This window comes from Ptychodera flava, chromosome 5 (genome assembly GCF_041260155.1).
Source record: "Ptychodera flava strain L36383 chromosome 5, AS_Pfla_20210202, whole genome shotgun sequence".
NCBI classification, from domain to species: Eukaryota; Metazoa; Hemichordata; class Enteropneusta; family Ptychoderidae; genus Ptychodera; species Ptychodera flava.
In genome coordinates, this window is record NC_091932.1 from 4,542,740 (window position 1) to 4,609,741 (window position 67,002).

The 67,002-nt window shown below is 36.7% G+C and overlaps 2 protein-coding genes across 3 annotated transcripts; one reads left to right on the plus strand and one right to left on the minus strand.

The window, feature by feature from the left end:
- Positions 1 to 25,201: 25,201 nt before the first annotated feature.
- On the minus strand, positions 25,202 to 35,185 carry LOC139132798 (uncharacterized protein DDB_G0290301-like). Of its 2 annotated transcripts, none has more exons than XM_070699058.1 (5): positions 34,583 to 35,185; positions 33,998 to 34,089; positions 30,563 to 30,786; positions 30,084 to 30,221; positions 25,202 to 29,620 (listed from the first exon to the last, which is right to left on the minus strand). In XM_070699058.1, the coding sequence occupies exons 3-5, from the start codon at positions 30,759 to 30,761 to the stop codon at positions 27,906 to 27,908; spliced, it is 2,052 nt and encodes a 683-aa protein (XP_070555159.1). In that variant the 5' UTR covers positions 30,762 to 30,786; positions 33,998 to 34,089; positions 34,583 to 35,185; the 3' UTR covers positions 25,202 to 27,905. The 2 variants fall into 2 exon arrangements, with proteins under 2 accessions (XP_070555159.1, XP_070555158.1); XM_070699057.1 differs by having other exon boundaries at positions 33,998 to 34,173.
- Positions 34,767 to 60,422, plus strand: LOC139132799 (syntaxin-7-like). The gene is given in 12 exon segments (XM_070699059.1): positions 34,767 to 34,826; positions 40,898 to 41,129; positions 47,139 to 47,222; positions 50,947 to 51,016; positions 52,005 to 52,104; positions 52,654 to 52,805; positions 53,496 to 53,535; positions 53,538 to 53,557; positions 54,438 to 54,534; positions 55,233 to 55,305; positions 55,938 to 56,020; positions 56,686 to 60,422. Coding segments are annotated over 11 exon segments (885 nt in total). The 5' UTR covers positions 34,767 to 34,826; positions 40,898 to 41,056; the 3' UTR covers positions 56,779 to 60,422.
- The last annotated feature ends 6,580 nt before the right edge of the window (positions 60,423 to 67,002 follow it).

A 67,002-nucleotide genomic window follows, 5' to 3' on the forward strand; every position in this document is an offset into this window, starting at 1 on the left:
TCCATGAGGTCCGCGTATCCCTTGAGAACTCTGCTGAGAACTTTGTACGTGCCTATGTAAGAACGGAGTGCTTTGACAGTGGTAGGAGGAGAGACTGACGCCAAGGCAGCTATTCTGTGAGGACTTGCGGTCAGTGTGCCGTTTGACCAAATCCATCCCAATACTGTTGTGGATTTCAGGCAGACTTTGGTTTTCCTGGCCGACAGTCGCAAGTTATTGTTGTTCAGTGCAGTCAACGTGTGCTGCGCTGCCAGTTGTTCAGTACGCCTTCTGGGGTGTTTCCACCAATATACAAGTCATCAGCGATTTTTGTTGTACAGCCTTCCTGTATGAGCTCCCCAAGTACTCGGCACATGAGTTCCTCAAGACATGTCTCTGATCTGGGCATCCCCATGGCAGAAGTGTGTATACTCGTACTCCCTTGAATGGCGTAAAAACATCACAGTATTCGGTGGATTTTGGTGAGAGTGGTATTTGGTAGTACGCTTGGTTCAGATCACTTGTTATTATGTACTTCCATCTCGCGATGTCACACAATATATTATCAACTTTTGGCATCAGTGACGGTTGTGGCTTGCTGTATTGGGCAACTTCTCCAAATGAAGTTACTAAGCGGTTGCCGCCACCTGGCTTCTTTACCAGGAAGGAGAGGTGCAGGTATTCAACAGTGGTATTCACTTGTTCTGGTTTCGCGGTTGTCTTGTGGTAGTCTGCCTTTACGTTGGGATGGCAAGGTTGGGCCCATGTTGACTACAGCCTCGATGTTTCCGCTAGCACCATTATACTTTGACACCAATGGATTGAAAACCTCATCGAACTGGTCGTGTAATAACTTGAAGACATGACGGATGCTGTCAGGTAACTGGTTGTCTGGATCTAGTAATATATCCGATGAGTATGGTTTGTGTGGTGTGGGGGCGCTGTAGGTGATTGGGATGGTTTGATTGCAATCTTCAACAACATCAGAAATTTGACGTACTTGATCGACTATACAGTACGGGTGATCGATTGTCAAATTCTTCGTTTTGTTGAAGATTTACACGCGGTCGTGGATCCGACCGCTGCCACCATGGCAATAAAAACAAACCAATTCCGTATGATCTAACCTTTAATGGTGGACAAGGCAGAAAGTACAAAACAAAAGAGTGCAAACAACAAACAAACAAACGAAGGTCTATAGGACCTCAACACAAGTGAACGTGTGTTGGCGTTTGATATAGCCTAGATCTCGGAGACTGCATGCTTTGTTGGAAGGATTGTGCAATTTAAGTGCCATAATCAGATATACAGTTATGTGCCATAAGAATTCCAAGGTTGAAACCAATCTCCCCTCCCCTCTCGTCCTCCCCTATCTGTAATCTTGAATCGTGTTCAGGGAATGGTACAAAGAACAGGTGATACATCGTTCAGTTCAAGTTGAAACTGACTCTTTTGAATGCGGAAGTTTGTAAATTAGATAAAATTTGCTTGCTAGTTGGAAGTGTACAGTTTCCTTACCAAATTCACAGATGAAATCTAAGTTTTCATATTTGTTCCAATTTAACCACTTCCATTCACCAGAGTTTTCTTCATCCTGTATGGCAAGACCAATGCTGTCGTGGTCATTTGATTGCCATGGATCTGGTTTACCGTCTGCCCAATTAGTATAGTCCATAGTTGCTCCTTGGGAGCCGTTATCTGATGAGTGCATAACAATTGCAAGGTTATTATTGATAGTAACGGAAGAATGTCACAGAATGTCATAATTGTAGGTTTTACCTAGAGCCTATACAAAACAAAATGAGTGAACATTAATAAACCCACAGGTCGTGTCACAACAGGTATACTCGGTACTTATACACCAATATTTATGTAATCCGTTTATTATGAGTTTACACTTTCTTGATATATACATTTATAACTTTCTAGAATGTTTTAAATTAATTTAAAGATTTACCTTCTATCCAAAACCAAAACCTATCAATGTCGCAATTTCCACGGGAAACATCCTGATAACATTTACCACCTATCCAAAATGTACCATCGTATACCTCCTCGGTCGCATTTACATATCCAATCACGTCACTTTCTTCCTGTGAAGTTTCTAATCTTGCCAACCAACCACCTCGTGAGTAACACCAATCAACGCCCTCGTTCCAGGAAAGAGTATTGGCATTACTGATTTGAAATGAATAACAGCTATCACCTAATGTGGTTGTTGGAATAGGCTGGCCATTGCCACCCATAATAGATGGACAGTCTGAAAATAAATGTTTTCAGAATTACAAATCAAACAAATATCTAGTACTTATTCAACTTTTATTGACATTGGTATCTCAATGTCAAGTTGTGTATCTACTGTCCACAGGATGGCAATAGACAGTGTCAGTGCAGTGTCGTGACTAGCGCTATGTGTTTCTCTCGTCTGCCATTTGAACAGCAGTCTTATTCCTGTGTGTGAGCCATCGAATCATTACTTTCCGATACTTACCATCAGAAGATGCATTACTCGGACTGGTGTACAAATCAGATATAAAATTATAACATTTCTAGACGCTGCAAATTGCCATTGAATGTTCAGGGGACAGCAATGACAATTGCTGTCGGCTGTCAAATACCTGATGTCTTGCTACATGGATTACATTTTGCCTTTTTTGGTAAGCTTTGAGGATGAAAACTTACATCAGATGAATTAATTACTCACCAAATTCACAGATGAAATTTCTGGCGATATCATATGCACGTTCTACCCATTGCCATGTATTCTGCAAAATGATCACCATATTGATATAGTTTCCACCACTTCTACTGGGACGAGGGGCACCAGGGAACCAGTTTTTGTACTCCATTGCTTCCCCGGTATCACCACCGTCTGGGAAGATAATGTGAGGGTTCGAATAGGAAGATTGTGCTCATGATCGGACTAACATGGGTGCGAAGCTGAATTGTCACATATGATGTAAGTTTGTCTCTTTTGTCGTTGGACATCCTATAATCCTATGGCCAGTATCGGTCTCTTGAGTTGTATGGAGAATCCATTCAGTAAGTCCAAAGTTAGATTGATCAAAAGGAAAGCATTGCATTTTTCGCCCGGCAGACATTTTCCAAAATGTCCTCCGAACTTTGGTTCTGTTTTAGTCACAAAGGTTTATTCAGAGTGCTACTAGCAGATTATTTTGTGACAGTGTATGCTACATATAACAAGTCTGTCATTACAATGATTTGATCATATATAATGGAAAGCACTTCCTCTTTAAACAAAAGTTAAATGAAAGCGGTCTTGGCATATTAGAGTAATGGTTCAAGTCTGACAAAAATCTAAGAAAATTGGCTTCAAGGCAGCCATATCGGATCATATCACGTAAACCAATGCATGTGCATCTGCACTTGCTGATACTTTTCCATTTTGCAGAATTTTGCTGAAATCGGTCATAGAATTAGTGCGTAATGGTGCTTGACAGACAGAAATGAAAATAAGATAACGTTTGGATTGCCATAATAGTTCACATCACAAAGCAAACTGACGTTCATCTTTATGTCTCGCAAATGGGTAGAATGAAAGTCAAGACTTTAAACATCATGCACTGGCATTTTGTACAGAAGTCTAAAGTGGTTCCCACAAACGACTACTTGTGACTCAATTTCAGTTGCTATAAGCATCCATTCCCCAAGGTACATGCTTGGGAATGACTGACATCTATCTAGGCATGTCGAGACACCGGTTTATATATGGCCCACCATATTACAAATTCATGAAATATGAAAACGAGCAAATTATAATATGTTACATCATCAAACTTTGAGCCTAACTTAATCTAGTTAATAGTTTAAGTCAGAGTTATTCACATATAATATTCACCAAACTGTCACCATATAAAACTAAGTATAAGAAATGTAACTTAAGCAGTCTCATAAAATTCACCTTTTAATATATTTATGGCCTAATTATGGCAATTCCTCAAGTATGCAAATGAGCTAATAATCAGAATGCCATGATTATAAAAAATCATCCTATAGGTCCGGTAGATCAAAGTATGATCAATGTATAGCAGATATTTTGTTAAATCAATGCATTCAGTATTGATATTTGGTTTAATTACCACAATTCATAGAATATCGGCATTCAGGCTAGTAATCAGAATGCCATTTTCATTAAAGCTACAGTATAGCTAGACCTACTATGGTCAATAGTAGCTTTGCTGGCAAGGCTGTTTGTTGTTGGCTATAGGCCTCCCACCTCAGGCCTATAACCGGTAACACACAGCTCTGCCACGCAGAGCTAGTCAATAGCAGAGATTTAGCCAATATCTGAATAAAATTGCTATATGACATTATTACAATAATTGATACTTGATCTATTCTAAAATATTGAGCTTAAAATGTGCATGCCATATTTACCTAATTTTAAGTATAGTGAGATCATAGGACAGTTTGAAAACATCTAGACTGCCTCCCAGTCGCCTGGCTTTTCTTGGCAACTGAGTTACTGGCTGGGCCAATGCGTTCACCCCACGATCTACAAAATAGCCTACCACTTAGTGCGACAGTCAGCTGAAGTTAAGTCCTTCATTTTATTCTTTTTTCATAAATTAATATGCTCACAGACTTGGAGCAAGTCTAGAGTATCTGCACAATCACATCAAATTTGGTTTTGTGGTAATTCTTGAGATATAGCCAGTAGCAGAGCATTAATGATAGTGACACTACCCATAGGCAGTAGGTGTATTAACTTTGATAATTTTGACAATATTTTTGTTCAGTTTATACAACTGCGTTCTTGTTCTACTCCCTGCAGCATGTTATTCAGCTTGCTATCACAGCCTATGTATGTGTACCATGCATTTGTATCACTGACAACTGACTGTCAGTCTGTAATTAAATTATCAGAAAATGTAATACGTAAAAGGGCACCAAAATATGTCAGGTTTCCTCTACAGGCAGAGCAAAATTTTCAAGTCCCCCCCTCTACTACCCCCAAAATTTTCGAATCCCCCCTGGATATCCTCCAGCCTCCCCTAACCATTGTTTGTGAACGCAGCCTAAATCCCACAATATGGCAGTCTGGCGGCCATATTGGATCGAATGACAATTAATCGACATATATATCTAAGCTATTGTGTGTTGTCCTCATACGAAGTTTGAGCCAAATCGGTCCAGTCATATATGGCCGAGAAATAGCTCCGGACTGACGGACGGATAGAACCCAATGCATAAGTTCTCATTCCGGACTTCGTCCGACAGGGACAAAAATAAATCTACCAGGTCGGTGTGCTTTCTCTGATTAAATATTTACGTTATTGCGTCAACCGACCTCGAAAAAAAATGACAGAAAATAAATGACATTGAACAGAAATTCGACTGACTTTTCGCGCCACAGAATGATTGATGTTCTTGATTGGCTGAGATCTCAAAACCAGAGCGTCAAACCAGCCAGCCAAAAGGTTCAAACGATTTCCAACTTCTTCATATATGGAGATGGCACACAAGTATAGCAACTATTCCTTGATGATATTTTGCTTTTGCTGTTTAAGTTCAGAAGAAAGAGTTCTGAATAATTTTGTTCTACCTGTTATCCACAGCTAATTTTCTTGACTGTCACATTCACGGGATTCTACACTGTACGGACATTTGCCACTGGTCCAGAATTCATAATCGAAAGGATAACCCTACATATCGAGGTATTCAGTGACGTCATCTTCTTCTTCTTCTGTTTCAAATTTTACCAAATAACCACCGTGAGATATGCACCATTGTGTTGCGTCATTCCACGTCAAACTGTTTGTACCGTCGTCTTGGAACCAATAACAGTTGTCACCTACTCGCTGAGTTGGTTGCACTTGACCTTCATGATCTACCAATATTGGGCACTCTGTCGATGCAGTAACTGCAATACAGTTTTCAAAATTGAACGTAAATGTTCCGAGTAAGGCCAGAAAGAAGAAAATACATGTATTTTGTATATCATCCTCGCATCTACGGTATCATCGATCTACGGTAGCCACGTCACCTTTTTTCACAGAAAAGTATTGAATATAACAGAACGATGGTGCGCTGCGCGCGGCAGAAAATCTTAGGGTAGTTTTGTGCCTTGAAAATTGAGAGACTTGAACTTTTGCTCAAATTTTCCTCAAGCAAACTTTCGACCGTTCTCTTTCAAAATCAAAAGTAAAACTTGGGGGTCACCATGCAAATTTTGTTACAAGAGGAACAAATTACCTAATATTCACCGATATTTCGATATTTGAAATTCAACAAAGCAAACTGTTTAAATGGAAGTAAGTAACCTTCCAAAAATGGGGACATGAAAGTGTGAATTAGATGAGTGTGATTACAGGTATAGGTTACCACTTACCAGATCAAGAATTATGTCCCCTTAACAAAACGTTTGGCAGGCACCCTACTATATGAAATAACAAAAATTTCATCCATGCCTACACGGTTGCCAAGGCTGATAATATCGACCATACAAATGTATGTTCATTAAGTAAAATACTAATAGCTTTTTTCCAGGTTCTTGGTATTGATGGTCAGAAAGATGTGTATCTTTTGGTCTTAAGGTTATTTGTCACAATGCTCAACTTCTTAATGCGCAGTCGGCTAAATTGAGTTGACAAGAGCATATTTTTCGTCATAGTACACCTATACTGATCTGGGTGTGTACATCTGATTTACAGTTTAACGTTCTTTTTCCTAATGTCAGAACCAAACGCGTGATAAGAACATATACGTTAACCTTTAACCCAAATTTGTGAATCTCACACCCCTAAGGACCTGGGATCAGATTTCTCACACGAGTTGGGGATATTTTGTCTCACGCGAGCCGCAGGTGAGTGTGAGACAAAATATTCCCAACTCGTGTGAAATGTGAGAAATCTGATCCCAGGTCCTTGGTGTGTGAGATTCTTTTTCTCACATGACCAAAAAGTGCGTTAAATTCACGTTGGACACGTACAACATCATCCAAGATCGTGACAACTCTGTCGTGTGCCACTGTACTCTGACCAGCTTACTTTGTAGTTCCGGTCCGTGTTACTTGTCGTGCCATTGGATAACATTTTGCGCGTGGAACGAAAAAGACTGTTTATCATCCAATAAGAGCTCGTGTAATATTTACTGCAGAGTGTGGGACGATTTCTGAGAGTTTGGGATCGATTTTCCCCACGCCGTCGATCCCTCACTCCCAGCGACCAGGAATGTGAGAATAATAGAAGGAGATATTTTGTCTCACTCGAGCCGCAGGCTTGTGTGAGACAAAATATCCCCAACTAGTGTGAGAAATCTGTTCCCGGGTCCTTTGGGTGTGAGATTCTTTTTCTCACATGACCAAAAATGCCTTTAGTTCACACTGGAAACATTGAATGTTTAACAGTACGGGCAACTATCCTACGTGGCCATCTACAGTTTCCGTGTCACTCAAACGCGGACTCCGTGGCGAGTTCCGCTGCCGATACTTCAACTTCTGATACGGACGAGATGTCCAACAGAAAAAAGAAATTGGCCATATGTTTCAAGTGGCGTATGTCACCAGTTATTTGGAAAATTTGTCCAGTTTTTTTGTGAGTCTGTCACCATCCCGGGGTCACAAACAACGTACAACATCATCCAAAATCATGACAACGCTATCGTCTGCCCCCGTACTCTGACCTCCTTACTTTGTCGTTCCGGTCCGTGTGTTACTCATCGTGCCATTGGATAATATTTTGCGCGTGGATTGAAAGGTTGTTTATCATCCAATCAGAGCTCGTATTATATATACTGCAGAGTGTGAGACGGTTTCTGAGTGTGTGGGATCGAATTTTCCCACCCCGTCGATCCCACGCACCCAGTGGCCAGGAATGTGAGAATAATAGAATCCCACACCCCAACGGGTTGGGATGGAATGTCTCACACGAGTTGGGGAATTCTGTCTCACACGAGCCGAAGGCGAGTGTGAGACAGAATTCCCCAACGAGTGTGAGACATTCCATCCGAACCCATTGGGGTGTGGGATTATTTTTCTCACGTCCCTCCAATATCTTTAGAAAATTGCATTTTATTGTGGTAGGTTTATACTATCGAAAACCAGCACTCGATTGCTCTTGTTTCATTTGTATCATTCCGCACAGAAAAATGAAGTTCCTTTCATTGATGCGCATATCAAAAACACGTTAACATGTATGTTACCGATATGGCAATTTTGTTTTGTTGGTCAGCCACAAATTCTCCAGGTCATCTGAGGAAAATGTTGCGAAACAGCTCTGGTGGCCATCTGTTGATGACATTGCGTGGACGCTGTCGTCTGCTACAGCCTCGTGTGCAGATTGCTCGCTCATCGAAGTCTTTTGAATGAATGAATGAATGCATGCTTTATTTTACCAGATGCTTCACAGTATGTACAATAATGAAAATTATCAGAAAACTGTGTATTACTGAAATTGTACAAAGTCAAAGAAAAGAAAAGAACATTGCAATATTGTAAAATCTGGTGGGGGCCATGAAAATAGTCTAAAAGGACTAGTCGAGTTCATGGCCCGTGAGTATACTAATAACTATTCGGTACAAGCTTAAGTGTGATGGAGGATAGAAACAAACACAGATTTAATGTAAATTCAGTAAGTGATGTTTCAATGCAGACTTGAAAACTTGTCTACTTGACAATTGTTTGAGATAGTCAGGCAGCGAATTCCAGTGTTTCACAGCTGCATACCTAATGTTATGTTGTGAAATTGTCAAATTTGAGCCTGGAATACGAAAATTTTCAACTTGTGTTAATCGTGTTGGATACGAGTGCTTTGGAATCTCAAAATAGTGTTCAACTGTATGAGGAAGATTGTTATGTTTCAAATCATAACAAACATACAAGTACAATATTTACTCAGTTTGTAGATATCTAAAATATTCAGTTTGTAAAACAGAGGTTCGGAATGAGCAATGAAATGAGAAAAGGTAATTGAGCGAACAATCCGTTTCTGAAGGCGAAAAATTGGCTCTAAATAGCTGGAAAAAGTGTTTCCCCAGATTTCCAAACAGTACATTATATGAGGTAAGATAAAAGCATTATATAGTTGAATGAGAATGGATTTTGGAACATAGTGTCTTAGTCGTGTACTGATACCAATTTTGGGTGTAATTACTTCAATGACCTTTCGTATATGATATTTCCACGACAAAGATGAATCTATTGTAACTCCTAAATAGCTTGCACAAGAAACTTGTTCTATTGTATCATTCCCAATTGACAGATTTCCTTCAAATGTGGTGTTTCGCTGTGGTGTCTTTATGATCATATAATTGGTTTTGTCAACGTTGACTGTTAGTTTGTTGGCCATACACCAACTGATAATTTCATTAAATTTGGCGTTAATTTGAGTAAGATTTACATTCTGGGTACGTAGAGATTTAAAAATATTTGTATCATCTGCAAAAAGTCTACAATTAAAATAGTCTGTTGAATTACAAATATCGTTAATATATACCAAGAATAAAGTCGGACCCAGAATGGAACCCTGCGGTACACCACATTTGATTTGCCTGTAACAAGAAGATTTACCATTGACAATTACAAATTGATTACGATTTGTTAAATAACTATGAAATAACTTTAGTGATGGACCTCGCACCCCATAATGATGTAGTTTGTAAAGAAGGATATCATGATCTATAGTGTCAAAGGCTTTTTTCAAATCAACAAAAATACCTAATGTTACATAGCCAAGGTCCATCTTCTCTATAAGATCAGCAACAATGTCAGCGAGAGCAACTTTAGGACTGTATTTTTTGCGAAATCCATACTGCGTATCAATTAAAATATCGTACTTGTCAAGAAAAGAAACCAGTTGTTTGTTGATAACTGCTTCAAAAATTTTACTAAAGACGGGCAGAATTGAAATTGGCCTGTAATTACCAACATCAAATGGACAACCTTTTTTATAAAGAGGGGTAATTTTTGCAACTTTTAGACTATCAGAAAAACACCATTTGAAATCGAAAGATTGATAATATGCGAAAGAGGGCCAGCGATATACTCAGCTGCATGGATAGTCAAAAGAGGATGAGTAAAATCATAACCAGGTGTTTTTGAGGAATCCAGGGAGAGCATTTCTTTCATAATGTCTCCTGGAACAACTGGTTGAAAAAAGAAAGAATTGCTACGACTCTGCTTCAAATAATTCTGGAAATTGATATCAGTGGAAATTTTGGACGCCAAATTGGGCCCAATATCAGAGAAATACTCACAAAATTCATTTGCAATATCTGTACTCTCTGTTATCACCTTGCCGCCTATTTCACTGAGTTCTAATTTGTTTGGGGCCATACTACTCCCATTATTTCTATTGAGAATTTCATTTATAACATTCCATGTTTTCCCAGAATTCCCACTTACAGAGTTTAATTTATTACAATAATACATTTTCTTTGCGTGTTTTAAAACCTTGGTTAAGACATTACGGTAATTCTTATCGTTCATGGGACGCTTCTTACTTTTTGAGAAAAGCAAATGTTTTTTCTTGATAGAAATAAGCAAGCCTTTTGTTATCCATGGTTTCCGAATTGACTTACTACGGTGTTTTTTGTCGTCAAGGGTACATGTTTCATAGCAATAGCGTGAATTTTTCATGAAAAATATTGTAGGCATCATTCGCATCACTGCAATCATACACTTCCTGCCATGAAGTACTACTCAAGTCAGTCAAAAAGGACTCACGATTGTAACTAGAAAAATCGAAACATGTGTGTTGCGTATGCTGTTTGAATACATGCTTCAATCCTTTTACAGTTGCAAAAATGGACAGGTGATCTGAAATGTCAGTTTCGATGGAACCGCATTCCAGAAAGTGATCTGTTATATTGGTAATCAAGTGGTCTATTGTTGTACATGTATTATCAGTTATCCTGGTTGGGGTGTTAATTACTTGATGGAAGTTATACGAATTCAAGTGTTGAATAAGAAGTATTTGAATGAGACGATGAAGACGTATCGATATTGAAGTCTCCAACAATTATGCAATTTTTGTCTTTCGATGAAAGGCATTCAATGACTTTCTCAAAACTTTCAAGAAAGTCAGATGTCGGAGTATTCGGCTTTCTATAAACTACACCAAAGACAAAATTTTTCTTTGCAATTGTAACTTCAAAGAAAAGTGACTCACAGCTTGCAATATGCAAATTAACCATTTGTGAGTGGGCAAGTGAGGGATGGATGTACATTGCGACACCTCCACCCTAGCCACATTCCCGATTACATGTGTACAGCTGATATGATGGCAGTTGAAAAAGTGACTGATTTACATTTCTGTTCAACCATGTTTCTGACAATGCAATTACGGGAAAATTGTGGTGTAATACATTCAGCAAATGAAGACAGTCATCAAAATGCTTACTAAGAGATCTAATATTTAAATGGAATACTGAGATCGTTGAAAGTTTGTCATTTTGATTTTTACCTTGATTAAACTCGTCGACAGTGTATGAAGAACAATCGTACTTGATAATGTGATCTTGTGAGTTTGAGTCCATAAAACAAAAACAAAAAAGTTACTCTTGGTGTTCAATTTATACGGTTAATGTTCTTCAGTGATGGTATCATGATGACTTCGGAGCTGCTATCTTTACGAGTATAAATCTTGCCGTTGCTGGTCCAGATGTATTTCCAATTCAGTTGTTTTCTTCTTTCATTTACTTGCTGAAAAAGGCGCTTCGCTGTCGTGGTCAAGTTCTCGTTTACGTAAATATTGTTGGTACTGTTTCCCAGATGGAGTTGATGTGGCGTCTTGCCTCTAAGGTGTTTCCGAGCATAGTAGAGTTGATTTCTTGTAGATCTTCTGACAAATCTGACAATGATAGGTGGTGGTGGCGGCGAAGACTCTTCCCGGTTGTGACTTTGGCGTCTTGGCAGACGATGGCTAATGTCTATGTCGTTTTTAGTGACATCAACACCTACAGCCGCTGAAATTTTGATGACAATATCATCTGCGTTTTCATCATTTTGATGTGGAATACCGTGAATTTCGATATTGTTTCGACGCCCATATTGCTGCAGTTCTTGTAGTTCTTCTTGGGTACTGCGTAACTCTTTCTCTGTGTTGGTAATCTGTCCTTGTAATCTAATGTTTTCAGCTTTCAGGTGATCGGCGTTTGATTGAAAGTCGGCTAATTGCTTTCTAAAGTTTTCGAAAAAATCGTTGACAAAATCAACTGACCTTTGCACCTCAGCTAAGCTGTGTTCAAGAGTGGAAATCTTTTCAATTTGTTTTCCCAGAGTTGACAGAGTTTGAAGAATTTCAGACAGCTGACTTTGAATGTCTTTGTTCTCTGTTTGGCTGTGCGGACAGAAGTCTCCAGTGTCGGCCATCTTGGTTTGCTTTGGCTCTGGACTGTGATCGCTACTTGTACTCAATTTGGTAGCTTCATGCTTCTTTGCTGGTTTTCTCGGCATCTTTTACTGATTGAAGTTGTCAAACAGTGCTTCAGAATGTATGACAAAAGGTTTTCAGGTATACGAAGACACTTGGTAGCGAAAAACAGAGCAACATTGGACGAGCGATCTCACTGTGCGTCCTACCTCCATGACATGCGCACTGTATCGCTGTCAAGTCAGTTCTTCTCCAGAAAATATGTCGACGAGCGTAAACAGCCGATAGGTTTGTAATGGCCTGAATTCTCCCGTTAAAACATAAAAGCGATCATCCTCCGTGTATTTGTTGCCGACGCTGACCGTACTCAAATCTAGAACAACCTGTTCACTCTGCGGTTCAGTCGTCTGTCTGCTATAGTGCCAGTTGTACATTACGCGATGTTCTATTCGTCAAATAATTCGTACAGAGAACTAGGCGCTGAGCAGAATTGATCAATCAACATTCGTTTCACATACGAGGTGTTTGTTCGCGCAACAATACAGAGTGTGAGAATTCTCTGTCTTGTTAGTGTGTAATGTTATGATTTTTGTTTATATAATGGACAGGTTCATTAGTTGTATCACCTTGTCTCAACACTTTCCTCGTCGAATGTACGTGAAATCATCATTGTTTATGAGGGTCGTACGCAAACCATTGACACAGTTTTTTTTTACAGGGGTTGAACCTTATACGTACTGACCGATAATTGTTCCATGGGATTGGAACTACATTTCACAGTATTGCATGAGATGGAAAATATCATTTGAGATTTCGAAGAATATTTGACAAATTGGAAATGTTGCATTTATTGTTTCCACACAACTGTAAAGGTTCCTAAAATAGAAGAAAAAGTATAGATTTATTTCACTGTTTATCACTATGTAATTATCAGATCAATCTAATCGATCGATATTGGAGAAGATGATAGCGTCCAACATATCATAAAAACGTTCCTAAATCCACCTAACCTAAGACACGTTAGCGGATAACTTACCTTTGACGAAAGTGATTGAAAGTAAACAACAATTGTTGTGAGTGATCTCACTCACCTCTGGAAGCTATTAAAGACATCACCATCAATAATGTAATCATTTCTTGAGCAGAACTGTTGATTAGAGAGCGGCTAGACGTGTACATTGGTTGTGTTCTCCAAGTCACAACATTTGGTATTGTAAGAGTTGCTGGGTGTTTTCATTAGAAATTCTATATACCAACGCAAAAATGTTAAAATCAGACTTTGACAGTCGAAGTTTCGAAGGTCAGTTGGTGTAACTCATTATACTATTCATAGTTATGTGATTGTCTGTACAGGTCAAAACAGCTCATTGGTGAGGTCTTTGTGGCGTGAGTTCTCATCTCGCCACACAAAACTGTTGTAAAGTTTTTAAAAGTTTAACTAAGGGACAGCTTTGTAGGCAAGTGTAAGGCCAGGTGCGTTGACTAGAAGGAGACATTATTTCTAGCGGCCGTGCTCAAAGAGTAACCAGTCTAAAGTTCAAGATAAGGGGAGAACCATTTGATTTCTGGGGGGGGGGTATGGAGGATTTTGAGAAAAAAAAATTTGTCGCCAGGTGAGATAGAAGAAAAAAAAAATTGATCCTGCCATGGCCTGAGAAAAAAAAAATTGTCATAACAGACAGAAGTGAAAAAAAAAATTGTCACAATGCACCAGAAATTAGCAAAATTTGGAAACCCTATTCTCATGTATTCTTTGCCGGCGCGCCGCCATAGGCGGCTCAAATGTTTTTACCACAAGCAATTCTTATGTTTTTTTCCCAGCACTTATGATATAAGCATGCACTACATAGGTCTACTTACACCTCAGTGCACTCAATGTTTTCCTTCCCTTTCCTGACCCAAGAAATCATATTTCAGGATTTCTGTTGCAATATCTCAATGGCATAGGCACTATCTAAAGGGGACTTTTGACTTCTGTAAATTGTGAAAATTTTAAAACACAAGACAGGAGTCAATAAACTAGTGTTAAAAATCATATAGTATTCTCTCAATATAAATATGTTAGGAAGATGTACAAGTTGACAATGAAAAATTGAGGAACAACAAATGTAATGAAATACAAGGGAGAGGGTCACTAAAAAAATTGAAAACTTCAGGGGGCGTTACTCAAAATGTGGAGAGGAAGAAGGGGGACGGGTTACTCAATTTATTTTGGCGAAATAAATTGAAACACATCTCAGATTGCACCATTGCACACATCCATTTCTCAAAATTTTCAATGCGAGAGGGGGGCACCCCCTCTCGTGCTCTCCCCCCTTGGCTTTTCTAACAGTGTTACTGGTAAAAGACAAATTTAAAATACCTATCGGATTGCACTAAACTGCACCGTGGCGCACATCAATTTCTCAAAATTTTCCCAGGATCTAGGACAAAACTGAACTGTTGTGAATTCATCCTTTATTATCACAGAGACATGTTTCCATTTACCTCACTTCAATGACCATTTTGACAGTTAAACATACCATATTCAAGCTTTTCATTAGAAGCTGGCAGCTGGAGAAATGACACAAGAAGGTCACAAATTTTCCGTTCCTGTATATTTATTTATCTTCAGTCTCTGGCAAACAGAACTGTTTTTCACAAATTGTATTGTCATCGTTTGGTTGTTGAATATTGTGACACAGACACTGATCATGCATAAAATGTAAAAATATGGCAGTGTTCAATGTCATTTTCAAACAGTTTTACCAAATGCAAAATAACCTGAAACTCCTCTCAGATTGCACCATTAAACACATAAATTTCCCAAAATTTCCAATACGAGAGGGGGAAACCCCCTCTCGTGCTCTCCCCCTTGAGGTGTTCTAACAGTTTCACTTAGTAAAAAAAAAATTAAAAAACACCTCTCAGATAGCACCAGACTGCACCATTGCACACATCAATATCTTAAACTTTCCATGCAAGATACGGGAAAGCCCCTGTGACACTTTCCCCTAAGCCTCTCGCGTGTTCTCCCCGGTACTTTAAAATTCTGCCCGGTCAGATATCCTAGTGAAAACCTTGTCATAATACCCATCCAAATTAAACAATATACTATATGGTTAGATACTGCGTGAGCTTTTATATCTTTATTTTATTGTGACTTGCAATTTCATTTTGATGGGTTCACCTTTTTTGAACCATCATGAGATAACTGATGATAGTCTAGCAGAGTACATTAGGATTTCAAAGGTCTTTACTGTTAAATTGCTGTATTTTGTAAATTTTACAAATACATGTATTTGTATTTAACTTTTCTAAGTGGGGGGATCAGTCAAAATTTCAGAGTTAGAGAGGGGAGTTACTGAAATTCATCATGGTTGATGGGGGGGGGGTGTCACTTGAAATTTCTGAGTTTCAGGCCGTAAATAATTACGGCTCCCTTATATACAACGCATCACAAACTTGATGACAAAGAAAAAAAAATTTGCATTGCTACTCCATTTGAAAAAAAAAATTGATGCAGCTCTGACAGTAGAAAAAAAAAATTGCTGTCACTGTGACAGGAAAAAAAAATTTGCTCCCATACCCATTTCCTCCATACCCCCCCCCCCCCAAAAAAAAAAATCAAATGGTTCTCCCCTAAATGTACTCGACGGAATAATATTCTAAGTTTTGTAATAAATTTTGACATTTTCGGAATACTGTAAATAAAACTAAGATAAAATATTGATACACTAAAATTGGTAATTCCTTCTCGATGAAGGAATGCATCTGTAAGCAGGCGTAATGAGGGCGCTAATGTCGGTGGTGAAATAAACAAGGACGATAAACAAAGAGGCAATCGGCACCAATATGAATATGGTATAGTGACATAGATGAAAGAAGGGACTGTCCCTCTTTTTAAGGGTCAAATTAATAACCAAGCAAGCGTTTCTTTGTGATCAGTTCATCTATGAGACGTTCAGTAATTAGAAATACACGCCAGGCAACAGTAACATCAATCCGTTTTTTGATAAATATTGTCTTTCTCTTTCAGAATAACTTGTCATTTTGTAGAGTTTTGAGTCTGAACCTTATCACATCTTAAGCTTTGCTTCTAAGCATGGCATAATGTCCATCGTTGAACTCACCTCAGGGCTGCAATTGGTGTTCGGTAATTGAGAATTCGTATTGCCGAAAAGATTTAAAATTATGTTGGTAATATGACATTTTATTTGAAGTAAAGTCAGTTAAGTTCACAGATTGCGACGGTACAGTACCTCCAAAATATTCATGATTTCAAACTTCTGTGTGATATGTATAATATCCGTACGATGAAATGAAATGTTGATGTAAAATAACAATTATATAGTGTATAGACCATATAGGTCTGTTCATGTAAACGTTTTCCCTGAAATAAGTAATACTCCCCACATCACCAAAGTTTTATTGTTGTTCAGAGAGATGGTTAGGATATAGTTCTTAAACTGAATTAGAATTCCAATGGTGCACTAGAAAGAGGTCTACCAATTTACGACATAGAACTTCGAATTTCCTCATAAAGAACATTATCTTTATACGGTTACTGATAAATTCAAATATATACAGTAAAATTAGAGTTAAGTCTATTTAATTGTACAGTTCAACAATAAAAAAGTCTAGTCTTTTGAATTGACGTTGAAAATTCAGTTCAATCGCCATTTATCTTGGCATCAAACGTTTGATTCACGATGACATACATTTATTTACCAGATCATACTGACCTGTGTCTTTCCAAAGTTTAATCTGCTGGTTACTTACAACCGTTCCCTTTATTTCTTCGTTTACTCGAATTAAAATGCCTGCCTGTATAGCCTGGCTTGCCACAAATACAATATATTATCAAAGGAAAATTAAAAGTTATAAGTTGATTTTCATTATGATGTCTGACGTCACCACATTTACAATGAAATATTATCAATGACATTTCTGCTAATAATCTACTGATTAAATGCTCAATGTTCACAACATATTGGTTCACCATCCAGACTCGTCATCAGTCTCATTATTTTCGTTGACAAGCTTCTATCTTGCCTTCGGACAAACCCTCCGTATCTTTTCAATATCTCTCTAACTTCATTTTCTTAGGACACTGGCCACTCCTTGTCGTCCTCAGGAAGGTTCTCATATTCTCGAATATACATATGGCGACTTAAAATCCTCTGGATCTCGTCCCGCGATGAATTTCATTATCTCTTTCCGCAATCATTGTATGAAGATGCTACAAGTTCTGCATCAATCATACCATGCCAAAAACAACTACCCTGAAGTCGCTTTGCTTAACTTTTCATTTATTCGCTGCACCACTAGTGTACTGCATGTAACCAGTGCACCACCGGCCCTTGTTCGGTAAACCGTTTAAAGCAACGGTCCTCTATAATTCTCGGATTGGTTCTTGTTTTATTAACTGATGTTGGCCCGTTGTTATCCTTTGAAAGTTTTGTCCAATTAATCAATTGTTTTTAGATATATAAAGCTAATAAACAATCTGCCCCTTTAACTTTGTTGACTCCTTACTGTAAACATCACGTACGATACTTTCGTTACCACTTGAGGACATTATTGAAACGTCACGCGGTAACAAATGAGAAACAAAATGTCTCACTAGGACAGAAGTACGCCCCTAAAATTTTGTTGCTGCATAATCGGCGATTATAGATAAACAAATTATGGCTTAATCAAACTGTTTAATGTAAACACATTAAGCGAGCCGTCTACAGTTACTGTTGTTGACATAATCACTTCTTCAATGAAATAAAACACAATTTGTTGACTATAAACTTCAGATGAACACACGGTCGCTGATGTTGTTTCTAGCTGTCTTCCTCTACAGTCATAGCATGTCAACGTCTATAAGCTGTCCATACTGCCATTAACACTTTAATGGTTTCAAATCAAACTTTGACAGTGGAAGGTACGAAGGTTATTTGATGTACCTCGTTCTTGTCTTTCACAGGTTTGCTTATTCCAGGTGCCGCCAACTAAGCTGTTCGTGCAAAAAGGTGTTCGTGCGAAGTTTTTCAGCGGGCAGGCAAATTTTAAAACTAATCAGCGGGCGGGGAGAAAAAATCTATATTTACTGTGGGCGGGGAAGAAATTTCACTATTTTCAGTGGGCGGGGAGAAAATTTTTGACAGTGGGCACCGGAAGATACGTAGAGGGAGGGGAAAGCGGCGTGGTTGATAGAACTTGAGGGGAGATTTAGCGCCTTACTTAGAGGGGAGCAATGTTCCAAGCTATACTGCCAGCTGCTCCCACGGTTTGCGTTTATCTGGGTTGCCTAATAGGCATCTTGTTGGCAATGGGAAATTTCAGTAGTGGGGAGAGGGCAACGGGGAGCGTGAAAAGTTGTGGGGAGTGGGGAGCGGGCAGACTATAGATACTGGAGGGCAGCGGGCATCAAAATTCAGTGGGAGGGCATATTTTCCGTGTATGCCAGTGGGAGGGCAGTTACGAACAGCTCTACTTTCCCCTCCAAATTTTGGGTCAAGGTCAAAAATACGAAAAATCGGTATATCAGCCTTCAAAACATGTTTTGTGATGATTTTGCGAAATTCATGAAATTTACCAGTTGGCGGCACCTGTTATTCTCTTTGTTCATCACAGAAGGTCACTGTCAGTGCCTTCGGAATACAATTTTACCACGCCAAGCATACAATACATTGCAGTCATTATCACTATCATTGATAGCATAGCTATCAGGCCGTCTACAAAATAGCAAAGAAAACAGATAGCAAGGAAGTCACCGAAGGACTGTGCATAGTTGGAGCATGTTGTTGTCGTTTGTGGTGGAGGAGGGGTTACTAGAGTATCCTCATGGTTGAAGGCAAACGACAACCACACGCACCAACCCCACAGGCGGGGCTACATAATTCACCCCCGTGGTATAAGTATTTCAAACAAATTACATGCAATATCAGTGAGGCCGTTGTAGGAGTGGACATAATCATACTAATGTGTGGTTCAGATCGAGCACCGCTGGACAATGAACCAAATACTCACAAATTGCCAACCAACGCGACTGTAAAAGTGGGTTAACATGTTGGTGGAAAGGCAATGTGGACAAGGTGAATGTTCAGCATAAATGCGTACAGGGTGTGGCTATGCGTAGCGATCGGATAGGGGATTCCCCTGATTTTAATTGCTTTGACAAACATAACGACATGGAGATGATATACGTCTAAAACCGAAATAATTATTTACTCTAACAAAAATGATTGTCTGAATTCGATAAAGGTCGTTTTCATTAACCTTGACCGAGAGGACCCTCTGCTGCTCGGCATATGTTGCAGTTCGTAAGCGCATTTGTATGGCCACATTTCTTACTGAGTTGAACTTGTTGAATTGATGCTTTGATCTATCAGTGTGGGGAAATAATGGCACCGTCAGAATTAAAAATCACATTGTATTTCTCTTCAGAAAAACGTGTGAAACCTGAGGCTTGCGTCATTTTGTAAACACTCATTGTCTTGTACGTACGTTTAGCCCCGGTTGACCGTTGAACAGCGACGGAGCTTATCTCGCTATACAATTCAAGTTTAAAATGTCTGTACATCGGTCAACGACGTTACAGTTACCGTTTCTATGTTTGTATGAACAATTTGGTCGTATGTATTTTTTATCTCATGGATCATATTGTTTTTGAACTAGCTCGGGAGATCTTATCAAGACATTTCCGTTTGATATTCAGAGAATATTGTAACCATCTTTCAATATCTGATATTGATTTAGTCGATTAATTAACCCATGATGAGTAATATGGCCGATTTCTCAGTAAAATCACCTAGTTTACGTGAAGCAATTCAAATATGTACGTAGATTTATTATGGGTGGTTACATACGGCTTAGGCAATTACCAGGTGTATGGACCACACCTTGTATTGTTGTTGCTATTATTTTAGTAATTATTGTGACAAAAAAGTGGGGTTAGGAGAAACGATGGTCGATGGATGGGTGTAGGTGTGAGAATTTGTCTACCTGGTGAAGGAGGTGGATGTCTGTCTCTCTGTGGTGTCTATGATAACAAATCTACCTACTTCATTGGTGTGTCAGCAAATAGTGCAAATTTGACAACAACAAACACATGGTAGGCACAAAAGTCTGTCGGTATCGGTGACCTACTTCTGACCTTCTGTTTTCTCTGATATTTGTATGTAGACAGAGCAAGATTTTTACATATTTTTTTTAGTATTCAACGAGTATCACAAGCCACTTTCTGTTTAACCACGGTGTTCCCGGTTACCGGAAAACCGATTGTCAAAATGAATGTTGAAGACGGAATTTGTGCAAAAATTATGATTTTAAGACCAAGAATAACAGTAACATAATCAAAAGTAAAGTAAAGTGCGGTCTCTGCAATGGCGGTAATAGTTTATAGTAATTTAAATTTCAGTATAGAAGTGTTTAGCTTTAGATAACGATAAGCGTAGAATAGAGAGAATATAAAACTCATAATGAAAAAATTGGCAAAGTAACAGTAATTTGTGCCATATTTAAAGCAAAAATGAAGAGAGTACGTTTTCATAGCAGGTAGTTGCCAGGGACAACTACAAACAGGGCGCGGTTGTATGCATCGAGGGGACATCCCGTGATGTCAGATGTCAGACAATAGAAGGACAATATCTTTGAGATTTAGTGCGTTTATCAGTTGCTCTGTTTGACATTCCATTAAAGTACGTACATACTTGACAACAAATAGCCCTCACACCCTGATATATTGTATAATCTAATCCACTTTGCTGTTCTGAGCCATCGTGGTGATCATCACGTGACTTTGACACACTTCCGTTGCCTGGTAAACTCGTTTATGAAGAATAGTGTTAAAATTTTTACAAGTCATGCCATGGAAAAGAATAGTCTGATAAAAGACGAATATTTTCAGCTGTTACTGGAATGTGCATAGCGGAGATTGCGACGCGTACTTTTTATCTCTCTCGGGAAAAAAAGTTTTGGAGACAAATTTCACATTTCTTTGCTATATTCCTATATTTTATTCGTCTACTCGTTACTAACAGTTAGATCTCTATATTTTGATATATTTAGTCCTACATTTGCTCATTCATTGGCCCTTTATCGTTATTTTATTATTTATTCAATATTGATGTTCTTTTCTGAATATTTTATCTGTATGTTCTGAATTTTAATCGGTCTATGCATGAAAACCCATTTATGGATGCATTGTTGTCGATAAACAAATGAAATTAAATATCAGCACCTTTATTGCTGCTTGAATGAGAAACAAAATCTGTTCAAGCAACTTGAACAGGTTTTGAACAGGTTTAGTTTGTTTCTCACTCAGGCAGCAATAAATGAGAAACAAAACCTGTTCATTTCACACACTAATTTGCACAAGCAATAAATGTCATTGCCTATTTATCAATTACATCATGAGTGCGTTATGAGCCTCTGCAAACAATCTCAGTGCTCTTTCGTCTTCGAATTGTTGTTCAGAAGCACAAGGTCGCAATCTTGTTTTCGTCATCAGTTATTTCACGCCGACACTTGTACGTATTGTTTCTCCTTGACCAGAGTGAAGTACGAGTCATTTAAAGTTCCACTGATTGGCAAAATGTAGATATTTTGATGACATAATATCTGGTACATTGCGTCATAAGGTCGTTAAAAGTGTTCACGTCTTACATCATATGATGAAGAATAAACTTTTAATGTCTAATTAGATATTATTCCCTAATATTTTTCTTCGTTCAGCGAAGGAAAATACGAGTGACGTAATGACCGTGTCACCACGAGTCGAAGACGAGTGGTGACACGGTCATTACGTCACGAGTATTTTCCGAGCTGAACGAAGAAAAATATTAGGGAATAATATACTTATCACATGCACAAGCCAACAATTCGTTATTTTTTGCAAAATAAAATAAGTTTTCCATGACGATTCCGCGTTTAAACTTTTGAACTACTTTAGGAATAAATATCAGTACGCCGTGCACAAGTTGTCAATCATTTCCAGTCGTCCGTCGTGTGCGTTAGCGCTCACATTCGTTCGTGTGTGGAGCAAATGACAGCTCTCGGTCTACACGTAGGCTACCTTCCGCAAAGTTATACTCTATTTCAAAGATAGCATAGTCCTAGAAATTTATCACAGACGAAGATACGCTATTTTTCGGGAACAAATATAGACTGAATCTCGACGGCGCGAACACTGTAAACGTCGCGCCTGACCCTGTTTGCAATGCGTACGGAACCCACGGTAAGCTTATACGCGACCAGCTTCGAGTTCGTTGTTTCCGCAAATTATTCACGTAATTCCTTTGGAATATACAGGCGGCACACTCTTGTGTTTACATTGTTCGGATTAGTAATGTCGTAGTCTGTGAAAATATCGATTTCATTACATGACTTTTGATCGTGGGAGAAACATCGGCCGCCATGTTGTTTGTTTACATATTTACGAGCACATCGAAGATCGACAAAAAAAAGGTCCGACGCACCAAAATTGGTGACATAGACGCGGGTTGTCGTGACGTAGAACGACCAGAGAATAAATCCCGTATTTTTTGTTCGGAGACGACAAACTTGGCTTGTTCATGTGATAATGAAGCATATTGAAGGCAGTAGAACACAGTAAATCCCTTTATAGAAGACAACTTCTTGTTTATGTGTGAAGGCAAAATACATCTCGGTAAACTGTTCGACTAACAATGTCTTTTAAAATCTCAATTTGTGTGGACTCACTTTGAAATCTGTGGACAAAATTAACTTTTCAAAGTCTTAATTTTGTGAAGGCCGAACATTACTTTTCAAATATGAGTTAAACCGAGAATTCCTACCTTTTCGTTGTCGGTAAAAGTTTGGTAACTTTACTTAATTTAATACAAAGTTGCTCATTTAACCCTAATTTTTGTTCTACGTTATGAGAACTTGAAATCATACTTCAACAATATATGGAGGGACTGTGAACGAAGCATGAGTAACAATTTAGACGTCTATTGTCGAAGTATATTGCGACTTTTCTCCATTTCATCGGCTAGGCCTAGATTGGAAAACGGCAACCTCAATACGCTTACTCAAAATTCAACTAATTAGGTCTACGGCGGAAATTTCGATATATTGATTCACTAGTGCCCTATCAAATATCCTGCCATGCTTCTGTGTACTGACATTGCAAATTTTGTTGTATCTGATCAATGTCACGATATGGGTGACTTGCTTATCATCATAATAAAGACATTGTTGATTTATGGAAATATAGCAGCGCAGAAGAAATATCTTGTGGACTGTGCGCTAAGTTCCATAGTCAGTATTTTCTCATCAATAATCGGACATGTTCGCACTGGGTTTATATTGTAAAATCGTGTTCATCATGATTGTAAGCAAAACCCCATAAACTTTACTTAATTTTTACATCTACTTTCTACACCAGATGTTAGGTATTGGTTCTGTACTTTCAAACAAGTGTTCAACTTTGACCTTTATTGACTCACACCAATACAAGAGAAGTGGTGAAATGCCAAACGGTTCGTCACATTTCAGTTAGACCATGAAAACAAACCTTGTCGATAATATTGCGGAGCGCCACCAAGCCCCTCTACAAGCTTTCCCACTGTTTTCTGTGTGCCAATGGAACGGTTTGTTAGCAAGCGATCGTGGTCTATTTTGTGGATAAATGTCCACATTTGATAGGTAGATAGGCGACCCTCAACTTTCTGAGGGCACTGGCAGTATGGTTGAACCACAAGTTTGCCCCATACAATTGATGACAATAAATCTTAAACATCGTACATTTAACACCAAAAGAACATGAGGAGAATTTCCTGAGAAGCATATTAGCTGCAACGTAGAACGATCTTTTCTGTCGCTCAATGTCAGCATTGTCTCTGAAGTGAGTTGTTAATATATAACCAAGATACTTTTTGTTCTCTACGAAAACAAGTTTAACACCATTAAGATACACCGTGGGAAAACGAACAGTACTTGACTTGTCAGTAGTGACACATAAACATTCAGTCTTTTCAGTATTAAAAGTAATGTCGTAGCCTTTTACCGATATCACAGCACCGTGACAGCACATCAGGTTCTTCATATCACACTTTACCCGTTCACAGCCCTATTGAAACCAGCACTATAACAAAACGAAGAACCAGGTTGCGCCTCTTGACCGTTTGTGGAGGGACAGCGACCCGTTATAGTAATTTCATTGATCATAAATCATAATCGGATGTCGATATAAGCGGTAGAAAAATCAAGAATCAAGGTAGAAATGATTATACAGTGACCCGAATCATTGTATCTCCATCCTGTCTAAGATTGGGAAGTTCTGAATCATTATTTTAAGTCTATCTTCTTTGATTAAAGTTTGTATACACACTGACGTCTCAACTTAGACGTAGTGCGCACAAGAAATACGGCTAGTTTTCAATCGGGTTGTAACTCACAACATACGGCATCCAGCCGCCTAGCGGAGAAGCGACAGACAGAGCCGCTCGGTCAAATTCCCACTCTAAAAAAGAGTGGTTCAATAACCGGGTTAAATTTTTCTAGCTGCGACCGCTGCACACGTTGTAGAGTTCATGAAACACTCACGCTCGTACACTCACTATCACACATCGCACACAAACTATCAAAGCAATCAATACAACGCTTAAACTGGGCGAAAGACAGCCTCAGGGGCAATACAGAAGTCGGCCAGTTCTGTCACTATAATATAGGAGAGAATTTTTCCACAAACAATTAGAATCACAACTTCTTTGATCGTGATTTCACGAGAATACATTTTGGTATTGTCAGCGCATAAAATTGTATACGATTACGATGCAAATAACACAAGTGTCTAAACTTGCAGGTTTCCATTGGATTCCATAGGTTCAATCGTCTTGTAAGTAAACCAGAAAAAACAGTCAAAATGAAACGCACAAATAATCTATATGATGTCAACAGAATCTTGGTCATGTTTTATTTAACGGAACGTCCAAACCAATGATCAACCATCTTGTACATCATCGATAAGAAAAACTTTGAATCAAAAACCCTCAAAATATACAAAAAGTATTCATTGTTGACAACCAGACGACATCATATTTTCGAAAAGTACGTATTTTGTTTATAAATGGCGAGGAATAAAGAGAGTAAAAATATTGCATTTAACAAGTCAAGAAAACAAAACTTTCTCGAAACGTCCGAACTTGAGGACCTAAACTTTTTATTCGTGCACAAAAGCAAAGTCCTACGAAAATGAGAAAATTTTACCATAATTGTAACCAAAAGATCTCATAAAATTACACTAATTTCCTGGCCGTTTTATTTATCTCGTGATAAGAATTACAACTCTTATCCATGTTAGCCTAAATATATCGTACAAAATAATGGAAACTAATGAAAATATCGAGAATTTGTCTGTATTGAATGGAAGAGTTGTTTTCTGCTCGTTTGGTATCAATAAAAGTCATCAAGATGTTTTGTTTCTAATCTGTAAAATAATCTCACACCAGGATGGCTAACAGAAAATATTGAAACTTATGCTTGCTCTATCAGTATAAGTAATTTTATCTGTGAAACAGAATTTTTTGGCAGTTTACGTATCAAGGAAAAGACTGCAAACAATATCCACTGGGATCTCGGCTTTGTCTGTCTAACATTTCCTGATGCGTTCCTTAAGGTAGTTGCGTCTCGAAAATGAAAAAGTGGACTAAAAGTTTTTCTCAAAATTCCCTCACTGAAAATAAAATGATGGATCACAGTGCAAACTGTGATACTGGGGAAACAAATAACATATACCGATATTTGAAATTCAAAATGGCCACCATCTCTACGGGGTGAAATTACATTTTTCGGTTTTTTCGAAAAACTAAGACGGTGAAAATGTTCTTACGCCAAGAGCTATAAAATGAGCCCCAACAAATGGTAGACCAGAAAAGTACTGAATAAATGTTAGAGTCCAAATATCTGTCCCCGAGGCGCATTCTAGCTGAAAGTCTACTGTGTGCCATGATCCTGACACAAAATACAATGATTGTATACTCCCACGATCGGGTTGGGTTATTTCATTACACATATTAGAATATGTTTTGTGCTAATTCAAGTTGAAAACGTGTTCGGTTCTCGATCAAAATATTCACTAACTGCATTCTTCCCTTTTTTGGCAAATATTTTGACCTTTTGAAATATTTCTAATTGCAGTACACGGGAATGGACGAATATTCCACCATGCACTCACGCTACTAATGTCATTGAGGTAAAATTGTCATAAACAAGGTGTTTAAAGTGCACAAAGTGTAGGTTGAAATGTATCAATAAATGTTAACGCTGGCTACCATGTAAAGCCGTGGTCCACAGTCCACAGCTTTCGCTTTTCTTCTCGTTGATATTTACTATTTACATGTTGTTATTTCTTCGTTTTCCGTGGAAAGTTTCATCAAGGCAGTCAATTTTTTGAGATACTGCAGCTGATCAACAACATCATCGCGAAAATCTCGAAGTCATCTTAATAATTGCTTTTTGTCTGATACCAGCTTCAAAGGCCAAGTTGCTGAAGGGAGTAATACCAGTGATTGCCCTTTTAGTACTGTGCGTTACGAAATATTTCAGAAAACTGTAAGCCACAAATCGCGGCAGTCAGTTTTGAAGTCTGCAGTATGCTTGTGGACTGTGGATTTTCATGTTGCTTATAATTGCTGAGGGCGGAGGTAGGGCTGAAAAAACCTGTCAATCTGGATTTTTTGTATTTATAAATACGTTTTGATATACATCACCGAAAATACCTAATGCCATGACTTTTAAGCAGCTCATAATATACTATTGAAGTACTGCAAAGGTTTCTTGTACACGTACTGGGATACTGGCCAAATAATGAAGACATAAACATTCTCGCCGGAAAGTTTAAAAACTGTTATTTTACAAATTTAGATTTCCTCGCGGGAAAGAATAAACCTTTGTTCGCTTATCTCGAAATCTTGCTGACATAATTTTTTAATACATTTTCCGTGCACGCTTTCTAGTGCTGTAGGTTTCCAAAAGTGGAAATACTTATAAGAAGCATATTTTCAGGGAATTAGCTGAAAACTGCACTATCCAAGGATTGTGTCTTACATGTCATTGGAAGCGAATGACAACGATAACACTATATGGCAGTGTTAGATGGAGGGATACAAATATGAAATTACAATAGTTCACACAATAATAGACCAGTGTCATGGGTATCCTAGTTTCATAGACAACAGTTTTCCTGGCCAGGTGAACTTTGCATGTGTTTGACAAAGCTGACTTACCAAAAGAGTTTATTTATCAAAAAAGAAATTTTTCACCATTTGTTAAATGTGCATAATCACAGTTCGGAGATTGTGGGCGATGAAACTGCAGTAGTCGATGTGTTGTCTGATGCAGTCATTCTTCATCCTGTATGAACGCGATACATTTTACGACACCATATCGTTTACATTGTGAATCTTAAATATGTGAAGATGCATTTTAAACTCTGTAAATGCAGTTCTCTGAAATGTAGATGGTTAATGTCTTACTATACAACAAAGTTCACAATATGCGTTGATGCGATATCCAGAGTCACTGACGCTGGTATATGTCGAAAACTCTGCCGTGCCCTTCACTTCAGTTTTGGTAAAGTGCGATTTCTGCATCAAATCACACGAATGCTGACTGCTCGTCCTCGCTGTCTGATTCCAGAAACTCACAATCAAAATGTCTGATTATGCTGCCCCGCGCAGCGGCAGTTTCATCATCGGATATATCGTCGTAGTTTGATGAAGACGGCCTTGAACTAGTACTGCTGCGGATGTCACTTGAGGTTAGACTACCCTCACTGCCGTAAGATATTTGCCTTTGGTTGTTACGATGGAAGGACAGTGGTCGTTGCAAAGACGACAGTCGGCTTCCAATGCTCCTAGTTGCCAAGAAAGTTCTGCTAACTTCTTCGGCGGCAATGGTGACGTCATACTGGTTTCTTTGAAGAGGTTTGAATCGAACCTCCCTTACGCTGCTGTTCAGTCCATACCTGTACTCTTTGAGTCCAAGTACCGGGCTTGGTTGATCGAAGTCCAAACAATCGCTGGAAAGTGAACTTGGTGATATGCAATCAAGGTTTTGTGAACCACTCGAGTACCCTGCATCTTTCTCGTTCCATGTGGCGACACTAGAGCTGTTGAGCTCTTTCCTTCCCTGAGACATCCCTGACTTGAGTTTATCCTGACATCTAATGTCATCACTGTATACATAACCACACGATTCCTGGATTCTTTCTGCAACGTTGTACTTGTCTCTTGTATCACGTATTACTTCACACCTTTTGATATCTGGAGGACGCCTTTGTTGATACCTTGGCTTTGACAGATCTGTTGTTTTGTACATGTTCAGCAATATCTTCGGAGAATGTTCGAAATCGTATGTGACGTCATACAGAGAATAAACTTGATATTCGTGTTGCGGTCTGTCAGAGTTCGTAAAGTTTCCTGAACTATTCTGTCCAGGTTCGGCAGATACCGGAAGTCTTGGTGACACGACTTCAAGAGATTCCTGCTGATTTGAATCTCTGTCGTACGTTGTACTTGAAGACGGTGGCTTAGATTCTGTTCTGCGCTTTTTCTTTTTCTGATTACAGGTGCACTGTTTGTCAGACGCCGTTTGTGTTTTGTTGTCCTGTAACAGCTCAAGCTTAGGTGTTCCCTGTCGCGTGGGCGGTTTTGGTTTTGGTTGTTGATTAATTTGTCCAGTGACAGGTTCAGTGGGCGGCAATGAAGATGCTTGCTGATTTTGCTGTATTTCTGGATTATCACTCTGTTCTGCTGAAGTCAGACTACTAAGTAGAGGTATGTTTTCAAGTTCAATGTCAGCCTTTCTGGAATCGACATCAGATACGTCTTTCTGAGATTTAGATTGATTGCCCTCCTTTCTCGGGAGATCCTCACCACGATTTAAAGTTTTCACAGCTTCCTTTGATAAAGACACATCGGATCTACGATCTGTTAATGCGTAATCATTCGACTTCGACTTATCTCGCCGCTGGTCCATTTTCTCTGTCTTTCGCAGCTCTTCGCTTTGACTTTTCTCGCCTTGTCCGAGTGACCGCTGATGGCGCTGTTGTTGTCGATCGATGAAGTCCTGCAGGTACCGTTCTTGTTCAGCAGTGGGTCTATGCTGATTTCTTCCTTGGCACTGCACGTCATAGCCACCACACTCTGGTGATTTATATTTCATGGGATAATGGTCATAATGATCTGCTGTAAATGTATCTTCGTATCCTTTTTTTACATTGGATCTCTTAGGATAGACTTGATCATTTCGTTTGAGTGGATTGTAACTCTGCTGCTGATTGGCCCTATTCTTATTTTTCTGTTTGAGCTCTGTGACAAAATGCAAAGTAAAACATTGCTTGGTTAATGTCTAGAACAGTACAAGCCCAGATACCTAAATACAATCGGCAACAAGAGAATGGAAAACAACATCTCATGATTAGCATTTTGGGAGTCACTCCAGAGTAACAGAGGTGTTTTAATGATGTTGATATTCTAGTTTTACGGTAAAAATTATTTTGATTTCTGCTAAAGGAGCAAGTGGGCCAAAAGAGTATTACGCTGCGGCAAATATTTCTACACATGATGAAGCTGATCAATGCATCAGGGTAGCATTATATTTATCTTACTCAAGCGGAATTCTATGGAAGGACATATATATTGAAGTTTGTAAAATATGAAAAACTACGCCCGTCTTAATACGTACGTGCATCAAGGAGAGCGATAATCTTAATCATGGTGAATGTTCTGCATAGAAAATCGGTGATCCATATTGTTTCTGCCCGATACCTACCTGCTTTCTTCACCTTAGGATCATAGCCAAGCGCATATAGTGTCCTCCGTCTGACATCGATCTTTCTAGCTCTTCTGTTCGGTGCCCTGGCCATGTAGTACACCCCTAACGACATCACTATGAAACACGGACATGCAACTGAAAAGTAAAATGTCAAGTTGTAAGTGAAAGAGATCATAAACGTGAAACGGTTTACGTTTAAATGCCACCGGGACCAATAGAAAATCGTTTTGATAAAGGTATCAATGAAACTAATATCTGTAGAGTCCGATGGAATTCAAAAAAATTAATCTTCCTGACTTGAAGTCAATCACATGTACACTAACGTCAATGGAGAACCATTTTCTGTTCTAAACTATTCGTAGCTATACGTTTACTTATAACATATGTCAAGTTCAAAACAATACTATATCTAATCTATCGATCATCATCAGCAAGCTCAATTGTAATTATCGATTATCAATAAATCTGGAACTTACTTAAAGCAATAATACCAAAGTAACGATATCTCTGTTGGATGTATTCACGGTCTGGTTCCAGGAAACTTAGAGCTACCATGAGACTTCCTCCAAGTAGACCAAGGATGGCCAAAACTAACAGAAATCCCGACAAAGCTTTACAGAATTGCCGTGGTTCCCAATAATTGGTTTGTGTTATCAAATGCGCTTTGGTAGTCATGGTAGTTAGCACGCGATAACTCGAACTGTAAGAAGGAAAGCAGAATGCATTTGTCAGATACAACAGTGAGAATTAGATCTCCTGAAGAGTGTTTATAGAGTACACGACAGAGTTGTCTCTGTTGGTAGAATTCTTGGATTTAAATCCTGTGAAAACTTTGCAAAATATCGATCATTAGATGGTGTAGTTGAAAAGTGTGAAAAAGAAGTTTGAAGAGTGTTTTTTTTACAGATTTCTCGATTATTGATTCTGTATCTGTATCTAACAACGACAGCGATGAACAGAACTGGATGCTACGTGCACATGGAGCAGCTGGGCCAAAGAAAACTAAGATGACTTCATCTCAGGCTGATAAGTTCTGCTGTGAGTAGTGAAGCGAGAAATTGACATCAATTAATAAAAGCAGGAAGCAATGGTAATAAAAATGACAATTACTTCATTAAATAGCATTTCTGGAATTATTTCTCGAATATGTCTAACTAGTTTTTCATTACTGTTAGCCAGTAGTTTGACCGACCTTTGACCTGCCGTGTTGATGGCATGAGTCAGAATGAACAAAGTTGAGAAAGTTTACTCGAAGTCAGTAGAGCGTTAATATGGCTAATGAGACTGAGAAGCTAACCTGGATGACATCCTGACTCAAAATACATATATAACAAGACAATTAGACAGATGAAAGCCGTTCCGTAAAGTCATCTATGCAGTATTTTAACATCTGTCCCCATCTGTATGCATGGACTATATCACAGGGACCCGTTACACATTTAGTGACAGATAACTGAGGGTTGACGATACTGGTGACACTGCAGCGGTTCAATGACCAACACATTGCCCGATAGGGCAGTGACCAATATCTGCAGATACATCCATGGATTAGAATAAAAGGACTTGGAGTTCATTACTCTACTAATATGTAATATTACACTACTATAATTATACTTATTATAATAATATGTAATATTAGAATATAATATAACTTTCCCAAGGATTGTCAAATCCCTCTTAATAGAAAATGTGCTTGTGATATTAAGAAAGAATCACTTATCACTAACTTCAAAAAAGGCATGGCGGGAAAGATGGAGACTGTGATTTATGCAAGTTGGAATTATTGAATACAAATAGAGCTGAATGGAGTGAAAGATTCGTTGCGACTGGACGTAGCTGAGCAATGGCGATATTCGTACTTTAACTTAGTTTGTCTAATAATCTATGAATATCACTGATAAATGACCCAGTTCCTCAACTCATAGTTTCAAAATCAACTTCTGTTTATCGGGTGAATTATGAACCAAATCATCCTTTGACCTATCAGGATAATGTTTTGCCGATGTTTATATGCATAAAATATAACGATGGTTTTATTTGATCTCGCTGACACCGTATGGTGCGTTACAGTACCGAAGTCAAATATCGTTAAATTGGATATGACGCCATAGAAATGATGTGACAGCCAATCTTGACATTGCTCAGCAGTAGACAGCGAAATAATGACCTTCAGACTTTTGTAATTGACTTTCATCGTTGAAATTAACTCTAGTGATCCTTCGAGAGAGTCTTTCTGGTTCTTCAACTTTTACAACTTTTAAACGCAGAGATATTCTGCTTGGTAATATTTGGCTTAAAACTTCAATGACTGTTTTGTTTTTCAAGATGGACAGCCGCACGTTTGACGTTACAGAGATGAACTCGGAACTTCTGAGACGCTTTAAGTTTAAGAAAAGTTTCTTATCTTCATTATTATATACATCACTCACATAGAATATGCACGGGATTTCGATGAGTCTTTAGCAAACTCTGTGTTTATGAGTGTCAAGTCAACAGAAACGATATACTGCATTTCTCTGTGAATGGGACAAGCACTCTTGTGGCCTTAACTTTATTACCAACTACTAATAATTCGCAATGACCAGTTGATGCCACACTGTATTTCATGTTCACTGCAAACTAGACTTTCCACTAATTCGGACTATGAGAAGTCGCACTTTTTCGTACATTGATATCAGTAAGATGGCTTCCTCAAACAGATTACATTTGCCGCCCATTGTTATTGCTTTGTTCTATTGGGAGCCAGGTACGGCGTCGACGTGCAACATACGGTTCCGGCGTGGCTCAGTGATGAAACACCACACCCTGCACTGAGCACAACTACTGAATACATCCAGTTAATTCAAAAATCAAGCTTGGCGCGGACATTTCGTCAATTATTCCAATTGACTGTTCGTTGTTCTCCGAAAGTTAATTTTTGCACCGAGTATAAAATAGAGATAATTATATATAGTAGACTTACTAATTACGATATTTTCGATGTCACTAGTGTATGGACTCTGGTTACATGAAACCCTGGTAACACTTCAAACTTGTAGTTAATGTCATATGTTGAGTGTTACTCGAATATTGTTTACTTAACCAGGTTGGTAATCGGCGATGGTAACAAGTATGAAGAAGGCAACATAGATTAAGTGGATGAGTTACGGAGAATACAGAAATTAGGATCTGTTTGGCATCACCAAGATAATGAATAATGTATGTCAGTGCATGTAAGTGACCAAAAGGATTAATGTTATTGGTCAACATTATCGCCGACGTTGACACGTTATGGTCATTATTTATTAATTTATTATAGTTGGTTAGTTACGAATATTGGTCAGGCTGTTATCTTTTAAGGCGACCACTTCCATTATGCATCAATGACAAAACTAACAACGATGATACTTCCCTATTGATGCCACGAAGGTTATGATCTCGCGGAAACTCGTGGCAGGCCGCCATGCTGTGGTATTTGTATGGTTATAAAGTTTCTGACCCGCTGCCGTCTCCCTTGTGTCTATACGATTCAACAAAAGCTGAATTTTTACAACTAATCCTTACGTTCGTGTGAATTTTCAATGAAAATGTTTTATCCACTCCTATTATGAGTTGTCCCGATTATGTGCAGGTATGTTTGTTTAAATGATATCTACATGTACTGTCCGGCCCGCAGTAATCATTAACAGATCTTAGTTGAATCAATGGCAACAACAACTAGCTGTACGCCTAATATAAAAAGCAAGAAAAAACTATCAAACATCAGCACAGTTTTCTTCCGATGCTAATATATTCATATTGAAGCGTTATGAAAGTCTATCACTGTACCAGAAAGCGCTTTTACGTCAAAAATCGGTCAGAGAGATTTAACTTATTATATGCACCCTTTTCAGCCTTGCATGCAACCACTTCAAAGTTAATGATAAACTTACCAATAGTTTTATCTTTTTGTATGTCCAATACTGCAATATATACAAACTAGTATCTTGCTTAATAAATCGGTCTCAGGAGCGGCGATCTGTGGCTGACACGGAAACAAAACTGGAAGTTTCACTATGTAGTCGATGATGTATGATTTCAAAGAAGGCCACAGACGGAAACAAAGTTTCTGAAGAAAAAAGTAAAGGAGGTGTGATTCGATGAATAATGCAAGCTGAATTATTTATCACAGCAGTTGACGGAGCTTCTCTTAAATTCCAAAGTTTCCAATGCAGTCGCAATATTTCCCAGCTCGAGGTAAAGGGAGATGGTCTTTACTTCAACACTGCAAATTCACCATTGTTTGTCAAATATTTCGAGAACACCACGTGAAACAATCGTATGCATAGGGTAACACCAACATATGTACCCTGTGATGATAGGACGCTAATACCGTATATAGATAAAATAGCAAATACAAGTTTGCAACTCGTCGAAAGGCGAAAAATATAGGTAAGTTGAGTGCAGGAAGTTTCAGAGAACGATTCCTCGCACTTAAAAGTTTATAATAAGATAACGCACTCGATAACGTTATTTACCTCGTCCCAAAAGTGGAGCAACTTTGATCGTAGAGTAGTACCAGTTACGCTAATAACGGTCGCAGTCTAAGTCTGGGCTGTACCATGCAACGGAGACATGTATCGTGTGTACTTTATACGTACGTTTCTGATAGAGGACTTGTTACGACAACTTTTGGATGATCATGTGACCCAAATTGGAAATAACTAGTGATGTCATTGTACGCTTGCGCAGTTTGCTGGTAAATCCAACATGGCGGAGCAGGTAAGAATATACGAGTGGTACGAGTTCGAATTGGCCCCAGTTGGCCGTTGGTAGGGTCTTGCTGAGGTCTTTTAAGTGATTTTTATGATGTTTACAGTCTAACTACTTTCAAGTGTCCTAGGGATTAAATCTTTGCGTATTTGAAAGATTTATTTTGCCAAGCTGAAGGGAATCCGGCGCAGCTGTCCAGTTGATAACGTCAGTCGTCGGTCGATCGATGTATCATTCACTCATTCAAGCATCCGGTTCAGGATCATTCGATACTTTCACGGAACTCAAATTTCTTTCGTCGTGCCTAATTTTCCAGTGTACTCTACAAGGAGCCTGGTGGCAAATCCATGTACTAATTGCTAAGGGATCATTCTCTTTCGTTTATTAGCTACTATAGACTATAGTCTATAGAAGCTATTGGGATGGGTATCCGTCCGGCGTCCGTCGTCAGTCTGTATGTATGTATGTATGTATGTCCGTTTGTGAGGCGTCCGTCCACTCAAATATCTTGAGAACCGCAGTACTTACTGATTCGATATTTGTGTGTAGATGAAAAATAAGATTTTGAGAAACTATTTTTTTTAATTTTTTGATATTGTTGAAAATAGGCAAATTAATGCCAAAAAAGGTGTTTTTGGTAAAAAATCTTCTTCTTCGTAACCGCTGGTCAGACAGCTTTGTTATTTGGTATACAGGTCCCTAGGGATAACCCAACTTAGATTTGTTCAAATTGTGATGAAATATGCAAATGTGTATTTTTAAGGAATTTTTTTGTCATTTTTGGTCAAAGTTTGACTTACATTGTATGTAATTCTTGTACTGTATAAACCCTATCAATTCACCCAGAAAAAAATAATTAATATGATTTCAAATAATTGAATTAATTAGGAAATCATCAAAGCCAAAATAATTTTAGTGTGGAATTATCAGAAAGTTCAACTTTTTTTGACAGTTCATAGTGAATTGAGGATTAAAACATGTAAAGGCAACTTTCCTGAATCCCAACTTTGATATATTCTGAACAACCATTTATGTTATCTAAAAGAAATTGCTCATAATAGTTTGTCATGATAGGGTGGTCAAATAAATAGAGATAGAGAAAGTTCTAATTTCCATTTATGGTTGACTTGGTAAGGATAAAATAAGATTACTTTTTGAGGAAAAAAATAGAGTGGTCAATTAAAAGAGTGGTCAAAGTGATAGTGTTTTTATGGTAAAGCTGGGCTGTAAGTGTAAGATTCCTCAAGTGCTATTTATAGCAATTATGCAATTTGTGTAAACTGTGCAATGAAAGTGTAACATGATTCCTTATAATGCTTTTGATGACCTCGAACTTCTTTCAAACATTTGTCTCTTCAGTGTGCTTTCTCTGAGTACGTACAGTCTCAACTTATTCAACAGAACTTACTTACAATGTTAATTTGAAAGTTAAAATGTGCTTGGTTAATAGGATGAAAATACTGATATTGAAAGGTAACCAGCTCAAGATTCTTTATAACCTGACAGATATGCTGTTTTTTTATGACGTAAATCTTGATTTAAGCAAGTCTTGTTTACTTTAATTAGAATGTAATTAACTCTCGTTTATTTGCTATTATAGACTAATATAGTCTGATTAAATATGCAACTCTGTATTTTTACGGAATTTTTTTCCATTTTTGGTCAGGCCATCCTGTAATGAGCTATCAAAGATATCCACCTTCTTCATCAATACATGTGTCACAAAAGGTTATTCTCTACATAACACAGCAGAGCTCTGTCAACTGTTGAGTCACTTGTTTTTTCAAAACCGCTGGCTTAAACTTTCCTTTTTCGCTAAAAGCTCAACCCCGATGAAATACTAACTCGGTTATATGATATTTGGTTTACATGTCCCTAGGATGACCTTAGTGAGATAATTTCATACAGTCAGGAAATACTTAATTTTGTATCCATGTCTATAGTAGCTTCAGGACTTTGGCCCTATGTTTATCATTTGGAGCGAAAATATCGAATATCGTAAAAATGGGCGTGTTTATAAATTCGGTTCATGGTTGCATGGAGGTAGTACCTCCATGATGGTTGTGACTTCCGCATTCGTCACAACTGAGAATCGACGCTTGGCTTTGCTTTGATGAAGATCTTCATTACACGATCCGTGGTCTGTATGTAAATACATGGTGAAAGTCCGCGCCCATTTACCCGAATATTGGAATTGTAATAGGTATATATTTAGTGTTATCGCTTTTGTCCTGCTAAGGTAGCTGTGAACCACAGACCGACCAGCTTTTGATCCACTGCAGCGTTTGAGATGCAATTGTTGAAAACGAAACTCCCGAGAACAGTTTTTCAGTTGATTTTATTCGTGAATAGTAAATGAGCATTCCTCCCACACACACACGAGTAGTCTTCTACAAAGTGTTAAGTGCCAGGACAGCAGGACAGTGTAGCATACTCATACTGACACACTTCTGATGGCGTTCTCCTTTAGGTGCAACAAAGAAAGTAGGGCAAACACATTGATTTGTCGCGAGTCATTACTATTCATTCAGGGTCATGGCAATTATCCCAACTGAACCCATGAATGTACTCTGCCAAGGCAAAATGACTTCAAACATTTGACACCATTCTTCAAACACAGATGTTGTTCTCATATGATATCTGTCACTCTCTTCAGCCCAGGTCAGTAAACTTCTTGGCTTCACCAGTACTTTTCAAGACTTCAAGACCTGTTCCAGTTGTACAGTGTTTGTTCCATTACTCTTTCACGGAGTCCCTCCTCTCTCCTCTGTGGAAGGACCATGCTTTCATCAATTATTTATACCTATTAAAGAGTGTCAACTGTTGTTAACTGGGAAAAACGCTGAATGGCAGAATCTAATTATTCATTTGTTTTTGCATATCTGTGCAAGAAAACAGTGTTTGTAGCGAATAACAATCTGTCATAGATGAGCAATATGACTGTCTGTGGTATTAATGAATTCTATTTGCAATTGTATATATGTAGTAGCATTGGTCATGATTAGTTTTACTATGACACACAAGCACCATTTGACATGTATAATCCCAGAATCATTGGACACAGTTCTTGAAAAATGTTTTGTCAAATGATTTAAACCAGGTCCCCTCTTGGTATGTACAGATTTGTTGCCACAAATTTTAATGACATTGATTTATTCTGACAAGTGTTCCAAAATGTTTCCTTACCAGCACAGGTCATGTAAGGTTGTAAGACCTTCACTTTGCTTTCAACAATATAGAACTTATCAAATGCTAAACAGGGAATTTTTGTCTTCTGTTAACGTGTAGCATGGAGAGTTTTTGTACAATCAGCTTGTCGGATTTATATTTGATAGTCATTTGGAGATATGCAGATTTGTTTAAATTAGCACATATAATTGATTTGAGGAATTTTCTGTGGCACCATTTTCTTTTATTTCTAGCGGAAATGGCCCTCGTCACAAACCCATACAGTTTGCATTTTTGTTTAGAAGGTATCTAGTTTTGACCTCACATAATTTTTTTAATAATGAGTAAATTTACATTTTTTGTGGCCACTTTCTTTGTTTTGATTAAACATCACAGAAATTGCCCTTCCATGATAGCATTTAAACGCGATTTGCAGATTAATCATGATTTTTTCATTCAGATTATTCCTGTAATGTGTTGGAGAGTAGACAGAAAATTTAATTTTGTTTTCATGGAACAAAGTCCCAGAGAACCTATTTGACGTTATGTTACATTGTCATCGTGTTTTACCAAATATTGCATCTGTAAGTGAAGCTGTGAAAGTTCTTGTCTGCTAAGTGACCAACTCAGATTGATGCAGAATTTCAAAATATCAATTATATTACAGCAGAATGTCAGTCATCCTAATGCATTGTTCTGAATAAACGAAACAACACCCTGGCTATGGTAAAAAAAAACTTTTAGCAGTGCTAAAATGGGCCCTTCAACTAGCATAGAAGTATAATATGGAGATAGAGAGCATTTAGATAGCAGAAAACATAAACATTAGAACTAAAGAAATGATAAGATACATGGTAGTCATCACAAGAGTAGTTTAAACTTTTAGAATATTGCTTTTAGAACTACCTCTCTACACCATTCCGTGTACACTTTGCTGAATCAGTGTTGTCATTTGTCATCTGCACTGCTTACCCTGCCGTAGCCACATATATGTGCTGTGTATCCTTCCATCAACAATGCTTAACCCATTCAGGCCTGACTTTCTGATAACTTACCAGAGCTATCCCTATATATAGGGGTTTAGGCCTGAAAGGGTTAAGCCTAGTGGCTGGATTTCCATTTGATGATGATCTCTCAATATTTGATTCTACTTTATCCTTTTTTGTGCTAAAACTACCGAGAAAACAACTTTTAATGCCATGAACACAAATGTTGAAAAAAAAATATAATAGCACTAACCCCACTTTCCAAGTTGGTATACACTCTAGATAGGTAAAATACGTTTCACATCTCCAGATACATGTAGCACCTCCTGTCAGGGGGTTATTGCGCAAATTTGTTTGCATTGTAGGGGAGGGAGTTTAAACATACTTCTATTGGTGAACTTCACCTTCACTCCTTGTATAGTGGTGACTGTAAGAATATTTTTAAGCCAAAACTCTAAACTATTTGAAGTTCAAACCCACTTAAATTCTGTACTGATGGCTTCATGAGTCCTTCATAAACACTATTTTAACACATGTTATAATAACCTCAATTTGATTACAAATTATGAAACAAAGCTGTACAGTAACAACTGTATAAGTTCTGCGGTATCTTCATTCTTTCATCCCCGCCTAAATCTGTTACTTAAGTTTCATGCATCCTGCAATCCTTACTTTGGACTTGAAGTAATTTGTGTTATTATTTATAACGCTCTGCTCAGCATCGAGCACTGTAATTTCCTACGAGGACATCTGTATATATATATATATATAGAGAGAGAGAGAGAGAGAGAGAGAGAGAGAGAGAGAGAGAGAGAGAGAGAGAATTATTATATCTTGTGATTATGCATGACTTTTACTGAATAACTACAAGAAAACTTGTACAGTTGAACTTTCATTTGAGGAAGGGAAGGTGCCTTTTGATCTAAATGAAATAATTTGATTGATCAATCATGGACCCTAAGATCTGCTGGGGTCTGTGGTTGTACATATGCATTAAAACTGAAATGGTACTTAGGGTTAAGTATAACACTTGAAATTGATGTTCAAATTGCCCTTAATCCTTGATGTGATTATATACTACAGTGAGAAAATAATGAAGTGACCAGAAGTGACTGATCATTGTCTAATGTTTGATGTATTAGTTAAAAGATTTGAAGGATACAGAGAGCATTGTTTTTAATTTGAGTCATCAGCATCACTCAGAGCAGACAGGAAGTCACCAGTGACACCTGCAAGATGTTTACAGAAGCTATGTCTGGGGTTGTCTGTCTAGAATTGACATTGGTATGATTTGAATCTAAATTGTGATCTCACAGGAAATAAGATAAAGGCTCACTCCCCTATTGATAACCATATCAGAAAATTCAGCCAGGTTTTTATCTTTTATGTATGATTACTCCGGTTGAATCACAGAGCCTAGTAACACTGGCCAATTTGCATTGATTTACATAAATAGAACAATTTGTTGCTGGTTGGCTTGGTAGATATGTTTTCCTGCATTTCAACCTTGCTTAATCTGTTGTTCCACTATTATTCAGATGAACGAATGGTTGATTTTCGTTTTGAGCTTATGATTGCCCAGACTTTGATTTAATCAAAATTTACTCTTTATAAACAGCATTTGCAGAGGAAGGTTGTCTGAATATGTATGTTTTCACTGTATCACAGATACAGGAACCATAGTATTAGGATATTTCTATACAATTTTTACTATAATTGCTAGTATTATGAATATATATGGTTTGACTGTAATATTGATGAGCAAGCAGCAATCCAAAATAAGTATGTGAAGTCAAACCAGTAATCCCAAACCTGTATGTGAAATTCAATTGGTAATCCCAAACCAGTATGTCAAGTTAAACCAGTAATCCCAAACCAGTATATGACTTGTAATTAGTAATGCCAAAGCTGTGTGTTTCTTTACAGTGTCAGTGGTAGTCAGAAGTAGCACACTCATCAAATCAAAACAAGGAAGTCAGACAGTCAGGTCACTCAACGCTATCAACTCAACAATTCAACGCATATCAAGGCCTGGAGAAAGATAACTGACAATAACAGGTGTTATCAACAGAAAACTGGTACAAGATGTCGTACGGTAGAGGAGATTTTGGCGGACTCAGCGAAGCAGGTGGTTATTCAACCTATCAATCTGCTGAAAGTAAGTTTGCCTTTATCTATATTTTTCTCAAAGCAAGTTACTTTTCATAATCCATATTAAATGGATTGATTGATTTAAAAAATCAAATTATAGTCCAGTCCTGATAAAACAGGTCAAGACATGAAACACTGTGATAATTTAATTTTTCAATTTCACAGCATACCTATTTCCATATACAAATTATGCACTTAATGCTATATGAAATGAATTCTTTTCTGTGAAACTCAAGTTTTGTGTAGAAAAAGTTAGTTTTGTTGATAGCAATATTGTAGGCATTTTGCCATTTTATACAAATGTAGGGCTGTTTTATCTTCTTTGTTGGAATGAAGTATCTATTGGTAGATACTAATTTACATTGCATACGTGTCAGTGTGGACAGTTGCTTACGTGGACATAACTTGAAAAGAATTCAATAACGCAAGGGTCAATGTATTCATTATGTTGTTGTATCAGTGTTCCATTGATACTGGTCATAGGAAGTGCATTGGATGAGATGCAGCTGTCAGTGATCTGTAATATCAGAGTGTCTCTAAAGAATTATCAACTGACATCTTGTCACAGTGTCAGCCTTGACATGGTTTCTCTCACACTTTTGTTGTATGCACAATAGATAATACATGATAGAAATGGTAATATTAAAAAATAATTACAGTATAATTATACAGTATCTAAATTCAGCCATCTGATAGGTTAAATGCAGGATTTACATTTTCAACCAGAAGATACAGGCCCTAAATGATAAATAACAAACTAACACTGAAGTCTAACCATATGATTGGCTGTAGCAGGATGTCATCTGCATAACATCTTTATTATAAAATCTTGCTAGTTTTGAAATTCCTGTACTAGTTCAGCATTTGCTACCTGAGATCATGTTTGATCTATTTACCATGTAGCTGGACAAACCTAGTGATATAGAATTTCTTAAAATAACAGCATTTATATAGTTAAAGCCATCAGTGAACACTGAGAGTGTTTATATTAGCACATGGCTCTTACTGACACTTACACTCCAGAGGGTTCAGTCCCTGTTTCAGCCCCTAAACAGGCATTGTATATTCTTTCCCCAAACATCACATCTGATATAATAACATATTTAACAATAATACTCACAAATTATTACTTTCCCGCCAAATATGCTAATGTTCACCAGAGAGGTCATGTAACTGCTACCAATGACCCTTTCTTGCCTTTCATAACATGTAAAACCTGTAAATATTTACAAACAAACAACAGTTATGAAAGATTCGAAATGTTGACAGAGACAGTGTTGAATGAGTTATCTATGTTTGTATCAGTCAACTCCAAGATTTTCAAAAGGATAAGATAGAATACAATGCATTCATGGATTGTAAATTTGTAGTTTTTAACTGAGTCACTTTGTTGATAACTGTATTAGAAGTGGTTTCTACAGCCAATGATATCTAAGTAACCTTATTTCAGCTGATGATTTGTATTTCACCTTGGAAAATTGCTTTTGTGGTAATGTTTGTATCCTGTACTGTTGAACAATTATTGATCAATGTGGACATTATTAATTCAGTAAAGGTAACAATGATGTAATATTTGATGGAATTGACTCGCACAGCAACTGTTGAGTGTCCAGGAATGAATTCAAATTGCTGCACATGTGCAGATCCTGAATCAAAGGAAGTCAATTGTAACATGGCTGTCGCAGAAAAGCAAAATATCTGACTTGTGATGTGCTGTTAATTATTTTGTTAATAAACCAGAAGTTTGGCGTCCATAGGATAGGATAGTGGTTCACTTATTAACTTATCTCTGAAAATCAGAATTAGTGTGATAGTTGATTGCAGTGTAACTTACTGTGTGCATTCCAGTGTTAAATTAGCCAGTATTTTGTCTGCCAAATACCAAAACTACCAGTACAGTGACTACCTTTTATATCCTTCAGTTTGATTATTAACGTACATTTGTATTACAGAGTGTTCTAGTCACATGTTTTCTGCATTTTATGGGTCAGATGTCTGGTACAATGATGCTTGGTCTAACTTTATTTCTGTTGGCAACTGAGAGTGAGAAATATGATTTCTAGACAAATGTATAACAAATTTCAGACGAAAATATTTTGTGCGTGCTGAGCAGGTGTATTTTGTTTCAAATAAATTAGTAATGGGTGGTGCTACATTTATTGGTGTAGGTGATATGTTGTCATAGGGCTGGCCATTTCTTTAGCTTTATTTGTGTTTTTTGATTCAACTATGAACATTTCTTGAATTTATCAGTGTACCAATACCTGTATAACTATGACATTACCTGTTGGATGTTTTGTAGTGAACTGGCAGCTATATGACTATGATTTACCATGATGTTGATGGGTATGGTTACACGGTGAATATTCAAACCATTTTATCTAGATCTGGGAGACCTGTAAAATCAGTCATTCATCACAGTGCTTTGATATACCAAAGTTAACCATGGTATCAAACAGTAGAGCTAGTATACTGTTTATCAGCGTCCTGTCCCAGACAAATTCCTCCGTTGATAAAATAAAAATTAGAATGTCCGTATAATTTTTATCACAAAATAGTCAAATGAAATAAAAACATGGTAGTTTGTCTTTTAAAGTTACATTTGAATAGATTTTGTGATCAAAAAGGAATGTCTTTACAGCCCCTCTTATCACATTTTGTTTATTTCATTACTGTCTTTGACATCATAACACAGATAACCTTTCAATTTGTATCAATACATATGAATATTCATGTATGCAGATGTGAGGTAGACCATGAAAATAGTTTGAAATAATTTAAGTTGAAAGATAGGGAAAAAAATCACATTGAAGAAGAGAGTATATGATAGAAATGTTTTGAAGAGATAGTACTGGATTTGGAGGCAAATACCATGTGACATAAGTCTTTATTTAAATTTCACATTTTCATTCAACATGTTAGCTCAATTATAAGGTGTGAGTGTAGTTTAGTATTGGACTGTAGTTATCTTAACCGGAATGGAATGATAACTATTCTATGGTATGCAATGTATCTCTGATCACAATATTGGCTTTGACTGAATTAAAATCAATCTACTTAGCTTATGCTTTCTTTCCCGATGTTTTCACAAGAAACTCAACAATAACCATTGCTGTTGTCTGGTGATTTCTAATTCAAGGAGTGCTGAAGAGTTCAAAGTCAACAATAACCATTGTTGTTATCCGTTGATTTCTATGTCATGGAGTGCTGAACAGTCAAGTGTGTCTGTCTTCCAGATGGATGATGTCATCGTTGATGAGTCATCACAAACTCTAGTCAGCTGATGGTTAGGAAAACAGTATTATTAGCCTTAAGATGTATTCTGTGGTCATTTAGCCCTAGTAGAAGTCATTTCATACACCTTGTTGTATGAACAGGTTGGGTGTCTGCTCTTGTGGTTATCTTGAAACAACAATTTCCAGTGTGTGTCTCTCGTGGAATGCAGGCTGACCACAACATGTACAAAGGTTGGATTCCCGTATTATTTTATATTGTGAATGATCAGTAGAGTGATGAAATTTGAATTCTTTACTTTTAAATTCTAAAAATTCTCAAATCTTTATATCTCACTTTTGCTTAGTTTACCCCAGTAACCTTTCTGTATGCCATAAACAAAACAATATTAACTAAAAATTCATTTTAAGTAATAACGCACCAAATTACATGGAATTTATTTATAACTCTGCCATTGCAATGTCTTCTGATATGACTGGTGTATGACATTTATTTCTATTGTTTTAGCTTTCCTGTTTTCCCCCACATCAAAACAATTCACTGGAAAACATGTCATCAAAACAAGGATGTGAAACAATATATTTTAAGAGCTTAATATGAAAGCGTGATTGATTTGTATCTTTCACATCCATTTTGCAACCAAATTAGAATTTCTTCCGCCATAAAGTGGTGATGTCCTTATCAAATCTTACATATGTTATTCCAATGGGTCATAACATAATAAAGCCATAGTTTAAAAGTAATCTTATTAAGCATGAAACCTAAACTCTAGCCAGAGTGAGTACTTTATGTGGGTAGTGTATAAACTGTGTATTCACGTACAATGTGACACCATGGATTTTAAACATTGGTCCCTCTAAGGACTAAGGTCACAGAAATCAATGTTTTGCCAGCAGCTATGTTAATCATTGTAAGGGTTCTGAATAGTTGCTAAGGATACTATTTTTGTCAGGTTAAATTATTGACAAATAATTCTACAAACTGTGAATTCACATGGCATTTGGAAAAGAAACAGTGAAAGGGGGAAGTGATCCTGTATAATAATGGTTTTGTCTTAAACCCAGGAATGGATCAATACTTTTCTGACTTTTACGGCCAGTATAAATGTAAGATGATGTCAGGTCAGCCACAGTAAGTCAAGGTCATAGGTCAAAGCAGTATATATACAAGATTGGCATACTTGTGTTGAGTGTAATTCGTAGGGTGCTATTTGTCATCAAGTTTTATTCTACTGGTAATTTTGCTACAAAAATCACAATAATGATGAATGAAGAGCACACATCCATGGACATTACACTTTATGTTGTTAATCGTCTTTCTCCCAAGTTGTATTTATTTCTTTGGTTTGTCTATGGAGCCTGGTAGAAAGAGGATTAATTAATCCTACTGTGTAAGGAACAATTAGTCTGTGTATTTGTTGATTTAATAAACTGAGAGACATTCACATATTAAATAGGAATCAATCTGTGTAACCAGTACATGAGTATCTACACAGATACAATTCTCATATGAATCACATTGTATAGTACAGTGACTCTGCATTTTCATCTGTTTGTAATGCTACAATGTTTATTTGTAGAGCTACCCCTAGTTATGTCATTGACAAAGTCAGGACACCCCTTCTCCTTACTAACAAGTTACTATGCTGATATGTACCATAATTTTTACCACAGTGTTTGGTTTGCTTTTTAGCAATTCAGTTTGATTCAGTGTTGGCAGTTTTTTTCATATCATGGTCTAATCGTGTATTTAACATTATTAAGATATTATTGGTAATAACGTTGATTTGATGTTTCTCTGGAGAATATTGTTTGCAAGCTGAGGGCAGGCTTCCTGATTCTTGCTAGTCTGCCCCCCCCCCCACCCCCCTGCGCGCTGCATTTCTACCGCTGGCTGCGCTGCTCATGTAAAAAGGGCTATTGTAAGCATGGCTATCATTGGTCAATAGCACCAGTGCAGTGATTTCTTTGAATTTAATATCAACTTAGAGCTGCCTTCGAATTTAGATATTGTTTGCCCATGGAGTACTTTTACTGCCATGGTTTCCCCAAACCAAGCATTCTATGTCGACAATAAATGAAAAACAAAAAATCACTTATTTTTGAGTCAATGCTGTGCATGCAAAAGAGGGGATAATCTGTCACATCAGAGAAAAAAATGTAGACAATAATCGTCGTCGTTTAATTTCAAAGTTTGCCACTATACAGATGTACTGATCACATGATCTTGTCAGGTGACTGTGCTCATTAATATGCAGTCAAATTCTGACTAAATGGTGGCCCATACCTGACCAAATTTCATGAGCAGTGCAGTCAGCGGTAGAAATGGGGCAAGGGACCAAGCTACATCCTTGCTGACTCACCTCAGTATTTCACTTTGTCCCATATAAATTATAATGACAACCAGTGTGTCTAAAATGGAGCTGTTTTAGTGTAAAAATTGTCTATATAGGGGTATTAGTATTTCACTGTGAATTGCAATACCTGTACATCATCTTATGACAGCTACCAAGGCTGACATGCTATGGACAGCTTTTGATAGATAAAAATTTATTACAATTGTCAATCATTTTCTTCAGTTCTAGTAGAAATATCAAATGACTGCGGTGTATAGATTCAATGTTAACAATACAGTTTACGAATTTCATTATTCTTTGAGCTCAGCAATTGGCAGTTAAGTAAAACTTGGGAATTTGCAGACTCAGTTAGAAATAAGACATTAAGAAGCCATACCTACATGTATGTGTGTGCTTAGCTGATAAGCCATGTCTTTTTTTTGTGAGTTTCTCCAGGAAGGGACAGTTCCAGTGAGTTTACACGTCTTTCTCAAGTTACCAGTAGTAATATCCAGAAGATATCACAAAATGGTATGTAAAACACCCATGATTTATGCGTCCCACATATCTTTATATCTTTTTCTAATACCTTTTTGAAATATTTTGAACATCATAATTTCTTGTTTTTGATGTTTCTATGTTCTTCAGGGATAGAAATACTTTTTTATTTCTTGTGGCAAAAGTTTGCCACCGGATATGAAATCTGGTGGCAATTATGAAAAATCTGGTGGCAGTTTAACACATTATGTGATCGGTATAATACAACATTTTGTCATCGCCACATACTCATTCTAATTTATAAATTCTTGAAAATATGGTAAGTACACGTCACAAAAAGTCAATCCATACTGCATGCCTCGAAAAAAATTTCAAACTTACTAACCGTGGGACACGTGAATTTCATTTTTACTTGCCCGAGAGGAAAAAGTACTTGCCCTAAATTTCTAATAACTGTACCAGTAATTTGTAACAGAGAGCAAGAGTTTGGCCATATGAAGTGAATTCAAAGAGGGAAAAAACAGATTCAAACAAGAACTACATCTTGTTAAAATGAAGGACTATTACCAAATCTGAAATGTCCCAGAAGAAATGTGAGAATACTTTAGTCTTTTCTGTAGATTTTGGCCATTTAGAAAACATCTTTGAATTTGGAATTTTTCCACAACCTAGTCCAAATTAAAATATTTGCATAAGAGTAATAAGATTGTGTGATTTACAATGTGCATGGCTGGCTGCTGCTCTTTATTATCAAGCTGAGATCACAAACAACTGCTCTGCTAGTGTTTATCTGCCAATGCATGTACGCACATGTACATCTGCAACTCTTTTACCTGTTTACATGTTTACTCACTGAGCACAGCAGTCTTTCAAAGTTTACTGATAAATGTATTCGTCAAGAGAGCAGATTCAAGTTTCGTTTTCGTTACTCTTCAGTGCAGATTTGTTTTCTGTAAGACCGCGTTCAAAAAAAGTGGTGAGGGGGGGGGGGCTGGAGGAATTCAGGGGGGATTCGAAAATTTTTGGGGTAGTCGAGGGGGGGGACTTGAAAGTTTTGCTCTGCCTATAGGGGGGGACCTGAAAATATTTGACTCCCAACATTTTGATGTCGTCCAATGGTTCTAATGTTAGTAATAATTAAACAAAATCTAGAACCGTTTTGTCATATTTTATGTCTTTAATCTCGAAAAAGTCTAAAAATGTATGAATGCCATTAAATTTTCGTAGAACAAGTTGGCCTTGTAATGGGGCAGGAGCTACAACTGTTGATAATTTTTCAATATTTCTATGCAATGTATCAAACACAGTTTCTTGGTGTCTCTCTACAGCATGCTGCTGAAAACACAATATTCATTTTGTCAACAAAGCCCGTTTGTCTAAATATTGGTGATAATTGAATGATGCAAATGCACGGTACACGTAGGCTGTGTTGGCAAGCTGAATACTGGATAGCTCAACATTCTGTAGGGAGTAGAACAAGAACACAATTGTATAAACTGAACAAAAATATTGTCAAAATAAAAAGTTAGTACAACTACTGCCCTGCTACTACATACTGGCAGTGACAGTGATACATGTAGCTCTGACTCTGATGTAGTTTAAGAAGAGTTTCGGTCATAGGACACTCAATTGACAGTGAAACATACATCTACTTGTACACAAGATCCAGCCAGAGAGCAACACATAGAAGACTAGGGGACTAACAGTTACCATGGATTTTTGAATTCTGCAATATGAGAACAGTCAAATATTAGAGAAAAAAGATGGTGTCACCATAATTGATCTTATGCAAATGTACGATGAAAGGTCAGTTTTTTTAAAATCACTTAAAATCAATATATAAAACCATTCATTTCAAGTTCATGCAGTGAATGAAATTTTCACATCTCATTGTACCAATAACACAAAAGTAAACTTTGAACAGTAAAGACTCTAATTTAAATGGAAAAATGTGTGACTAAATGGAATCTTTTATTTTTTATCAAATTTGCCATTATTACACCCAAAATTTCTGAGATTAAAACATTAATTTCATGGAATATTTTAACCTTCCAGTATTGTCAATTTTGTAAAACATTTTATAAGTGGCATCTAAGTTGTACATATGTCTTGTACTTTTGAAAAAAAAATTCTCGGTAGGTCACTGTGCTCATTTTCTCACAATTTGGTTAAACGTAGCTAGGAATACACAAATTTCATACTCTCTCATGATTGTCATTTTGTGTGCTTTTCAGCTGGTGCTATTGAACTGGCCACAGTTGGATAAACTCAAGTCGGCTTAGACTGAGAAATCCAAAAAGTTCACTGATGCATTTAAAAATGAATCAATTTAAGAAGTTGCCCTAGGTATATGGCTCTACAACCTGCTGATAAGAGGTAGTGTTGAACATTTGCGTGCAGAACGACACATTACATGTTTTTTTTTACTCTGCGTGCATTCCTAATTAATATGCGGCTATATGGTAATTTGGGGGGGGGGACTTGAAAATTTTTGAGGGTATCGAGGGGGGGGGACTTGAAAATTTTTGAGGGTATTGAGGGGGGGATCTAAAAAAAAATAAGATTTCAATCGCGATTCCTCCAGCCCCCCCCCCCCCCCCCCCCACCATTTTTTTTGAACGCGGCCTAAGTGAGAGCCGATCCCTAAAAACCAAGGTCACGTAATATGAAACTGTCTGCATCTCACGCACTACGTAGCTGCAATACGTGGCCTCCTTGGTCGACTGAGCCTGTTTCGACTACGATGTAAACTTGTACTTTTTCATCTGGGTGTTGATTTACGTTGAACAGTAAGCATTGCCGAGATCTATGGCTTTGAATAAGTTTACATCCATTTACAAAGCACATGGTGCAATTACACTATCGCGTGAAGCCGATCGACTGTCATACAACTCATACGCTTGCACAAAGAGAATGGCAACCACTGTCAAGAGCATACCACTTCACGGCACACATACAAAACAGTGAGTTCACTCCGTGTCGTCGGAGAGAACATGTCGCAAAACTCTATTTTTACGACTTTTTTTGTTTTACAACAGCAAGAACGATTATTTTGCGATGTCGGGCGGATTTTCAAGGGTTTTCAGAAAACACTTCTGAGAGTTGAAGGACTTACAATGATTGTAGACGTGTACAGACCTAATGAAATACGTTTCAAGCTTGAATTGTCCAGAGCTTAGTTAATTCAACCGCTGGTGGACTTGCCCGTCGGACGGGAAGCATATTGATTTTAATTGCCCGACCGCAAAATTCACTAGCAACGGGCGTCGGGCGATAGGAATTTTTGAGCCTGTACTGGCTAATGAATTGCAAGTATTTATTATTATTTAAATCACGCATGCTGCAGTTTGGCTTTGTTTTCAAAATGTCACAACATGCTTTTATCTTGTGCCCTATGACTGCATTATGCGGCGATCACAGAGAACAACAACATGTCAAGTGTACAAAAGCTGCTGTCATCGATATGGAGATTAGCCAATCACAAGTTTGGATTCACGCTATGTTTTCATTCATGCCAAAATGTCGCAATTAGTTTGGTTTTTTTTGGCTAATGAGTTTTTTCCGCCGTCCGACAACGCGTGTTCCTTCAGTGTTCCTTCATTCAAGTCGTAGGATCGATGACATGATGACCCAAAATTTAGTGGCAGAAAAATACCACCAGAAAAAAATTTTGGTGGCAGATTGACAGTTTTTGGTGGCAAATGCCACCATTGCCACCGATTATTTCGAACACTGTTCTTACATCTAATCTTTTCAGTTCAAAGCATTCAGAGGATGGTCAATAAACTTGGCACGTCGGAAGACAATCATGAACTTCGGGATAAATTGTAAGTCACTATATTTTTACCAGCTCTTTGATGGTACATTCTCAAAATGGTTATCAGTGATACAATTTTCTTTAAACATTGAATGTGAAAACTGACAAAATGTGTCCTCAAGGATTCATGAGTGAAAAGCAGTGAGAGACAGATTATGAAAAATTTTCCAGATGTAGATCTGATTTAAAACTGATCCCATTAAAAAATAGTAATTAAAGCGTTGTTGGCAACAAGAATTTACCGTATTTTGTCAGGTATCTTGTCATCTGGATTCATATGCTTGGGAGTAATATTAATAATAAGTATCCATCATAGCATTGATTTTGTATCCTGGGATGTGAAGTTGCTTCCCTTTACTAAAAAAAATAAGATTTTAATAGTATAATATCGTGATTTGTATAGAGCACCTTGTCAAAAGCCCAACAGAGTATTTACACTGACATCATCTATAGAATATTGGATTCATGCTTGTGGTATTTAGTTAAACATGATAGGGTTAATTGGAAGTAAAAAAGAAGTGTTGATTTTGAAAACAAATTTAATACTTGGAAGAAAAATTGTTTGTTCAAAAATATTGTCAAAGGCAATTTTCTAAAGGCATATTTGCATTTCCCAGATGGCTGTGTAGACGTATACTATTTCAACATTAATACAGCAACAGATTGAAAACACTATTCAAATTATTAATTTTTGAAGTATTTATTATAGATGTGACCCATCATTGCAAAATATGGTGTCATTGTTACATTTATTCATAACAAATGCTAGATTTTTATGTTGGTACTTTTGAGGCACTTACCTTCAATCTCATAGATTTGAAAGTATACCGGTAATATAAAAGCAGATCCTAGCACCATCAATAATCTATTACCTGGAGTACTGAAAAACTAGCAGACTGGACTCATAAGAACAACTTCCATTGTACTTTGATCTATCATGTATTATTTGCTATGTTGTTGCAATAGAAGTCACCTTTGAAATTTTTCCTTTCATGCAGACATGATCTCCAACATTACACAAACCAATTGGCTAAGGATACAAACAGATATTTGAAAGATATGTCTGCATTACCAGCAGCAGGATCAGAATCTGATCAGGTAAGTTCAACTGTACGGTACATGTATGAACTGTATATGCACATGTGATGAGAGATTATTACAACCATATTATTATAAGAGATGATTGGCTTCCATATGCTGTATGTAGAAAACATTGACAGGTTATTGACAGGTATATGTACATGTATTGGCATAACGTGAATCATGTCTGTTGTCTCTCTGTCTGTCGATGTAGGTGTATGTATGTGTGTATGTCATTTCATTTATTTTTTCACCAATACATCCACATATAGATTGTCATTTATAGAATTGGAATACAGCGTAGTTAAAATTAAACACATTAAAGCATGACTAAATTAATGAAAAATCAGACTGAAAATAAAATACATGTAAAAAAATGAATGAAGCAGATAAAAATAGCATGGCTATTTTTATGTATGTATGTTTATGTGTGTATGTGTGTGCATGCCATGGATATTTTTGCCTAAATCATTATTTTTCTTTTTTTAATGAAACTTTATTGAAACCAAAGACAATGACATTGTCATTTGAATGGCTAATGATGGGTTTCTTTGTTATATCCTGCAGAGGCAAAGAAAAATGCAGAAAGATAGACTAACAAATGAGTTTACGTCAGCCCTCAATAATTTCCAGAGTATTCAACGTCGAGCTGCGAGAAGGAAAAGGAAGAGTATGCCAGAGCCAGGGCTGCATCAGGGAGAGGGGCAGAGCTTGGACGGGTAATGGAATTCATATCTTTTGAATTGGATGTGTGGATAGCTATCATGTTTGTCATCACAACATACAGCGGATAAAAATTGACATCAAATTGCAGGATATCTTTGGTGAAAATGGTGGTGAAAATCAAATCCTCAGTTAAACTACTTCCACACAAAATGTATGGCACAGGATATCAATATATTTTTCTACTGTGTTAAATGCATAGTATTGGTTGGTAATGATACTTCTGACTTAGTCAAGCATTCATCTATAGGTTGACATTGAAGATATATCTACAAACGATAGTATACATCACACGGCTTGAAATGGCCTTATTACACCTGTATTTTCTTACATGTTCATTGCTTCATACATGAATCAAAGAAAAGTAAGGTTTACAAACTTATAACTACAACAGAGTCTTTTAAAGCCTATGATGATCCATATTTTTGGCTGGTGTTTTCTATGCATACATGTAGATATTCAATAGAAGTCAATCCTGACATGCTCTATGAGAGAACCTTGGTAGCTTTGAATGCAAGGGAGAAATCTGTCTGACATGGCAATATCACCTAATCATAGCATGTACTCAGTTTATTTGCAATGTTATTCATCATGTTTTTCTCTCTTTCTGTTGAATAGAGTCCATTTGATAGCACAGGTTATTTGCAATGTTATTCATCATGTTTTTCTCTCTTTCTGTTGAATAGAGTCCATTTGATAGCACAGGTGATGATCAGCTTATAACACTTGACAGGTATGACAAGAGCGTGTAAGTTTGAAATAACCAACTTTGCTCCATTTCGTACTTCATGCTTTGATTTGAAAAGCGTTGATTTAGAAAATTAGATCAGGTCTGCAATAAATATATCTTGATATTTTACTAACAATTGTGTGCGTATCAAAGTATTAGTTACAGGGCAACTTTCCAAAGCTGGTTCTATTATGCAGTGTGTATTTCATAATGGGTTTGATTAATCCAAGGAAGTTGCTTTCAGGAGCTGTAAATTGCACTGTAGTACTAGGTCAAGGCAAAGTATTAAATGGCATTACACAATTTAGGTACATTAGAACACTTTGCATTACTTGCACGCTTTTTTAGTGTTTTTGGGGTTCATTGCAATCAGCAGGTTTTTAATTCTGCTAAAAACACATCCTGATTATAGTAAATATGGTGAAAAGTTGAAATTAATGGCATCTTAAATTATTATTTATTGCTAAAATTGCTAAAAAAGGATGGTAGCTAAAAAGACATACCCACAGAAATTGAATCCTGTAGAAAGTGGCAAAACTGGGGTTGCAACCATTAATTTGATATATGTCATTTCACTAGTGATACAGAAATGACATGCATGATGAAATCAGCTTTGCAAAGCTTGTCATTAAACCATGTCTGGTAGTTCTAAGGAGTTGAGGATTTTAAATTTGCACACTGTAGTGATAGTGTCTATTGGATTGATGAATGACACTATGATTACAAATATTCCCAGAAAAATATTTGATGAAGTTAGCACATGAAATTATCACAACAAAGGACAAGCCAGTATTTTACTTCATTTTTACCTCTACGAAGTATTACGTGATTAATTTGAGATTTCGTTACACTGTTGTGTTGCCGTATCAGCTAACATCTTTTGTTGCTATGTCAACAGTCCTTCAGATAGACAACCGCCATCACAGATGATGATGCAAGAAGAAGAAGATCTTGAAGCATTGAGAGAAAGAGAGACATCTCTCAGAAAGTTAGAGGTAAGAATATGTTGCTTTGTGCAATCTTGATTTAATTTAACAGAGTGTGAGAAACAAACAGATTTCAGTAGAGTATACAATGAAACTGTTTGTTGTTGGATTCAGCGTAGGGATCTTGAGTCCATAAAGTATCAAATAATATTCACTGAGAAATTCGTTTTCTCCTAGGTACAATTTTTATGCTAAGAGTAAACATTGTTGTACCTGTGCTGTTACCATGTCAACAATTGATCAGACTCATTAGGGATCAATGCTGTGTCATGTTGGGATTTGAGGTCTGCAGGTATAAGAGAAGATAACGCTGGAAAAAACTTCTGTTTTTCACAAAATTTCGAACAAGTAGTTTTTCTTCTTTTCTTATCCTTAGAATGTGTAAGGGATGATGATTTTATAATAGACTATGCAGTGGAATTAGTTGAATGCCGCTAGAACAGCGCCCTCACTAGCGTAACTATGCAGTGTACATATTGAGATGATCTGCTCCTAGTAGAACAGCGCCCTCATGAATCTAGAATACTGTTTTTGTGGATCCATCAACAAGTCTTTGTTACATGTATGTGTTTTTCATGAAATGACTCTCTGACAATAGAAAGTCATGCACTGATCATCCGTATATTGGAAAGACATGTGCTCTGCAGTGTTCTAGGGTGCATACTATTGTCAGCCAGGTTCTAACATTCTCCATTTCCACTTTGCAGTCAGATATATTAGATGTGAATCAGATTTTCAAAGACCTGGCAACCATGGTTCATGAACAAGGTGAAATGGTCGGTAAGTGTCAAACATTTTAATCTATTATATCTAACTGAAGAGATGTTGATGCTGTTAATGCTATCCAGATATCCAATGAAAACACTGATCATTGATGTCTATGCACAGGAAATGATAGCACTTGCACAAAAGTTGAAAAAATGATTCTGTCTGCACATTGTAACAATGTAGCCTAACCTTGAAGTTGTTTTCACTTTTTGTAACATCTTTTAAACATTAATTTCATAATAATGGTATATGTTTGACCCAACACTCATGTAGATCTTGTGAAATCGATAAAAAACTAATGGTGTTGTGGAGAGGATTGCATTTAGATGATTTCAGTTTTTGAAGATCAAAGAGTGACAGTATTGCACAACACAGTGTAGCAGTATGCGCTTTGCTTCTTGTTGACTCCCTAGAATGGTATTAATTAGTACAACAACACATCTTTTGAGCACTTCAGCTCAAAATTGGAAGTGAGATCTTAGATTTTAAGGGTCATGCCCTGAAATTGGTGATTTCTTTTCTTGCATTTGCATGATCCTCCCATAATTTTATGGTCAATTATATACTATGAGCATCAAAATAAGATGTATAAAAATGTTTTACAGTAACACGTGATTATGAACACTGCAAACTTGCCTTTACAGACAGTATAGAAGCCAATGTAGAGAGTGCACAGATACATGTGGAAGAGGGTAACCAACAATTGAGCCAAGCTAGAGATTATCAGGTGAGAAATCTTTCAGCTGTCAAGGGTAAGCCTTCTTCAAGAATTTCTATTCAATATTCAGAATCCAACACTTACATCAGGAACAGAGAACCACCAGAGTTAAATCACTTTACCCAGGTCACACTACAGTTAATCACTGTTGTAGTGTAATCCGATTACCCAGTATAGACTAAAGCAGGCTGATGGACATTTATGATAAAAATGACCTTGCTAATATTAGTCTTCACGGACAGAATTTGAACTATTGTGAATATTTTGCAAAATAAATCACAGTTCAGTCACAAATTTACTTTCAAGAGCTATCAATGTAATCTTTTATCCAATAATGATTGTTAAGTCATATCCTAGCTTATCTTCGCATACAGTGAGCACTCTTGTAATTTCTACATTTTTCAAGAGCATTACATACTATCTTAAAAATTAAAATACCGTGGTACATTTTTGACAGCCATTATGTTAAAGTTCTTTCATGTCTCAAGATATTACCTCAGTGTACCTTCAGTGCACACATTGAAAGTAACCATGACAATCAAATAATGCAAAGGAGAGAGAAATTTACCAATGTCATATGCTGTGCAAATCTGTGTTCATTCACTGTTATATTTGACATTAGTAAAAATCTTTTTTATGAGACTGAATGCATGTGTTCTTCTTTTGCATTACAGAAAAAAGCAAGACGAAAAATGATCATCTTCATTGTAGTATTGGTGATAGTAATAGCTATCGTTGCTCTTATTATATATCTAAGTGTCAGATAGACAGTGAGCAACCATTATCCTATCGTGGACTTTGATCATATTGGTAAACACTTTTATTGACAGAGAAAAAAGTGATTTGAAACATGGTAATGATAATACACATGTATATTTGTAAATAATTATTATTTCTAAGATAGGACATGCCACATTGTGTATCTGTTTACATGTTTTCAATGCAATTCATCTCTTAACTGGATCCACCATAAAATAAACAGCTTACATATAATGAGGGTTTCAAAGCTATTACATTGTAGGATTAGAAGTGTAGTGTGATATCTACTTTCAACGACATCACTTCAATGTAGATCAAAGTGTAGCATATTCTGTATACTTTATTTACTAATTGCATCAATTGTATGTTAGCTCAACCTAAGTAATGACAACAGTGTATTGCTATATTGAGATACATCCATCGTCAACTAAACACATTCTGTATCAGCTTTCTGTTCGTTCTCAAGCACTGATTTATGTCATGGCCAAAGTTGTACCCAGAACAAAATAATGAAGACGTTTATTCCAATTATGACCAATTCTCACCCCATAAAATGTTTACAAGAATTGTTATACTGATGGATAGAGTTAATCCTCGTAAATTCCTGTCAAATCCATTGTATTACTGTAGTCTGACTATAAAGTTACATACGCAGTACTTTTTCTTTATCTCTATTTTATTCATAACATAGAAACACTGTGTAAGGTTAGGAGACACTGTACGACAGCAGAGTTAGTGACTGTTGGCACATTGCTAGATTCAATAGGTCTATACAATGAATAAAAGTATAATGAATAGGCAATCCCTGTATTGTATTCCTACCTCTAATATGCTACATTTCTGATGTACAAATATACCACTGCCAGACAAACCTAAGATGACTGTGATTCCAGATTCTTATTGTGAAATGAGTCTTTTTTAACACAAAGCCATAAATCGCAGGGTCAAAGAGGCTACCTTTGGTCACAGTTTCCACTGATATATAACTCACAACTTCAGTGTTCCAAAGGTAGTGTTGGGAATATTGTTTCACAGATAAGTTGACGCACACTACATGTTGGAACCTCAGAATTTTGATTTCAAATTTATGTAAACATTCTGGCATAGTAAATTTCTTTTACCTTATTTACAAAATTATATCATTTTAGCCTGCATGTTCATAGAACTCTTTGCACTCAGGTTCTTCTTCTGCGTGACTCCAGTCAGTAATTTCTTCAGCGTTATAGATGCTTACTAATCAACTTCATGGTTTCATAAGGCAAAAACAAAGTATGTTCCTCTTCTTCATGTGCAGCGATGTAAACCAGCTGTGTTAATTTTCAGCATTTTATGGCAAAGAAAATATTGTTGCATGGTTCTACTCACAACCAAAATGAGATGTAGGATCATCTATGTGCCGTGTACACTTTTTAATATTAAAAATGGCTTTGGACTCTAATGCGTACAGTTTTGTGTGAAAATGTTTGTTTCCATACAAGTGGCCACCGTGACCCACAGAGGAGTTGATATACTGATAAATGCCTATACTACCTTGAGACAAGTGTACCAAGCAAGAGAAGTGAGTCAGTGTCTGATCTATTCTTGCAACTAAACGTATATGTACAGTATTGCATGGAGTCAAACAAAACACAAACCAGTTCTTGTACAAGACTGTAGATGAGTAATACTCTTTTTTTTATTTTTGCTCAACCCTATGTCTTGCAAAATATGAATTCTCAATTTATATTTATATTTAATCCGTGACTAGAAACCCTTAGTATTAAGCTGTACAGAAAAAAATGAAATAGAAGCTATTTAATTCAATTTTACAATTGCTATCCAAGTAGCAGAATTATTTGCTTAGAAAGATTTTTTCATAACCTACTGACTTTCATAGAATTTGTTGTATATTTAGAGCTAATGGAACAGCATACATGTATATCTATGAAATTGAACCTTGGTATCAATTCTCTTGCAGGAAATTATTTGTTGTGACATCATAGAATGTAGGAGTTTCATTTTAAAGTTGTCAAATATTCCTTTTCTATTCTATCCCAGGATGTTATTGTAGTGAGTGATGTTGAAAGGTTGGCATTGTGTGTACTACTGTCAAATGTTTCATTCAAAGAAGGGCACATGGCAATATATATGATTGTAGTATTGACAATGATCTGCATCTTTCTATTGTTTTCCATGCTACTAATTGCTGCATTGTATCAATGTATGTTACAGCAAGGTGTTGTCATTTTCACATCACTTCCACAGTTCAACCAATCTGTTAGATAACATACCAATCTGTAGTACATTTTATTGGGTGTTTGATAGCTTTGGCTTGACTTTGTAACAATGAAACAGGTATTTACAGTGGTTTATAAACAGTGATGTACAGATTAGGTGCAACTTTTTACTTTATACCATGAAAGTGTCTGTATGTAGATGTCATCTAAATCCAAAACATGGTTTCAGAAGATAAACTCATCTAGTTCAAGGATTTTTTATCAATAGAAGAATTTCACTGTACTTGCTTCCGAAGATACATGTAAGTCAGCCACTATGACTTCCTGCAAACCAGTAGCTTTATTTACAGAGGCAAAGGGGCGTTTGAATTATGTTGGTTCGATATCAGTAGTTTGAGAATAATTTTTTTATACATGTCCTTCCCTTCTTCAATCCTGTGCAGTGTTCTTATGCAATGCTCCGAAATGAATGTAAACAATTGTTTATGTAAAGGCTAGATTATTTGATTTCAGTTAGTCAGGGTTTTTTTTATAATTGTAAATGAATCATTTCATTCTAGGAAGTCATGTCTCATGAAAATGTTTGCTTTGAAAATTGTTACTGGAGTAGACTTTGTTTTGTTACAGCTACTTTGGTAATGGAAAATTGATTTTAGAAGCACAGCAGTCAAAACATATACTACAGTTAATAAGCTACAGTATGTTTAGTTAAACTAATATTGCAGTGCTAAAAGATAAAAAATATAGATAGCATTGCAGATTTGCAAACTTCCAATTCGTCAAGTCAATCAAGAATGAACAACATGTCCAGTGAATTTCACATTAAGTTGTATCCTTGGAAAGGAGAGACAAAGTAGTTTGGGAATGTAGACATGAAATGGGAGTAGAATAACCAGCAAGTGTTGAAGTTATGCTAACATGACTGCCATGTATCCATGGAGACGTAGACTGTTGACAGTCTTTCATGTTGTTTTTGTATCATCCAAGTCAGTCATACAGATGTATTTTAAATGAGTGTTGTTTGATTGATTCTTGCAATGTTTGAATATCAAAGGCATGAGAGATGGTTACACCAAGTCTTTTGAGCAACTACTGAGCAAATTCAAAATGTCCAAAACATAAATGTCTGTCGACAGTCTAGTACCAATGGAAGCATATGGAAAACTATCTGACTAGTCATTTAGGAAATAGGAAAGTTATTTTAAGAAAACTTCCCACCCGAAATTACAAGATTTGAAATAATTTAAAAGTACACATATCGTAGCATATCACCCTTTACCCAAGTTACAGAAAACACTAGTATTTATGTTTCTTATATTGCAATCATTTCTAAGGTATGCCATATACAAAGAAATGTGTCATTGTACTGTCTGAAACTACAATTGTTATTGTATGTTTGGTATAAATATAATAAATATGAAATGATGAGAATACAACATTGAGGTTAGATGTTTATTTAAAATTTTACTGAACCTAAATATGGATTTCTCCTTGACCACCCAACAAAAGTACTTTCATACTTTGCATGACTGTAGTGGTATCTGAGAAAGCATACATGTAGGTGTATGACCACACATTGTGAAGTCCTGATAACATCATCATTACAATAGATATTGAAAACCATATTGTTGGAAAGTCTCATAGATTTGTACATAAAGAGACATCAATCATGAATTGTTAGAAGTGCTTTTTCACTCCAAAGGAAACTTAACACCACATTTATGGGACAAAGAGTTTTAAGCAATTAAAGTGTATAATTACTATGCATCATAGAATTCACAAGACTTTCAGAAAAGAAAATAATGTGGGAAGTTTGCCTTCTACATCTCACCATTGAAAGAAAGACATCTTGGAGTAGTGCTACTGAAGGAATCTATTTTAATGAAAAAAGGTACAGAGATATGGCGCCCTCAAGCGAAGCACACTCAAATTCATAGTTTGGCCGACAGATGACTTCAACCTTGGATAGCAAATTCTAAAATTTTGATGACCAGAAACTCAGCGGCCTGCACAAAGCAATGTTCTACTTCATATTGTTAATTATTATCTTGTAAACCAAGGTGAAGTAATGAAATAGAACAATTTATTAGCGTTGTTTAGAATTTACTGTGATGACGATGAGTTTAACCTAGAACAGATTAAAGGACTCATTTTAATGTTACTTTCCTTTTGTGACTGACAATTATGTATCATTTATATGTTTAGTTATGACCTCATTTACCAAAGCAATAAGAAGTCACATAACCTGTGTAGACAGTTAGATTTTATTAGTAGATCAATGGTCACATACAGCAGATTCCATTTTCCAGACTGTTACATGGCCATTCTAGAGGTGATAGTTTCTTATTGTGATAGAGTATACTTATTGACACTCACTAGTAGTGAACTTTCCAAAATGTCTCTAGTTATACCAGGGAACTGTCAATTTCAAATTGTTGGTTCTGTTTATAGAGTATGCAAATTTGCATGTGTTTCATATTACTCATGAGTTATCATAATGGAAATTCTCGTGAATGCGCTCTCCATATTGCTTTGTAATCTGCAAAAGATAACAAAACTGTGGATGTATGTTTTGTCTGAGCTACAAAAATATACTAAGGCCATTTAAAGAAAATTCTTTGTTTGACATCCTTGTATTTTTTAAAAACCTACCAGCCAGCCAGGGGAAAAAAAATAAACACAGACAAAAAACACAAATGTATTAAAATAAGCTCATTTTTTGTTGGTTTCTTTTGGAAAAATAATATTTTTATTTGTAATAGTGTTAAAGGGACAAAGTCGGCCATTTTTCATGAATTTCATTTGATCCGAGATACTTGTTATATTGTTTGACATGTTGAAAGATACTGAATGAATGGGAGACCATGCCATTATTCGACCCCGGTTTTAGACAAATTAAATGAAACCATCGCAAAAATGAATTAATGGTCATGACCATTAATTCATTTTCGCGATGGTTTCATGTTTCGTGTCTAAAACCGGGTTCGAATATATGCATGGTCAGTATATTTTGTCAAACAATATAATAGTAGTATCTCGTATCAAACAAAATTCATGAAAAATGGCAGACTTTGTCCCTTTAACATTGTGTTTCTTTGAATTTTCCCTCAAAACTTACCAGCATGTGGATGACAAACAAAGAATTTTATTTAAAGCGTCTAATATACAATATAATACATGTGCTATGTGCTCTTCTGTATGATATTGCAGAAATTAAACAAATCATACATGTATTACCAATGATATGATAAACTATATTTTGTACATCAGATGCAACAGCATTGAAACAGATCAATTCTACCAATCGACCAAAGATTCAAACTTTAGCAATAGATATACATGAACCTGTACCAAACTTCTTTGCATTGATAACAGTGATTATTATCCACAGAACCTTTCAAATCAAAGTTCCAATTTAAATTCATCCAAGGCCAAAGTTTAAGGAGTTCACTTTTAAGATTATTGACTGCATCAAAAACTGACATATTTTAAAATGCAATATGGGAAAGTGATTTTTTTTAAATTTTGTATTATATCACATAACATTCATTGTTCAAAATGGCATAACTACAGCAGTACTTCTTATGAGTTGAAGTATAGATTTTGATGCTATTGAACAAATGTTTTAGGTTTTTACAGAATTGTGAAGTAGGAAGAAAACAAACGTAAACTAATTTCTCCTTCACAGCTGAGAAAATAGATTTGCCAAGTTATTTCCAACTCACCAGTAACACTATAGGATCATTCATGGTAACCTGTTCACCCACAATCACCATTGATAACGATGGGTTTGGGCCAAACCATGGTAGTGAATAGGTTAATAAGGTGTTCTTTGTGTGTGTAAAGTACTTTAAATTTATTCAAAACCCAGGAGAACGAACATAAATATTTTATGTGTATAATTATGGAATTAACTATTAAGGTCATACGATCTCAAGATGTGACCCTTCTATTTTGATTCAATAATATTTATCACCATGGCAACATTTCCCTACAACACTTCATTGCCAGAGTGTTATGGCTTGGTTAAATCTCATCTTTTCATGAAATCAATCCACTTGTTTCGATCGATAGTCATGTCACTAAGGACTGAGTGAATAAGAAGGAAATTGAGATTTGTATTTTCTCTGTTCTTCATCAACATAAAAGCTACATGTTTTAACGTATTAGGTTTCAGCTTAAAACGTTTATAAACTGATAGGCAGTATATTCCTCACAAGTAGGTCTAATACAGACACTAATATTTGTGATCATAACATAGACATCTCAACCTGTCGCCTGCACACCATATCACTTATTTAATATTCTCAATTCTCTTTGAGACGGAGCCTGGCAACTAAGCATCCAAGTAAACCCACATTGTTATATAATAATACATGGAGTTCAAATCAATAGCTGTGTGATATGTCGTTGCTATTTGAACAATCTCAGTTCTCAGTGCTTGCATTTTAACTACTTGATCCTTCATTCAACATATTAGAATTCTCATGGAAACATTTGTTTGGCAAATATTGTCCATACTGCTGGAAAGTAATCTTTAAGACAGATATTTCAGCTTTTTGGTTTGATAAAATGTGAGCTGGTTATGTTGAAGATTATCACTGTCTTGTATGTACCAGATCACGTAGGACCTGAAAATTCATGACATATTTTATTAGATCTCTGCCACAAAATATAACAGGAAGCAACAAGTGGGATTTTCATGCTAAAAACCAATAAATCTCAGGGTAATTTAAAGCGTTGAATTTTCATAGTCACTGCAAGCCTCTATGATATGATGGAAACAAAATCTAAATATTTTTTCCAACAAATAGTATGTATATTTCAGCACTGTCAATGTAACAAATCCATGGTCAAGGTTCTTGATTACTTAGAAGTTGCAATGCTGCAATAGTTGCTGCTGAATTTTTGAAGGTTTTGAAATAATGACTGACTCTGTAATACTGGTACAGTTAATTTGAACTACCCTTTGAGCGCCAAAGTCAACTTGAATTTTTGTTGCCTTTATATACCCCTGTCAATTTCTTCAGATTTTTGTCAAAATTTTGGTAAAATCTGTAGCCAATGAAATGTGATGTCCATTTGGTCCAAAATTTTCAAAAAAATACAGAAAAACTCATAAAATTGGTGAAATGTTGCAGTAAAATTTTGGCGGGAAAAATTACAGCATTGAAAGCGTTAATGCATTGTGAGTACTCTCTATTGCAACCTCTCTCATCCTTTGACTCTTATAATCATCAACATTGCAACTTGACTGACATTGTCAAAGTCAAAATGTATCAGTTTCTTTTCCTACATCATGCAATTCTATTTTAGTGTCTGGGAAATTTTATTTTCCACAGGTCAACATCCATCATTGTATTGAGACTGCTATAGGAGAATAATGTATGATGACATCATGCATGTTGTAAGAACTTTCAACAACATAAAATGTCCATTTACAATATCACATACAATTTTTCACAATATTTGAACATGCAACCACAACTTTGCACCACCTTGATGAGAAGAGAGTTGATTTCAGCCATATAGACAGTAGAGAAACTGTCTCCTGTCTATGTTTCAACCAAGTGTACAAATACAACCTTTAACAAGATGTTGATCCATGTTTGTCATACCTTTATTCAAATATAGCCATATGAGAATCTCTCTGGTTTCTACTTGTAGAGCTCTATGTAATAAAGCTGAAAGATTTTAAATGGATAAGTATTCTACAAGTGCTGGCTGCAACCTATTGAAACTAAAAATCTAATATTATGACATGTTAACTGTTCAGTTCAAAGTGTAAAATAAGATCTTTACAACAGTATGAAACATGACATCACCATTGGGCGCTAGTGGCCAATTCTGAACCAATCAAATTTGGTATGTGAGTACCTGTACATTGTTAGTATTTTATGCACTGACAGTGACTCTCAGTCACGTACATTACGTATAAATCTTTCAAATATGGATAGCCCACTTTTATAAAATCATGTCATCACTTATTTTGCAGCAGTTCTGTTATGGTGAATATTAGAACTCATTTATTTATTGTGCTTCTGCAGTTTTTGATCCGTATACTTCCCAAAACATGCTGAGATACTCATTACTCAACTTTGTCCACATAGCACTAATATACTACACGTTCTTGACAATTCAGGGCCAGGCTCATCAAGTCTTGTAACAAAATTTCCTGCTACGGTGTTCCTACCATGGCCACACCCACTTCCGATATTGAGTGTTTCAATAATGCCTCTTTTCCAATTTAAAACAACTCTCACTATGCACAAGGCAGTTAGACAAGGGTTAGATAAGGGTACAACCATTTCGGGAGGGGGGGGGACAGCCATCCTGACCTCTTCCAGCTGTCGGATTGTGTCACTTCAATACCCATAATTCCTCTCTTCTCATGCATCATGCAATCTATTAAAATCTTAGTGTGTCTTCTTGGAATATACGCGCTTTTCAGTACCGTGTAGAACAAAATCAATCGCTGAACAATGATCACATCAGAGTTCACAATAAGTTGTTTCACAATTGTCATCTTCTCTACCAGTAATCTTAATGCAGAAAAGATTCTTTCTATTCTGACAAACTTCACGAAGCAGATACTGTTTGCCAACAGTTAGATGTCAACTTTGTGCAGCTAAACATTTCTTTCCAAAACTCACTTTTGTTATGTCATGGGCAGAAAAGCTTTTCAACAAAAAGAAAAGGGAATTTGGCAGTGTAAAGCATGCAAAAAAAATTCCTCTGAGAGGGACAGTGAAAAAAAGGTTGCCAGCTAGACCAGAATTGGCAAATTAGTTGAAAAAAATTCCATGTGGAGCAGGGAGGAAACAATAATGCTCCCCTATCCATATTCCAAGCCCTCTCCCAGGATATCAAATAGTCAACCCCTTGGTGACATTCATTCCATGTTCAGCTCTGTATGTGACATTCTTTTTCTCATGAGTAAATTTCCTGCTGAGTGTGCAAGATTTTATGAACAATGTCTTCGCTGACCCCTTTAATACTATAATTGCTAGTTGAAGTTTTTAGATGTAATTACTTTTCATAAATAGTCTCTACAAAATTATGTCTTAAGCAGGATTTTGCTATCTTTTTGATATAAACATTTAGTGAACCATGCTACTTAGGACCTCTACATTAAAATATGCTTCTGGTCTATTATTGTTCTCTACTCCATAGAATAGTATTAAAGAAATGTTCTTCAAAGACTGGATTTAACTCAATCACCAACGTCCAATCACACACATTGTTATTAAGTCTGCATTCTCTCTACTGGTATATGTTGGGGAAGTCCCTTCCTCACATTAACAATGGAAGCATATGTGGAGATATTATAGTTTATCCCTATATCCCTGTGGGTATAGTAATACATGCCAAGGGAATTACTGAAGCTTTGTGTACATGTCACCAACTAGTCTGCACAAATATTCTAGTAGCCAGGGAACCTATTTCGGCACAGTATTTTACAAGAAAAATTTCTTCACCATGATTAGATATTCCTATGTCGATGAAACATTTCTCTCATTTCAAAGGGATACAGTCGTCAGAACTGCACTCAAAGGTTGTATGAGACCCATACGACCTATGTAAACATTGTATCCAAGGTACGATGGTGATTGATGAAAGTTAAAACATGTCTATCATAATTTACATTGTATAATTTAAATGTTGCAGCCATGATGATGAGGTGCTAGATATCATGCACAAAATACATTGTTTGTAAACAAGAAACTTGTGCAAGAATAGTTTCAATGACGGTTTCCCTTTAATGTAATGTATGTTACAGTTTCAAGAATATGCTATTTTATGCAATTCATTTTATATAACTTCCCATTTGAAATGAATGCATTGGGAGATTCTATTTTGTTTGAAGGCCAGGGTCATGAAAAACAATTCTTCCATGAAAACCAGTAAAGTTTTTGTTTCACTTTGGCAACAATTAATAAACATGACAGTGTCACTCAGAATAAATTTCAAGATTACTGGTATTCCACAATTACATCAAAGATGTGCATATCCTTG

Bases quoted from the DNA above. Each gene is read 5' to 3' on its own strand.
- LOC139132798 (XM_070699058.1), bottom strand. From the start codon at position 30,761: ATGACTACCAAAGCGCATTTGATAACACAAACCAATTATTGGGAACCA. The intron at 30,222-30,562 runs GTAAGTTCCAGA...TTTACTTTTCAG, and splicing joins CTTTGGTATTATTGCTTTAA to TTGCATGTCCGTGTTTCATA. The intron at 29,621-30,083 runs GTAGGTATCGGG...ATTTTGTCACAG, and splicing joins TCCTAAGGTGAAGAAAGCAG to AGCTCAAACAGAAAAATAAG.